Below are 72089 nucleotides of genomic sequence, written 5' to 3' on the forward strand. Positions count from 1 at the left end.
CTGCAACCATTTTACAGCAACTTTATAGCACTGAAATCTGGGTGTACTCTCATTTTTTTAATTATTTATAAAAAAATTGAAATAAAATAAATCCATGTGTGATACCTCCTTTTTTTAATGACCTTCCAAGGTAACACAAAATAACTGGGGGCTGCAGCTCTGAGCTGTCTGTTTTATCTTGGCTGCTTATCAAAAAGAATGGCATCCATTGGTAGGGTAGGCGGAACGCACTGAATATATATATATATATATATATATATATGAGATAGTAGTTGCGTTCGCAAACCGGGGTCCACCGTGCAGGAGAGAAGCCTGCTGCTAGTAACAGGCGGTACTATTGGCGATATAAGCGAACTATGTTACTTTACAGATTCACTACGAAAAGAGAACGCCATGCCCTGTTAACTTCACAGGAGATCACAGCTACCTAGTAGAGCCTACAGTGGTCATGCAGTCAGAATAGCACACAAGAAACTCCCCTCCGGTGGAGCCGGAATTCTAATGGCTATAGCCCTGAATCCACATACACAAAACTCCTCACCGGAGATGCCGGTATTCTAGGGACTTATTTCAGCCAAACCCTGACCACATACAACCATGACCACACTGGTGCTGAGCTCATAACCTAGGTTTGATACTAGTGCATGGCCGTGCGGCCATGCAAACCTTTTATAGTTTTAGCACTCAAGGAGCTTCCTAGTGGTCCAACAGGAACCGCTTCAGGACCTGCACATGTGACCCCGACCTCCAATGGAAGTCGTCCCATGGGCATGCCCAGTGTGGGAAAAGCAGAACTTAGTCCCAGAAAGATCTTCTCGCTGCTGATCAGCGCTGGCCACAAAGGCAGAGCCTGGAAGAACAGTAGTAACCAGTCGCCCAGTATCAGCCTGAGTCAGATGCTGGGACCGACATCTCAGCTGAGCAGGCTCCAGAGCGGCTGGAGAAGAGTGCGAGACTGCAGCGGAGATGGCTCGAGATTCCCCCTGTGCATAGGCGGGAACTCGACACCTAACATCCATAGCTTTGTTTTAATTATTTTAAAAAAGAATTTAAAAAACATGGGGTCCCCCATTTTTCATAACCAGCCAAGGTAAAGCACACAGCTCGAGGCTAAAATCCTCAAGTTGGAAAGTCCCATGGTAATCCGGCCTTTCATAACCTAAAAACAGCAGCTTTCAGCTACCTTAGAAAACATGCATCCATTAGATGCACCAATTATGGAGCTTTGCCAGACTCTTCCATTTTGCCCTGGTGTAAAAATGGGGTAATATTTTAGGGTTGATGTCAGCTGTCAATTCACAGTTGTCATCATTCCCAGTGGTTAGAAATAGGGCAGCATCTATCAGACACCCCCATTACTAACCCAGTAAGTGAATAGTTAAAAAAACACATAGGAAAATATTTTTTAGAATCATAGAATGTTGAATTTGGAAGGGAGTTCAAGGGTCATCGTGTCCAACCTTCTGTTCAATGCAGTGCATTATCCCCTAAATCATCTCAGACAGATATCTATCATCCTCTGTTTGAAAATTTCCATTGAAGGAAAACTAACCACCTCTTGTGACAGCCTGTTCCACTCATTGATCTCCCTCACTGTCACGAAGTTTTTTCAAATATCTAATCTGTATATTCTACCTTTCAGTTTCATTCCACTGCTTCTTGTGCTTCCATGTGCAAATGAGAATAAGGATGATCCATCTACACTTTGACATCCCTTCAGATATTTGTAGACTGTAGAGATGGGCGGACACCTGGATGTTCAGGTCCAGCGGGTTCAGCCAACAGTGACACAAAGTTCAGGTACCAGAAGAGTACTCGGACCTGAGCCTGAACCTGGACCCCATTCACTTGAATGGGAGGCCTAAACATCCAGTGTTTCCCATGCTGTCATGTGGGGCTGTGGGAGAGGGAACTCTTCCTGTCTGATGAATTGGGGTCTATGGACCTTGCCCTGTTTTGGACACGGTACATAGATGATATCTTCTTCATTTGGCAGGGCACTCCAATCGACCTTGAGCCGCTGATCCATATTTTGAACGACAATGATTTCAATATTCATCTTACATTTGTATATAGTAGCGGATCTTTGGATTTTATTGATGTGACAATAAGGAGAGACCCTACTGGGATACTACAGATGGATATTTTCCGTAAGGAGACATCCACGAATACACTTCTGCACGCCTCATCGGTCCATCCACGACATATGATAAGATCTGTACCTCTTGGACAGTTCCTCCGCCTCCGTTGAATTTGCTCTTCGGAGGCGGACTTCCTGTCCCGGGCAAATGATCTAAGGGAACGTTCTAAAATTCGTGGATATAGCAATAGGTCCATCAAGTATAAATTTAATCGTGCTAAACACGTGACGCGCCATAATCTCCTATATGGTAATGACTCCTCCTCGGACTTTGGTGACTCCTCTAAATTGAGATTTATTACCACTTTCAGCTCTCAGTCTGATAGGATCAGATCAATCCTCCAAGGGGCTTGCCCGATTTTAAGGGTGGACCCGGTCATTGCCAGATTGTTACCGGATAAACCATCTATGGTATTTAGATGGGCAAAAAATCTAAGGGATCTTCTCATCTCAAGCCACTACTCAGCCCATGGGGTGACTATGTTCCTTGATAGTTTTCCTAGAGGGGTAGGGTGTTATCCGTATGGCGGTTGTGTCGCCTGCCCAAACATTGTCAGATGTAATGACTTTGCTAATTTTGACAATTCTAGACAGTACAAAATTAGACAGCGGATTTCCTGTACCACTACATATGTGGTGTATCATGCCACATGTCCCTGTGGACTCATTTATGTTGGATTAACAACACACCAACTAAAGGTTCGCGTAAGAGAGCATGTGTTGGGCATTGAGGTGGCACTCCACCACGCGGATATATCCTCCCTTAAAACCCTTCCCCGTCATTTCAGAGAGTTCCACAATTGTGATGGTTCCTCTCTGAGAGTGAGGGGTATTGATGCCCTTAGAATTAATATAAGAGGGGGGATTACCCCAGAGATTGGGTAGGCTCGAGACGAGATGGATTTGGCAATTGAACACTGTCCAACCCTTTGGCCTTAATGAGGGTCTCTCGTTTGCGCCATTCCTTTAGTCCGCTGTCCGTGTTGCGGCTGTAGTTGTGTATTTATTCGTATTTGCTTTTTAAGTTTTGTTTTTAATTTTCCCTTTATCCATTTTTAGTGCTGTGCTGATCCATCTGTGAGGAGTGAGGTTGTGTGGATTACATATTCTGATGTATCTATGAAGCTATGCCCCCTTCCAACAATCGCCATAATTCTGTTTGTTATATTTTTTTCTTTGATATTTTTCTTTGGTATTGTGTATTGTGCGGTATTCCTTTATTGGGCACATCACTGTTGTATAACAATTTTTCCTCTGGACGACGTGATATGTTTTCCTTGATGGTGATCGTTAGAGTGTGTACATATATTTTTGGCTGGTGTTTATATTATGCATTATATATTATGGCTATGTGGTCATTTAGAGTGTATGGATAATTTGTCGGCTTTCTGTATTGTACTAGATTCCTCTAAACTGGGTATTGTATATGTCGTCATATGAATTATGATTCTATTGTTGCATAAAATTCTGTTGTTATGGAAGGTGTTTGTATTGTACATTTAGTACTTTTTGCATTTTGTATTTTTAATTTTTTGTTTTTTAGTTTTATATGTTTTTGTATATTTTTTTTGTCCATATATATGAGGCTGTATGGTGGGCATCGCTCCTGTGTTATATTATATATATATATATATTTTAATTTAATCCTGTTATATATCTGTACTGCTGTTACTCACTGTTGGGTCTTGGCTATACATTATGTTGCCTGGTATGTTCTTTATATATCTTGGTCGCTGTCACAATCTGTTTTTGGCTATAGACATTGCTCTATTGTGTTATGGGCATGTTTTGCCCTTCATCAAGATTGCCGCGGCAGACGTTACACCGGGATCGATGTCACTTCCGGCTATCCCATTACCTGATTGCATGGGCCCGTGTGAATCAGCATCGGTGGGCGTGCTGTGTAGCTGACAGGTGATCGGTGTTTCTGTAATCACGCCAGGCATAAAAGGATGGGAGATTTTAGTATTGGCATGCCTCCCTTGAAGAAGGTTTATCCTTAATGCGCATCGGGAGGGTCGGGGGACGTTGTGGCTCGCAGCTCAGTGTGCATCACTATATGGTATGTTTCAATTTCTTTATTAACATGCTCTGTAAGCCTGGTTATGGTTCCCTCAGTGCCATTGTTTGGCCTTATGTGCTACCTGTGTCCTCCATACATCTGTGACCTCGTCTCCCGGTACTTACTTACCCGCAACCTCCGATCCTCACAAGATCTCCTTCTCTGCTCCCCTCTTATCTCCTCTTCTCACAATCGTATACAAGATTTCTCTCGCGTATCACCCCTACTCTGGAACCCTCTACCACAACACATCAGACTCTCGCCTACCATCGAAACCTTCAAAAAGAACCTGAAGACCCACCTCTTCAGACAAGCCTTCAACCTGCAGTAACCACCGATCGACCAAACCGCTGCATGACCAGCTCTACCCTCACCTACTGTATTCTCACCCATCCCTTGTAGATTGTGAGCCTTCGCAGGCAGGGTACTTGTATTGTTTAAGATTATTGTACTTGTTTTTATTATGTATACCCCTCCTCACATGTAAAGCGCCATGGAATAAATGGCGCTATAACAATAAATAATAATAATAATAATATATATGGAGTGTTTGTTAACTCTGATGGAGTACTAAACTACATTTGATTTGTATTGCTTCTATGTGATGCCACTTTGTCCCCCTATTCTGGAGGTATGGATGTGCTGCCGATTTTTAACTCTTTACTGCCTCTGTTTGACCTTTGATTTTGCATTCCAAATAAAGTTTACATTTTATACTACTCCTTGGACTAGTACACCGCTTTATTTGTGGTATTTCATTAATATTGGTGTGTCCTGCACTTCCTCTGAATTTGGTTTATATTTAAAATGCTGTGATGATGTTTTTACATCCTTGTAGAAGCCTTATATGTTCTCCGTGGTGTTTATATGTGCATGACAGCACTGCAAACACCACTTCTGATCATCCTCGCCAGTGAGAGTGCCATGGTCCCCACACTGAAACAGATAGCGTGAGCGCTCAACTGTGATCAGAGGTACTGTATATAGTTTACCTCCGGTTATTGCTGTCAGCGTATTGGAAATCAGCTCCTATAATCAGACACATGCTGCCACTAATAACAGACAGAGAAGGAGGGGCTGATGGGTGTATTCATTAGTCAGCTCCTGTGCTGTAAATAAATAATTTAAAAAAAACACTTGATGTGGATTCCCCTGTATTTTTGATAACCAGCCAGGCAAAAACTCTCAGCGGGGGAATGCAACCCTCAACTGTCAGCTTCAACAAGGCTGGCTATCAAGAATAGAGGGGTCCCCACACCATATTTTTTAATTGTTTAAATAAATAATGAAAATAAATGATGTCCCCCCATTTTTGACAACAAGCCTTGCTAAAGCAGACAGTTGGGGGCTAATAAGGGGCCATGGATATTGCCACCAGCCTAAAAATAGCAGCCTGCAACTGCCCAGAAAAGGCACATTTATAAAATGCGCCAATTCTGGTGCTTTGCCCAGCACTTGCCCAGTAGCTGTAGCAAATGGGATTCATATTGGTGGGGTTGATGACACCTTTGTATTGTCAGGTGACATCATGCCCACAACTTAGTAATGGAGAGGCATCTATAAAACACCTATCCATTACTAATCATATAGTTGTATTGTAAATAAAGACACAGCAGGAATAAAATCCTGTATTGGAAATAAAACAAAACATTATTTTACTTTTTTATATAAAAATAACAAACACAGTTATACTCACCAAACAACTATTCCACCGTAGCCCTCATTCTCCAAAAACCAAAAATAAAAAAACAACAATATTCCTCACCTATCTGTTGTTCTGTCCCATGTCCAGGGAAAAACAGTTTTCAACCTGGACGGTGCCAAGATGCAATTGTCCAGGCTGAGTACCACTGGTGATTGAGCTGCTGCGAGTGCAGACTTAGTGGACAGTGGTGACGTCATCAAGGATACTTCCGGGCACTGAGGCTGCATTCACAAAAAGTGAAACTCATATATTATATAGAGTCATTACAAACAGAGTGATCTATGTCAAGTGTTTATTTCTGTTAATATTGATGATTAAGGCTTACAGCCAATGATAACCCAAAGGTCATTATCTCAGTATATTAGAATAATTTGCAAAAAAACACCTGCAAAGGCTTCCTAAGCTTTTAAAAAGGTCCCTTAGTCTGTTTCAGTAGGCTCCACAATCATAATGAAGACTGCTGATTGACATATGTCCAGAAAGCAGTCATTGACACACTCCGCAAGGAGGGTAAGCTACAAAAGGTCATTGCTAAAAATGTTGGCTGTTCACAGAGTGCTGTATCCAAGCATCTTAATGGAAAGTTGAGTGGAAGGAAAAAGTGTGGTAGAAAAAGGAGTACAAGCAACAGGATAACCGCAGCCTGGAAAGGATTGTTAAGAAAGGCCATTCAAAATTTGGGAGAGATTCACAAGTAGTGGACTGCTGCTGGAGTCATTGCTTCAAGAGCCATCACACACAGACGTATCCAGAACATGTGCTACAAGTGTTGCATTTTTTGTGTCAAGACACACGTGACCAATAGAAAACACCAGAAGTGTCTTAACTGGGCCAAGGAGAAAAATAAGTGGACTGTTGCTTAGTGTTCCAAGGTTTTGTTTTCAGATTAAAGTATATTTTGCATTTCATTTGGAAATCAAGGTCCCAGAGTCTGGAGGAAGAGTGAAGAGGCACACAATCCAAGCAGCTTGAGGTCTAGTGTGAAGTTTCCACAATCAGTACTCGTTTGGGGAGCGGGGTCATTTGCAGGTGTTGGTTCACTGTGTTCTATCACGACGAAAGTCAGCTCAGCCGTCTACCAGGAAATTTTAGAGCACTTCAAGCTTCTCTCTGCTGTCAAGCTTTTTTGAGATGGAAATTTCATTATCCAGCAAGACTTGGCACCTGTCCACACTGCCAAAAGTACCAAACAAACAACAGTATCACTGTGCTTGATTGGCCAGCAAACTCGCCTGACCTTAATTCCATAGAGAATCTATGAGGTATTGTGAAGAGGAAAATGAGAAACACCAGGTCCAACAATGCAGATGAGCTGAAGGCTGCTATCAAAGCAATCTGGGGTTCCATAACACCTCAGGAGTGCCGCAGGCTGATCATCTCCATTCCATGCTACAGTAATTGATGCAGTAATTGATTCAAATAGAGCCTCAACCAATTATTGAGTGTATTTACTGAACATTAGTGTTGAGCGATACCGTCCGATACTTGAAAGTATCGGGATCGGATAGTATCGGCCGATACCCGAAAAATATCGGATATCGCCGATACCGATATCTGATACCAATACAAGTCAATGGGATACCAAGTATCGGAAGGTATTCTGATGGTTCCCAGGGTCTGAAGAAAAGGAAACTCTCCTTCAGGCCCTGGGATCCATATTAAGGTGTAAAATAAAGAATTAAAATAAAAAATATTGATATATTCATCTCTCCGGCAGCCCCTGGACTTCACGCTGCTAACCGGCAGGCTTCGTTGTTTAAAATGAGCGCCTTTAGGACCTGCGAATGACGTCGCGGGTTCTGATTGGTCGCGTGCCGCCCATGTGACCGCCACGTGACCAATCAGAAGCCGCGACGTCATTCGCAGGTCCTTAATTCCTAGAATTAGGAGTTTAGTGAATGAGAATGATGTCGCGGCTTCTGATTGGTCGTGTGGCGGTCACATGAGCGGCACGCGACCAATCAGAACCCACGACGTCATTCGCAGGTCCTAAAGGCGCTCATTTTAAACAAAGAAGCCGGCCGGTTACCAGCGTGATGTCCAGGGGCCGCCGGAGAGGTGAGCATATCAATATTTTTTATTTTAATTCTTTATTTTACACATCCCTATGGATCCGATACCGATACCCGATACCACAAAAGTATCGGATCTCGGTATCGGAATTCCGATACCGCAAGTATCGGCCGATACCCGATACTTGCGGTATCGGAATGCTCAACACTACTGAACATACATTTCAGTAATCCAACATTTTGGATTTTAAAATCATTTTTCAAATTGGTGTTATAAAATTTTCTAATTTAATGAGATAATAACGTTTGGGCTTTCATTGGCTGTAAGCCATATTCATCAACACTAACAGAAATAAATACTTGAAATAGCTCACTCTTTTTATATGACTCTATATAATATGAGTTTCACTTTTTGTATTGAGGAACTGAAATAAATTAACATTTTGATGATATTCTAATTTTGTGAGAAGCACCTGTATGTATTAAGCAACAGCAGGGAATATACCAGACTGAAGGAGCATATAATAGGATTGGGGACCAGGCTGGTGATGCATATGATAGGATGTAGGACCAGGCTAGGGAAGCATTTACCAGAATGGGGGAGCATATACCAGGATGGGAGGCCAGGCTGGGGGAGCATATAATAGGATAGGGGACCATATAATAGGATGGTGGACCAGGCTCGGTGAGCATATACCAAGATGAGTGACAAGGCTGCGGGAGCATATAATAGGATGTGCACTACTAGCGTTCAGGATCCAGCGCCATTACTCCCTCCAGGCTTTGTGCCTCTCCTCTGGCGCTTCACCTTCCATTGTGATCTTGCAGCAGACTGCAGCTCCTATATCCCGTGCTCTGGCTGACGCTCATTCAGGTTCATTAGCTTCCTCATCCAGTCAATGTCTAAGAAACGCTCTGACGAAGGTCCGGTGTGGACCGAAAACGTTTAGTGGTTTGTTTTGTCTGGATGCATCAATAAACTAAGAAGCCTTTCTTCTCAAAAATTGAGTGCCAAGTTTCATTCATCTTTAATATACTGGGTGGACACCCTACTTGAGCACCGCCAACCCTCATATCTACTGAGTGCCGTGTTTTCTTACCGTTTATGGTATGCAGGACAGCAATAAGATAAGCAGAATAGGAAACACCAGAAGACTTGGAGACAATAATGTGGACATGGGGAGCAACTGTGGATTTATTGCAAATACAGTGTAATGATTCCACCCCTCAGTGCTGAGCTGTCTGTGCAGTCATTGACAACTCCCTAGTCTAGTCTATTCCAGGGGCATGCTGAGCTGTCTGTGCAGTGACGGACAGCTCAGTTGTCCTGTCTGTTGCAAGGGCATGCTGAGCGATCTGTGTTGTTATTAACAGTTTGGCCATCCATTCTTAGACCAGGAAATGCCGAACTCTTGTCAGGTGCTATCAGTTCCCATAATTTCTCAGCTATTTAACTGAGCTGACAGTCCCAGATAGCTGTCAGGTGTCGCATTAGCTAAGTGTAGTTTGTTACTAGGTGCCTGGTATTTTTCTCATTGATCTATAGCTGTCCTTGTACCTCGTCCTGACCTTCCATCTGTTTAACCCAGTGATCTGATATCCTCCTGGTACTTTGACCTTGGGCCATTAACTCACTATGACTTTGTTTCTGCCATACCTTCCTGGCTATTGATCTTGGACTCCTCAGGTATCTCAACTCACAGCTTGTCCGTGAGAAGTGAATCAGCTTTACATCCAGGACTTGCAGCAACCAAATGGTTAATGGCAGAGTTATATGATATCGGCAGACTGATGGTCAGTGGCAGAGACATATACCATGATGAATGGGAAAACTGGATACTAAAGATTACACACTGTTGCAGCATTGCAGTGTGAACAGCAAGAGCATTGTCTGAGCCAAAAAGTAAATGAAAATGCATGTTAAACAATTAGGCGTTTGCTGAAAAAATGGATCGTGAAGCAAATTTATGACATACATTTAGTAACTAAATGCAACACTTAGTAAATATTCAGCATATAGCTGGGTGATGATGTCGAAGGAGCTTGCCTGGCTACTTTTAGACTGCAGAAAAGGGAGATGGAGACTGTGGGTGAGTAACACTGATCCTCCTCCCAGAAAAATATAGGAGCAACAGTGACTTGTGAGACTATATCATACCTTTTTAAGCATCCAATTTTATGTAATGGTATATAATGGCTTTTTGTCCATAAAAAGTTATGGGAAAAAATTGTGTTCCATTAGATATCATATTTCAAAGACTGTCTCAAAAATAGCGTTCTTTAATATGGTGCCATACAGACCCACTACATAGTGACTCGCAGTGTCTAATGCTCTTCAATGGGGAATTGGAATGCGAAATATGTTTCAGTTATTTAAAGAAAAAGTTAATACTTTTCAAGGGAAATGTGAGCATATATAATTTTTGGATATAGATGGTCATTCAATTCAGCTTTTTTAGCATAGCTATTCAAGACACTAGTACAAAAACAACCACTTAGCAGATTACATGGTTTGTGGTAGCTTTGTACAAAACAATATCCCTTCTTTCAATATCTGTGTTCTAGCATGCAGGTAATAGCTGCCCATTTCTCACATTAATGACAACAGGCTATTTTCTGCCTTTTAGATGTTATATATTTGCATATTTGTACTGTGTACAGTATATTATTAAGTAGACTTTTCTTGTTACTTTTTTATTATTTTTACAGAATAAGCTCACACTTGAAATGAGTACAGAATCTCACAGCCAGGCAGTAGTTTTTCCCTTTCATGTAACTATAATTTTGAAAATGACTATGGGACTAAGAAAGATTTCTAAATTCTATTGCTGCATTTGTTTTTTTTTTCATACCATTTTTTTAATTAAAGACCAATGATTCAATCAGAATATTATAGAAAGCCTTTAGAAAAGGAATGTTATTAGTTATCACCAACTGATAATATTGTCAGTCAATTACTACAAAACCTTATATTTGATATGATTAGTGATGATCGAATAGTGAAATATTCGGATTCGGGAAAATTGTTACAAATAATTTATAATATCTGTGTGTTCGTACCGAATAACGAATTCAATGCAAGTCAATGGGAAAGCCGAATATTTTTCTGCTGGACCCAATAAACAGATCTTGGGACATAGGAAAAAAAGCTAAAATTGATTGGAAAGAGATAAAACTAAATGGGACCAGCATGGAGAAGATGGCTGTTTGCCTTTCTGACTCACATATGGTATCTGAGAATAATGTTGTCAGACTAATGCACCAATTTTTAATAAACAAACCAAACCTTTTTTCGAAGGGAAAAATGCTAAGAAACATTGTTTCCATGCATAATTACATGCATATAAAGCAAAATTTTTTAAAAAATGTATACCTCTCATTTAGCATATGTTCACGCTGAGGCTTTATTTTTTACTTTAGCATTTGTAAGGGCTCTCACTCCTACATTTGGGAGGACCCTCTCTCATACCAAATAGTTAGCAAGATAGTGGAATACATTCCCCATTCCTTTACAATGCCATTTCAAACTGCACATTTGAAATTTGGTCATCACCCGCCACTACTGCCATGTCATTATGTGGTCCTCGCTAACAATTAGCAGAATGCCAGCAGGTGACGTGAAACCTAAGATTGGTAAGGGCCCCCAGGTGGCCCTGCATCATACATTTGAGGAGCTATCACTCCTACATTTGGGAGGTTCATCCCTCATGCCAAATAGTTAGCCAGATAGTGGAATACATATTCCCGATTACTCTCACGCTGCTAGCGGGGATCTCACCGAGGTCACCACTGTTCAGCCCAGCTGGGAATGGAGCCTCAATGACCATAGGTAACCTCGATGACGTCACCTCCAGTCACTAAGGCTGCGCTCGCAGCAGTTCATTCCCCAGTGGTTCTCAGCCTGGACGGTTGCATCTTTGCACCGTCCAGGTTGAAAACTATTTAGCCCCCAGACATGGATTACTGAGTGGGACAGAATGACCGACAGGTATGGTATATTGTTGTTTTATTATTTTTGGTTTATTACAGGAGATCGAGTTCTTTGGTGTAAATAGGCAAGGTCGTAAGTGTTGTTTGTTGTTTTCCTTCTATTCCAAAGTCAGATATGCCAAATCACCAGTGAGACCAAACTAAGAAATTACAACCTCAAATAACAAGCACTCAGAGAAAAGAATGCACATGGGTTGTGAGCAATTCATTTTTCTAGTTTATTGAAACAAGAAGCAATATTTTACCCCATTTACAGCAATGTAACTCATGTAGCCCCCCCCCCTGTTACCCCAGGTCATGTTGACCTTTATTTACCATGTACCCAGAACATGTTCTTGCTAACTCTTGAAAAATTTAATTTGAGAAAAGAAGTATAATATCCTTGAATCAGAGACTATAAGGCTGCAACAATATAAGAACAAATTCTAGAAGAAAAAACTTTAACCTTTCTATACAGTATCACAAGTATGGTTTAATTAAGATTATTAAAGGAGATTGTGTCTTTCTTTCAATTAAAGGACTGTATTCTTGCTGTGTATTTATTTACAAAACAACTGTAGGATTAGAAATGGATAGGTGTCTTATGGATGCCTCTCCATTACTTATCCATGGGCTTGATGTCAACTGATAATAAAAAGGTGACATCAACCCCACAAATATGAACCCCACTTGCCACTGCTACAGGACAAGTAGGAAGAGCCAGGCAAAGTGCCAGAATTTGCTGATATAATAAATGTGCTTTTTCTGGGCAGCTGTGGCATGCTATTTTTAGGCTGGGGGGGGGGGCAATATCCATGGCCCCTTACCAGCCTGAGAATACCAGCCCCCAGTTGTTTGCTTTAGCAAGGTTAAATAATTAAATAATATGAAGTGGGGACCCCTCTATTCTTGAAAACTAGCCTTGCTAGCTTTTTATTACAAAAATTATGCGCCTTTTCTAATTCCTCATCTCGTTAATTATTTTAATTTCTTAAGACATGGTAAGAAACTAGGGACTGCCTCCTTAATGGCAGCAATATCCATGACACCAAAACCAAACTCTTACCATTTATTATAATATAACTATAGACAAATATCCCTCATTTATATAGACGTTAAGATCTTAGCTGAAATCCTATCTCAACGCCTAAACTCAGGCCTTGGATCCTTAATACACAAAGACCAGGTTGGTTTTGTTCCCTGCAGACTGGCCTCAGATAATACACATAGAATCTCTTATTTACTGCACCTCTGCAAACAACATGGCCTAGCGAGTATGCTTTTATCACTGGATATTAAAAAAGCCTTTGATTCTGTTTGTTAGCTGTATCTGTTTTCAGTTCTGCAAAAATGGAAGTTCCTGGACCACTTTCTTTCATGGGTTCGGGCTCTCCATAGCTTCCCTACAGCTTATGTTCACTATAATGGCTTCTCTTCAGGGCTCTTTCCAATTAGAAGAAGTACTCGTCAGGGTTGCCTCTTATCACCCATTTTATTCCCTCTCGCAATTGAACCGTTAGCTATCCATCTCCATCTCAATGCAGCATTCAAGGTTTAGATATTGCATCAACTTCCCATAAACTTTTCATGATCGCAGGCGATATACTACTTTTCCTATCAGCCCCTCAGACATCCCTGCCTGCTCTGCTTCAACCTTTCAATAACTTTTAACAAATTTCTCACTTGCAAATAAATCATACAAAATCGTATGCCATGAATATATCCCTCCCCTTGACATTATCCCACAACTCCAACAATACTTCCCTTTTCAATGGATTACCAACCACCTGGACTACTTAGGAGTAGTGTTGAGCATTCCGATACCGCAAGTATCGGGTATTGGCCGACATTTGCGGTATCGGAATTCCGATACCGAGTTCCGATACTTTCAGTAAATTGGATATCGGAATCGGAAGTTCCCATAATTCAAAGAGCCCAAATTCAGCCAATGAGGAATGATTAGAAGTGTGGGCACATCCTGTTCTGCATGGTAGGCATGAAACTACTGGCATGGCTGTGATTGGCTGCTTTAATGATGTCATAATGCACTATAAAAGTCGCCGCCACCATTTTGGGTAAACTCTGCTGTGAATTCAGTTAGGAACAGGATGCTGTGTTCTGACTGAGGGCCAGTTTAGAGATAGCAATTTGCTTCATTGTGCGTTACCCAGGCTAGTTTAGCAACCGCTGTTTGAGAACCTTGTTTTTGCCTTGCAACGCTGTTCACAGCTGTCTGCAAGGTCTGTGTGTGAGTGCAGCTCACGTTGTTGTCTGTTCTACAGCCACTGCTGGTTGTAGTCAGCTCAGCGTGCATTATGGCCTCATACTGTCCAATTGTCCTTTTTTGCATTGGTGCTGCCTGCAGCTCATTTTTCCTGTTTTTCTCCTATTAGTGGGTTTCCATCCGTATCCTGCTAGATTGTGGAAAAACACTATATAAAATTACATAGAGGAGCTTTTTTTGGCCTTGCAGCACCTTTCACGTCTGTCTGCACGGTCTGTGTGTGAGTGCAGCTCACTCTGTAGTCTGTTCCGCTGCCACAGCCATTTGTAGTCAGCTCAGCGTGCGTCACTGCCTCATACTGTTCAATTGTCCTTTTTTGCATTAGTGCTGCCTGCAGCACATTATTCTTGTTTTTCTCCTATTAGTGGGTTTCCATCCTTATCCTGCTAAATTGTGGAAAAACACTAAATAGGATTACATAGAGGAGCTTTTTTGACCTTGCAGCACCTTTCACGGCTGTCTGTACGGTCTGTGTGTGAGTGCAGCTCACTCTGTAGTCTGTTCTGCTGCCACAGCCGGTTGTAGTCAGCTCAGGGTGCGTCACTGCCTCATACTGTTCCATTGTCCTTTTTTCAATTAGTGCTGCCTGCTGCACCTTTTTTCAAATTTAGCCTATTAGTGGGTTTCCATCCATATCCTGCTAGATTGTGGAAAAACACTGTATAGGAGTACATAGAGGACCTTTTTTGGCATTGTAGCACTGTTCACGACTTTCTGCACGGTCTGTGTGAGAGTGCAGCTCACTCTGTTGTCTGTTCTGCCAAAAAAAAGTTAATAAAGTTCACCAAATATGCCACTTTTCAGTTGTGTAGGCCACATTAGCTCACATTAAAGTTTAGTCCACACTTTAGAAAATTGGTGTTTCTTATTCCTGCGCAATTTTCAAGTCCAGAGTGGAAAAGCCAGCGACTGGGGGGCGATGCTTATAGCCTGGAAAGGGGTTAATACTCATGGAGCTTCTCAGGCTATGAATATCAGCCCGCAGCGGTATATTTAGCCGTTACTGGCTATCAACCCCTTTACCCCCAAGGGTGGTTTGCATATTAATGACTGGGCCAATTTTTACAATTCTGACCACTGTCCATTTATGAGGTTATAACTCTGGAATGCTACAACGGATCCCGATGATACTGACACTGTTTTCTCGTGACATATTGTACTTCATGATAGTGGCAAAATTTCTTTGATACTACCTGTGTTTATTTTGACAATTTTGCAATTTTCCAAATTGAATTTTTATGCCCTTAAATCACCGAGATAAATCACACAAAATACTTAATAAGTAACATTTCCCACATGTCTACTTTACATCCACACAATTTTGGAACCAACATTTTTTTTTGTTAGGGAGTTATAGGGGTTAAAATTTGACCAGCAATTTCTCAATTTTACAATGCCATTTTTTTAGGGACCACATCACATTTGAAGTCACTTTGAGGGGTCTATATGACAGAAAATACCCAAGTGTGACTCCCATTCTAAAAACTGCACTCCTCAAGGTGCTCAAAACCTCATTCAAGAAGTTTAATAACCATTCAGGTGTTTCACAGGAATTTTTGGAATGTTTAACAAAAAATGAACATTTAATTTTTGTTCACAAAATATTTAATTCAGCTCCAATTTGTTTTATTTTACCAAGGGTAACAGAAAAAATTGGACTGCAAATGTTGTTATACAATTTGTCCTGAGTAAGCTGATATGCCATATGTGGGGGAAAACCACTGTTTGTGCGCATGGCAGAGCTAGGAAGGGAAGGAGCGCCATTTTACTTTTCAATGCAAAATTGACTGGAATTGATGTGCCTAAACAGTGGAAACCCCCCAATTCTAACTGAAACCCTAAACCATCCCTAACCCTAATCCCAACCCTAACCATAACCCCAACCTCACCCCTAACCTGAACACGCCCCTAACCCTAATCCCAACCATACCCCTAACCCCAACATACCCCTAACCCTAATCCCAACCCTAACTACACCCCTAACTCCAACACACCTCTAACAGTAACCCCAACCATAACCCTAACCTCACCCCTAACTCTGACACACCCCTAACCCTAATCCCAACCGTAAATGTAATTCAAACCCTATCCCTAACTTAAGCCCCATCCCTAACTTTAGATCCATCTCTAACTTTAGCCCCAACCCTAACCCTAACTTTAGCCCCAGCCCTAACCCTAACTTTAGCCCCAACCCTAACCCTAACTTTAGCCCCAACCCTAACTTTAACTTTAGCCCCAACCCTAACCCTGACCCTAACCCCAATCCCAACTTTAGCCCCAACCCTAACCCTCATGGGAAAATGGAAATAAATACATTTATTTTATTTTATTATTTTTCCCTAACTAAAAGGGTGATGAATTGGGGTTTGATTTACTATTTATAGTGGATTTTTTAGCAGATTTTTATGATTGGCCGCTGTCACACCCTAAAAGTCGCTTTTTACTGCAAAAAATAGTTTTTGTGTCTCCACATTTTGAGAGCTATAATTTTTCCAGATTTTGGTCCACAGAGTCATGTGAGGTCTTGATTTTTGCGGGACGAGTTGATGTTTTTATTGGTAATATTTTCGGGCAAATGACAATTTTCGATCGCTTTTTATTCCGATTTTTGTAAAGCAGAATGACCAAAAACCAGCAATTCATTAATTTCTTTGGGGGGGGGGGGGGCGTTTATCCTGTTCCACGTTTGGTAAAATTGATAGAGCAGTTTTATTCTTCGGGTCAGTATGATTACAGCGATACTTCATTTATATCATTTTTTTATGTTTTGGTGCTTTTATACGATAAAAATTATTTTAAATAAAAAATAATTATTTTTGCATTGCTTTATTCTGAGGACAATAACTTTTTTATTTTTTCACTGATAATGCTGTATGGCGGCTCGTTTTTTGTAAGACAAGATTACATTTTCAGCGGTACCATGTTTTTTATATCCCTCTTTTTGATCGCGTGTTATTCCACATTTTGTTCGGCGGTATGATAATAAAGCGTTGTTTTTTGCCACGCTTTTTTTTCAGTGTTCACTGAAGGGATTAACTAGTGGGACAGTTTTATAGGTCGGGTCATTACGAACGCGGCAATACTAAATATGTGTACTTTTACTGTTCTTTTTATTATTTAAAGAAATGCATTTATTGGAACAATATTTTTTTTTCTTTATTTAGGATTTTTTTTTTTAAACGTGTAAATATTAGTGTTGAGCATTCCGATACCGCAAGTATCGGGTATCAACCGATACTTGCGGTATCGGAATTCCGATACCGAGATCCGATACTTTTGTGGTATCAGGTATCGGTATCGGATCCATAGTGAGGTGTAGAATAAAGAATTAAAATAAAAAATATTGATATATTCACCTCTCCGGCGGCCCCTGGACATCACCGCGGGTAACCGTCAGGCTTCTTTGTTTAAAATGAGCGCGTTTAGGACCTGAGGAATGACGTAGCGGCTTCTGATTGGTCGCGTGCCACCCATGTGACCGCCACGCGACCAATCAGAAGCCGCGATGTCATTCCTCAGGTCCTAAATTCCTAGAATGAGCGCGTTTAGGACCTGAGGAATGATGTTGCGGCTTCTGATTGGTCGCGTGCCGCCCATGTGACCGCCACACGACCAATCAGAAGCCGCAACGTCATTCTCAGGCACTAAACCCCTCATTCTAGGAATGTAGGACCTGAGGAATGATGTCGCGGCTTCTGATTGGTCGCGTGGCGGTCGCATGGGTGGCACGCGACCAATCAGAAGCCGCGACGTCATTCCTCAGGTCCTAAACGCGCTCATTTTAAACAAAGAAGCCTGCCGGTTACCCGCGGTGATGTCCAGGGGCCGCCGGAGAGGTGAATATATCAATATTTTTTATTTTAATTCTTTATTTTACACAATAATATGGATCCCAGGGCCTGAAGGAGAGTTTCCTCTCCTTCAGACCCTGGGAACCATCAGGATACCTTCCGATACTTGGTGTCCCATTGACTTGTATTGGTATCGGATATCGGTATCGGCGATATCCGATACTTTTCAGGTATCGGCCGATACTATCCGATACCGATACTTTCAAGTATCGGACGGTATCGCTCAACACTAGCAAATATATATTTTTTAACTTTAGAACATTGCCCCAGGCGGGACATGACTATATATGGTCAGATCACTGATCTGAGACTTTGCAGTGCATGGTGTCAGATCAGTGATCTGACAGGCACTGCAGAGAGGCTTGCCACCTCCTTGCAGGACCAGAAAGGCCCCCAGCAGCCATTTTCGATCAGGGGCCTGCAGGGAGGAGTAGGGTCTCAGGGAAGCACGCAGGGAGCCCCCTCCCTGCGCAATGCTTCCCTATGCTGCCGGAACGCTGCAATCATGTTTAATCACAGTGTTTCGGGGGTTAATGTGCCAGGAGCGGCCCGTGACCACTCCTGGAACATAGTGCCGGATGTCAGCTGCGATAGACAGCTGACACCTAGCCCCGATCGGCCGTACTACCCCCATGAGCACAGCTGATTGGTGATGACGTACTATACTGGCAGTGGTCATATGGGCCCATACCACCTCGATGGGATAGTATGTCATATGTCAGAAAGGGGTTAAAATAGGGGTAACCCCCAAAAATAATGTGGGGTCCCACTGTAATTTATAACCAGAAAGGCTATGCAGACAGCTGTGGGCTGATATTCGTAGCCTAGAGAGGGGCAATGGTTATTGCCCATCCGGCTACAAATACCCGCACCCAGCCATCCCATAAATTCCGGCACTTGGGGTAATAAGGGTTTAATATCACCTTTGATTGTAAATAAGACTCCTATCCATTACTCATCCTAGAGTAGTGAAAGAATTAAAAAAAGACACAGCCAGAAATAGTATTTTAATATTCTTAATTTCACCATGCTTACAACCACACCTAATTCACAGAAGCCATCGATCACCTGCAAAAAAATAAAAAATAATAAACCAACTGTATACTCCCTGTCCGACGTAGTCCAATTAATAATAGGTGTCCCACGAGGATCTTCCCTATAGCACAGTGACATTGAGTGTTGTCACTGCTCTATAGGGCCTTCTGTGATACACTGAAAGGAAATGGCTCCTGCGGTGCATCACTGAAGAGGTTACCTGAGTTCATTTTCTTGCTTTAATGGGGTTGTCCACTACTTTCAATTAACCCCCCAATGTATCCCCCCGGGGCCCCTAATGAATTGTGCAAATACCTTCCATTGCCATTTTCACCTGTAAGCGGCGCTATTCCGGCAGCTGAGTCCGGGTCACGTGACCCCCAGGCTGCAGCCGCCGCTTATTTCCGCTGATGTCACATCAATTTCCAGACTCTGGAAATTGACGTGATGTCAGGAGCAGGCGTGACCAGCCTCCACAGTCAGCAGTCACTCATCAAGAGTGACTGGGCTGTGGGTGGGGCAGGGGGCTGCCTGCGAGGCTGTACTGGTGGCGGGCATGTGCATGCTGGCGATGGGGTCTGCTTGCTGTGGGGGGTGGTCATTGTGTGTGTGTGTGCAGGCATCGTCTGATGGGACTACAAGTCTCATCAGGCTCTGCCTGCTACACAAACAGTGAGTGACACATTAGCCAATTATGGGACAGTAGTAGTCCCATCATCCGGCTAATGTGTTGAATGTAAAAAAAAACATCATACACAGTACATACATACATACAACACACACCATGTGAAATGTAACATCATGCAACATGTGACAACATGCAACACATGCACGATGCGGCGACATGCAACATATGACATGCGACATGCGGCAAAATGCGCTGACATGCGACATGTGACAACACGCAATTACATGCACCATGCAACGACATGCACCATGCGACAACATGAGACATGCACCATGCGACAACATGCACCATGCGATGAAATGCACCTTGCGATGACATGCGACATGCACCATGCGATGAGATGCACCATGTGACAACATGCGACATGCACAATGCGATGACATGCGACATGCACCATGAGACAACACGCAGAATGCACCATGCGACAACATGCACCATTCGATGACATGCACCTTGCGATGACATGCAACATGCACAATGCGACAACATGCACCATGCAATGACATGCACCTTGTGACAACATGCAACATGCACCATGCGACAACATGCACCGTGCGATGACATGCACCTTGCGATGACATGCGACATGCACCATGCGATGACATGCGACATGCACCATGCGACAACATGCGACATGCACAATGCGATGACATGCGACATGCACCATGCGATGACATGTACCATGGAACAACATGCGACATGCACCATGCGATGACATGCACCATGCTATGACATGCGACATGCACCATGCGATGACATGCGACATGCACCATGCAAAAACATGCACCATGCAACGACATGCACCATGCAACAACATGCACCATGCGACAACATGCACCATGTGACGACATTCAACATGCACAATGCGACGACGTGCACTGTTATGATAGGCAATTCAGTAACAAAATGTACATAGCGATCAGAGCACATACAGTGATCTGTCAATAACCCAAAATAATAGAACGAGCTCTGAGACGTGGAAACTCTGTAGACCGCAATTCCTGATCCTCTCCAAACACAACTAGAGGCAGCTGTGGATTGCGCCTAACGCTCCCTATGCAACTCGGCACAGCCTGAGAAACTAACTAGCCTGAAGATAGAAAAATAAGCCTACCTTGCCTCAGAGAAATACCCCAAAGGAAAAGGCAGCCCCCCACATATAATGACTGTGAGTAAGATGAAAAGACAAACGTAGGGATGAAATAGATTCAGCAAAGTGAGGCCCGATATTCTAGACAGAACGAGGATAGGAAAGATAACTTTGCGGTCTACACAAAACCCTAAAGAAAACCACGCAAAGGGGGCAAAAAGACCCTCCGTACCGAACTAACGGCACGGAGGTACACCCTTTGCGTCCCAGAGCTTCCAGCAAAACAAATAGACAAGCTGGACAGAAAAAATAGCAACAAATAGCAAAGAAGCACTTAGCTATGCAGAGCAGCAGGCCACAGGAATGATCCAGAGAAACACAAGTCCAACACTGGAACATTGACAGGAAGCATGGATCAAAGCATCAGGTGGAGTTAAGTAGAGAAGCAGCTAACGACCTCACCAGATCACCTGAGGGAGGAAACTCAGAAGCTGCAGTACCACTTTGCTCCACAAACGGAAGCTCCCAGAGAGAATCAGCCGAAGTACCACTTGTGACCACAGGAGTGAACTCTGCCACAGAATTCACAACAGTACCCCCCCCTTGAGGAGGGGTCACCGAACCCTCACCAGAGCCCCCAGGCCGACCAGGATGAGCCACATGAAAGGCACGAACAAGATCGGGAGCATGGACATCAGAGGCAAAAACCCAGGAATTATCTTCCTGAGCATAACCCTTCCATTTAACCAGATACTGGAGTTTCCGTCTTGAAACACGAGAATCCAAAATCTTCCCCACAATATACTCCAATTCCCCCTCCACCAAAAGCGGGGCAGGAGGCTCAACAGAGGGGACCATAGGTGCCACGTATCTCCGCAACAATGACCTATGGAATACGTTATGTATGGAAAAAGAATCTGGAAGGGTCAAACGAAAAGACACAGGATTAAGAACCTCAGAAATCCTATACGGACCAATAAAACGAGGTTTAAACTTAGGAGAGGAAACCTTCATAGGAATATGACGAGAAGATAACCAAACCAGATCCCCAACACGAAGTCGGGGACCCACACGGCGTCTGCGATTAGCGAAAAGTTGAGCCTTCTCCTGGGACAAGGTCAAATTGTCCACTACCTGAGTCCAAATCTGCTGCAACCTGTCCACCACAGTATCCACACCAGGACAGTCCGAAGACTCAACCTGTCCTGAAGAGAAACGAGGATGGAACCCAGAATTGCAGAAAAACGGCGAAACCAAGGTAGCCGAGCTGGCCCGATTATTAAGGGCGAACTCAGCCAAAGGCAAAAAGGACACCCAGTCATCCTGATCAGCAGAAACAAAGCATCTCAGATATGTTTCCAAGGTCTGATTGGTTCGTTCGGTCTGGCCATTAGTCTGAGGATGGAAAGCCGAGGAAAAAGACAAGTCAATGCCCATCCTACCACAAAAGGCTCGCCAAAACCTCGAAACAAACTGGGAACCTCTGTCAGAAACAATATTCTCTGGAATGCCATGCAAACGAACCACATGCTGGAAGAATAAAGGCGCCAAATCAGAGGAGGAAGGCAATTTAGACAAGGGTACCAGATGGAACATCTTAGAAAAGCGATCACAGACCACCCAAATGACTGACATCTTTTGAGAAATGGGAAGGTCAGAAATAAAATCCATAGAGATATGTGTCCAAGGCCTCTTCGGGACCGGCAAGGGCAAAAGCAACCAACTGGCACGAGAACAGCAGGGCTTAGCCTGAGCACAAATCCCACAGGACTGCACAAAAGTACGCACATCCCGCGACAGAGAGGGCCAACAAAAGGATCTAGCCACTAACTCTCTGGTACCAAAGATTCCAGGATGACCAGCCAACACCGAACAATGAAGTTCAGAGATAACTCTATTCGTCCACCTATCAGGGACAAACAGTTTCTCCGCTGGGCAACGATCAGGTTTATTAGCCTGAAATTTTTGCAGCACCCGCCGCAAATCAGGGGAGATGGCAGACACAATTACTCCTTCCTTGAGGATACCCGCCGGCTCAGATAAACCCGGAGAGTCGGGCACAAAACTCCTAGACAGAGCATCCGCCTTCACATTTTTAGAGCCCGGAAGGTACGAAATCACAAAGTCAAAACGGGCAAAAAACAACGACCAATGAGCTTGTCTAGGATTCAAGCGCTTGGCAGACTCGAGATAAGTCAAGTTCTTATGATCAGTCAATACCACCACGCGATGCTTAGCTCCTTCAAGCCAATGACGCCACTCCTCGAATGCCCACTTCATGGCCAGCAACTCTCGGTTGCCCACATCATAATTTCGCTCAGCAGGCGAAAACTTCCTGGAAAAGAAAGCGCATGGTTTCATCACTGAGCAACCAGAACCTCTCTGTGACAAAACAGCCCCTGCTCCAATCTCAGAAGCATCAACCTCGACCTGGAACGGAAGAGAAACATCTGGTTGACACAACACAGGGGCAGAAGAAAAACGACGCTTCAACTCTTGAAAAGCTTCCACAGCAGCAGAAGACCAATTGACCAAATCAGCACCCTTCTTGGTCAAATCGGTCAATGGTTTGGCAACACTAGAAAAATTGCAGATGAAGCGACGATAAAAATTAGCAAAGCCCAGGAACTTTTGCAGACTTTTCAGAGATGTCGGCTGAGTCCAATCATGGATGGCTTGGACCTTAACCGGATCCATCTCGATAGTAGAACGGGAAAAGATGAACCCCAAAAATGACACCTTCTGCACACCAAAGAGACACTTTGATCCCTTCACAAACAAAGAATTAGCACGCAGGACCTGAAAAACCGTTCTGACCTGCTTCACATGAGACTCCCAATCATCCGAGAAGATCAAAATGTCATCCAAGTACACAATCAGGAATTTATCCAGGTACTCACGGAAGATGTCATGCATAAAGGATTGAAACACTGATGGAGCATTGGCAAGTCCGAACGGCATCACTAGATACTCAAAATGACCCTCGGGCGTATTAAATGCAGTTTTCCATTCATCGCCTTGCCTGATTCTCACCAGATTATATGCACCACGAAGATCTATCTTAGTGAACCAACTAGCCCCCTTAATCCGAGCAAACAAATCAGATAACAATGGCAAGGGGTACTGAAATTTAACAGTGATCTTATTAAGAAGGCGGTAATCTATACACGGTCTCAGCGAACCATCCTTCTTGGCTACAAAAAAGAACCCTGCTCCTAATGGCGACGATGACGGGCGAATATGCCCCTTCTCCAGGGATTCCTTCACATAACTACGCATAGCGGTGTGCTCAGGCATGGATAAATTAAACAGTCGACATTTTGGGAATTTACTACCAGGAATCAAATTGATACCACAATCACAATCCCTATGCGGAGGCAGGGCATCGGACTTGGGCTCATCAAATACATCCCGGTAATCAGACAAGAACTCTGGAACCTCAGAAGGAGTGGATGACGAAATTGACAGGAATGGAACATCACCATGTACCCCCTGACAACCCCAGCTGGACACCAACATGGAATTCCAATCCAATACTGGATTATGGGCTTGTAGCCATGGCAACCCCAACACGACCACATCATGCAGATTATGCAACACCAGAAAGCGAATAACCTCCTGATGTGCGGGAGCCATGCACATGGTCAGCTGGGTCCAGTATTGAGGCTTATTCTTGGCCAAAGGTTTAGCATCAATTCCTCTCAATGGAATAGGACACTGCAAGGGCTCCAATAAAAACCCACAACGTTTAGCATAATCCAAGTCCATCAAATTCAGGGCAGCGCCTGAATCCACAAACGCCATGACAGAATACGACGACAAGGAGCATATCAAGGTAACGGACAGAAGAAATTTTGACTGTACAGTACCAATGGCGGCAGACCTAGCGAACCGCTTAGTGCGCTTAGGACAATCAGAGATAGCATGAGTGGAATCACCACAGTAGAAACACAGCCCATTCAGACGTCTGTGTTCTTGCCGTTCAACTCTGGTCATAGTCCTATCGCACTGCATAGGCTCAGGTTTAATCTCAGGTAATACCGCCAAATGGTACACAGATTTACGCTCACGCAAGCGTCGACCGATCTGAATGGCCAAAGACATAGACTCATTCAAACCAGCGGGCATAGGAAATCCCACCATGACATCCTTAATGGCTTCAGAGAGACCCTTTCTGAAAATGGCTGCAAGCGCAGATTCATTCCATTGAGTGAGCACGGACCATTTTCTAAATTTCTGGCAATATAGCTCTATCTCATCCTGAGCCTGACAAAGAGCCAGCAAATTTTTTTCTGCCTGATCTACTGAATTAGGCTCATCGTACAGCAATCCAAGCGCCAGGAAAAACGCATCGATATCACTCAATGAAGGATCTCCTGACGCAAGAGAAAATGCCCAGTCCTGAGGGTCGCCACGCAAAAAAGAAATGACGATCCTAACCTGTTGCGCTGGGTCACCAGAGGAGTGAGGTTTCAAAGCCAGAAACAGTTTACAATTATTCTTGAAACTCAGAAATTTAGTTCTATCTCCAAAAAACAAATCTGGAATAGGAATTCTCGGTTCTAACAAAGAATTCTGAACCACAAAATTTTGAATATCTTGAACTCTTGCCGTGAGCTGATCTACACATGAAGACAGACCTTTAATGTCCATTGTAACACCTGTGTCCTGAACCACCCAAATGTCTAGGGGAAAAAAAAGACAAATCACAGTGCAAAGGAAAAAAAAATGGTCTCAGAACTTCTTTTTTCCCTCTATTGAGAATCATTAGTACTTTTGGCTTCCTGTACTGTTATGATAGGCAATTCAGTAACACAATGTACATAGCGATCAGAGCACATACAGTGATCTGACAATAACCCAAAATAATAGAACGAGCTCTGAGACGTGGAAACTCTGTAGACCGCAATTCCTGATCCTCTCCAAACACAACTAGAGGCAGCTGTGGATTGCGCCTAACGCTCCCTATGCAACTCGGCACAGCCTGAGAAACTAACTAGCCTGAAGATAGAAAAATAAGCCTACCTTGCCTCAGAGAAATACCCCAAAGGAAAAGGCAGCCCCCCACATATAATGACTGTGAGTAAGATGAAAAGACAAACGTAGGGATGAAATAGATTCAGCAAAGTGAGGCCCGATATTCTAGACAGAACAAGGATAGGAAAGATAACTTTGCGGTCTACACAAAACCCTAAAGAAAACCACACAAAGGGGGCAAAAAGACCCTCCGTACCGAACTAACGGCACAGAGGTACACCCTTTGCGTCCCAGAGCTTCAAGCAAAACAAATAGACAAGCTGGACAGAAAAAATAGCAACAAATAGCAAAGAAGCACTTAGCTATGCAGAGCAGCAGGCCACAGGAATGATCCAGAGAAACACAAGTCCAACACTGGAACATTGACAGGAAGCATGGATCAAAGCATCAGGTGGAGTTAAGTAGAGAAGCAGCTAACGACCTCACCAGATCACCTGAGGGAGGAAACTCAGAAGCTGCAGTACCACTTTCCTCCACAAACGGAAGCTCCCAGAGAGAATCAGCCGAAGTACCACTTGTGACCACAGGAGTGAACTCTGCCACAGAATTCACAACAGTGCACCATGCGACAACATGCACCATGTGACATGCAACATGTGACATGCAACATGCGATGACATGCAACATGCAGTATGTGACAACATGCGATGACATGTGACAACATGCAACAACATGCACCATGCGACAACATGCGACATAGAGCATGCGACATGGGACGAAATGCAACGACATGTGACATGGGACATGCGACAACATGCAACATGCGTCATGGGATATGTGACAACATGCGACATGGGACATGCGACAACATGCGACATGGGACATGTGACATGCAGTACATACATACAGTACATACATACATACAACATACATACAGACATACAGTATATATATAAAATAGAGTACATACTCACAATTAGGGTTGAGCGACTTTTACTTTTAAAGGATCGGGTCGGGTTTCACAAAACCCGACTTTTTAAAAAGTCGGGTCGAGTGAAATCGGCCGATCCTATAAAAAAGTCGGGGTCGGGGTCGGCCGAAACCCGAAACCCAATGCAGTGCATTGGGTTTCCAATGGTTCCCAGGGTCTGAAGGAGCGGAAACTCTCCTTCAGGCCCTGCGATCCATATTTAAGTGTAAAATAAAGAATTAAAATAAAAAATATCGCTATACTCACCCTTGGACGCGCCCTGGTACTAACCGGGAACCTTCCTTCCTTCGAATCAGCACTTGCAGGACCTTGCGGTGACGTCGCGGCTTGTGATTGGTCACGCGACCGCCCATGTGACCGCTCGCGCGACCAATCACAAGCCGCGACGTCCTGCAAGCGCTGATTCTTAGGAAGGAAGGCTGCCGGAATGAAGCAGGGCACGTCCGAGGGTGAGTATATTCCTATTAGGTATATACTCACCCTCGGACGTGCCCTGCTTCTTTCCGGCAGCCTTCCTTCCTAAGAATCAGCGCTTGCAGGACCTTGCGGTGACGTCACGCTTGTGATTGGTCGCGCGAGCGGTAACATGGGCGGTCGCAATCACAAGCCGCGACGTCACCGCAAGGTCCTGCAAGCGCTGATTCGAAGGAAGAAAGGCAGCCGGTTAGTACCAGGGCGCGTCAGAGGGTGAGTATAGCGATATTTTTTATTTTAATTCTTTATTTCACACTTAAATATGGATTCCGATACCGATTTCCGATATTGCAAACATATCGGAACTCGGGATCGGAATTCCGATACCAGATTCAGAAGATCGCCAACTTCATGGCCGACCCCACACAGGGGTCGGGTAGGGTTTCATGAAACCCGACTTTGCCAAAAGTCGGTGACTTCTGAAAATGGCCGACCCGTTTCGCTCAACCCTACTCACCATCACTTGTGACTTTGTTCCCCAAAGCCATTGTCACCTGTAAAAAATATTAAAATGATAAACAAACACTATACTCCCTGATCCGCAGAAATCCAATTAAAACGAGTGTCCCACGACGATCTCCCGTGGAGAGCAGGAACATCAGCTGATGTGACTGCTCTCCAGGGGCTCCAGGAATATAATGATGGAAGGTATTCTTCCACAATGTATTCCTCACAATGTCTTCCTATGCCCCTGTGAGAAAATCGTCCCTAGTCTCACTTTATGCCATTGCTGTGTGAGAAATTTTCCCATGCAGCAATTGCCATAAAGTGAGACCAGTGAACTAGAGTAACCTCAGTGATGCACTGCAGGAGCCATTGTCTCCTGTCAGTGTGTCACTGAGGGTCTGATAGAGCAGTGACATCACCCAATGTCACTGTTCTATAGGGGAGATCGTCGTGGGTCACTCGTTATTAATTGGACTACGGCGTACAGGTAGTATACGGTTTATTATTTTATGTTTCTTGCAGGTGCTGAAGTATGGTAAGTATGGTTAAATTAAGAATAATAAAATTCTTTTTTCTGGCTGTGTCTTTATTTTGTTTTTAACTCTTTCACTACTCTAGGATTAATAATGGATAGGCATCTTAGGTGACATTAACCCCGTATTACCCCATATCCCACCGTTACTCGGGAGTGGGAAGAGAGGGGCTAAGTGCCGGAATTGGCGCATCTTACAGATGCGCCATTTCTGGGGCGGCTGCGGACTGGTATTTGTAGCCGGGGGGGCGCAATATCCATGGCCCCTCTCTAGGCTATGAAAATTAGCCTGCAGCTGTCTGCGTAGCCTTTCTGGCTATAAAATATAGGGGGACCCCACGTCATTTTTTTTGGGGGGTCCCCCTATTTTAATAGCCAGTAAAGGCTACGCAGACAGCTGCAGGCTGGTATTCATAGCAGGCTACAAATATTGGCCCCCGGTCGTCGGCTTTCCCCCTCTGGTGCAGAAAATTGTGCGGGAGCCCACGCCATTTTTTTCCGCTTTCTTTTTTTTTTTAATTCAACGCTCATTAAGGCCTCTTTCACTATTGCGTAGGTACGGGTCCGTCGCTATGCATCGGGCCGACGTACCGACGCACGTTGTGAAATTTGTTCACGATGTGGGCAGTGGATGCAGTTTTTCAATGCATCTGCTGCCCATTCTGAAGTGCGGGGAGGAGGGGCAGAGTTTCTGCCACGCACGCGCAGGAGAAAATAGCGTGCGCAACGGCCAAAAAACGTTCACTTGAATGCTTTTTTGTGACGACGGTCCGCCAAAACACGATGGATCTGTTGCACGACGGATGCGACATGTGGCCATCTGTCGCTCGCGATCTGTCGCTAATACAAGTCTATGGGTAAAACGCATCCTGCAAGCACATTTGCAGAATCCGTTTTTTTTTCACCGGATCGTTTTTTTCTGCCAGATCCGTTTTTTTCCACCGGATCGTTTTTTCAGCCAGATCCATATTTTCCCACCGGATCCGTTTATTTCTGCCGGGTCCGTTTTTCCATCGGATCGTTTTTTCCAGCCAGATCCGTTTTTTCCACCAGATCCGTTTTTTTTCCGCCGGATCTGTTTTTTTCCACCGGATCCATTTTTTTCCACCGGATTGTTTTTTTTTCCACCAGATCTGTTTTTTTCCACCGGATCTGTTTTTTTTCCACCGAATCGTTTTTTTCTGCCAGATCCATTTTTTCTCATAGAGTTGTATTAGCGCCGGATTGCGCCTGATGGCCACACAATTCATCCGTTTTTTGCAGGATCCGTCAAAAAAGCTGTTTCCGCTGGACGGAAAACACATACAGAGGAACGTTTTTTTTGTCCATTGAAAAAACGCACAGCGATGGATCTAGCAAAAAACGGATGAAGCGTGTGGCCATCAGGCGCACTCTGGCGCTAATACAACTCTATGAGAAAAAATGGATCTGGTGGAAAAAATGATCCGGTGGAAAAAACGGATCCGGCAGAAAAAAAGATCCGGCGGAAAAAAAACAGATCCTGCAAATGTGCTCGCAGGATGCATTTTGTACCCATAGACTTGTATTAGCGACGGATGGCGACAGATGGCCACACGCAGCAGTAGTACACAAGCCTCCCGAAGAAGCAAATATTGCAAAACATGCATTGGAGCTACGTACTCAGCGGGCACCATACCCACTTGAGTAAGCACTATATGTATCACCTTATTAGCACTATGCACTTTATCACAGCATTAACACATGTTTCTGCCTAGTATTTTGCCATTTTGTTTTCAACTGGGAAACGCTACGTGAATAAGATTTACTAGATGTTGGCCAGATTGTAACGCATCGAGTACTCTAGAATATGTATGTAGTAAATAATACAGCCCACATGATATATAACAAAGCCCACGTAGTATATTGCAATGTGGCCACCATATCACTGTTAAAAAAAAAGAAATTAAATAAAAAATAGTTATATACTCACCTTCCGGCGTCCCCCGCATCCAGGCCGTGTCGTGACGTTCCGTTGCCAGTAATTCCTAGAACGTGATGATGTAGTGGTCTCGCGAGAACGCTACATCATGTTCAGGCATTGCCGCAATGCATTATTTGGATCGGATCATCGTGAGTAGTGTGAAAGGCTGGCGCGGAAGGTGAGAATATAATGTAATTTTTTTTTTGTATTACCGTATATACTCGAGTATAAGCCGACCCGAGTATAAGCCGACCCCCCTAATTTTGCCACAAAAAACTGGGAAAACTTATTGACTCGAGTATAAGCCTAGGGTGGAAATGCAGCATTTACCGGTGAATTTCAAAAATAAAAATAGATAATTATTTCCCCATAGCTGTGCCATATAGTGCTCTACACCGTTCATATTTCCCCATAGCTGTGCCCCATATAGTGCTCTGCACCGTTCACTGTGCCCCATAGCTGTGCCATATACAGTGCTCTGCACCGTTCATTGTGCCCCCTAGCTGTGCCATATACGGTGCTCTGCACCGTTCACTGTGCCCCATAGGTGTGCCATATACGATGCTCTGCACCGTTCACTGTGCCCCATAGGTGTGCCATATACGATGCTCTGCACCGTTCACTGTGCCCCATAGGTGTGCCATATACGGTGCTCTGCACCGTTCACTGTGCCCCATAGATGTGCCATATACAGTGCTCTGCACCGTTCACTGTGCAACATAGATGTGCCATATACGGTGCTCTGCACCGTTCATTGTGCCCCCTAGCTGTGCCATATACGGTGCTCTGCACCGTTCACTGTGCCCCATAGGTGTGCCATATACGATGCTCTGCACCGTTCACTGTGCCCCATAGGTGTGCCATATACGATGCTCTGCACCGTTCACTGTGCCCCATAGGTGTGCCATATACGGTGCTCTGCACCGTTCACTGTGCCCCATAGATGTGCCATATACAGTGCTCTGCACCGTTCACTGTGCAACATAGATGTGCCATATACGGTGCTCTGCACCGTTCATTGTGCCCCATAGATGTGCCATATACGGTGCTCTGCACCGTTCACTGTGCCCCATAGCTGTGCCATATACGGTGCTCTGCACCGTTCACTGTGCCCCATAGATGTGCTCCATATACGGTGCTCTGCACCGTTCACTGTGCCCCATAGATGTGCTCCATATACGGTGCTCTGCACCGTTCACTGTGCCCCATAGATGTGCTCCATATACGGTGCTCTGCACCGTTCACTGTGCCCCATAGATGTGCTCCATATACGGTGCTCTGCACCGTTCACTGTGCCCCATAGATGTGCTCCATATACGGTGCTCTGCACCGTTCACTGTGCCCCATAGATGTGCTCCATATACGGTGCTCTGCACCGTTCACTGTGCCCCATAGATGTGCTCCATATACGGTGCTCTGCACCGTTCATTGTGCCCCATAGATGTGCTCCATATACGGTGCTCTGCACCGTTCATTGTGCCCCATAGATGCTCCACATTAATCTGTTCTGCCGCTGCTACTGCTGCAATAAAAAAAAAAAACACATACTCACCTCCCTTGATTGCAGCTCCCGGCGTCTCGTTCCGGCGCCTCCATCTTCCCGGCGTCTCTGCTCTGACTGATCAGGCAGAGGGCGCCGCGCACACTGTATGCGTCATCGCGCCCTTTGACCTGAACAGTCAGAGTGCAGACGCCGGGAAGATGGAGACGCCGGGAAGATGGAGCGACGCCCGGCGGCTGGAACGTGGACAGGTGAATATAACATACTCACCTAGTCCTGGCGATCCTCGCGCTGTCCCTCTGCCTGGTCTTCGGTGCCGCAGCTTCTTTCTCTATCAGCGGTCACCGGCACCGCTGATTAGAGAAATGAATAAGCGGCTCCGCCCCTATGGGAGGTGGAGCCGCTTATTCATTTCTGTAATGAGCGGTCCCACGTGACCGCTGAAGAGAGGAAGAAGCTGCAGCGCCGAAGCCCGTGGGACGGCAGGGACAGCGCGAGGATCGCTGGGACTAGGTAAGTATGCCTCAGCGCCCTCACCCCCTCACCCGCCGACCCCACCGCTACCGTGACTCGAGTATAAGCTGAGGGGGGCACTTTCAGCCCAAAAATTTGGGCTGAAAATCTCGGCTTATACTCGAGTATATACGGTACTTTTAACATCATATGTTTTTATTATTGATGCTGCATAGGCAGCATCAATAGTAAAAAAATGGGCACACTTAGACGATTAATCACAGCGTTAAAGGACTGTGTTACACCACGTTATGCCGCGGAGAAACGCAGTCCTAAAACGCTATGTGGGCGCTGACTGGAGGGGAATATGGAGGGGGCACTGACTGGACGGAAGTAGTGGGGGCCAATTTGCGGCCGAACTGTGTCTGTATATGAACACAAATAGTGTAAAATAAGAACACACATAATATATATGTACAAGCACACAAGTGTATGTAGATGGACACATATACCCACACATGTACTGTGTAATTTACATATCTAATACATATACGCAGTGAGATCTCTTTAGAGTATATCATATATGTATACTAAACTATACGATGAAATAGATGAGAAAGAAAAAAAGCTCAAAGCTTGATCACCATGGTTGTGCAGCTCTTGGTGCTGCTTTACAGCTTGTGACCAAGATGTGACCTCTCCTCATCAGCCTGAACATAAAGGAGGGAGAGGAGGGAGGGGTTTGGGTGTGTTTTGTAGTGGGTGTGCCAGGTGCAGAGTTACAGGCGAGTGCAATGCATCATGGAACTTGTAGTATTAGACCACAATAACTCAGGAGAAAGGAAGTTGTCGATTAACCCCATGAGAGCTGGATCCAGCACTAAAGATGTGCTGCTACAGCATGATAACAGGTAATATTGCTGAAATAAACACTGTAGATGTTTTCAGTGGCACATAATAACAAGATTTATGAAAAAAAAAACTTTATAGTAGTGGACAACTTCTTTAAGCAAAGCTGCATGGGAATTTGCAGGCAAGAAAATAAACTTAAGTGACCTCTCTCGGCAGCGGCGGAGGGATATACATCGTGGAGGATTACCCTTGCAGTCAGTTCATCGCAGAGGCCCTGTAGAGCGCTGACATTGTCCGATGTCACTGTTCTACACGGGAGATCATAGTGGGACACTCGTTATTAACTGGACTACGTCAAAAAGGTAAGCATAGGTTGGTTTATTATGCTATTTTTGTTACAGGAGAATCAAGGACTTCAGGGACTAGGTGTTTGGTAAGTATGTAATCTATGTTATGTGTATGTCCTGTATGTTATATGTTGTATGTTCTGCATGTTTGTTTTTTTAACTACTGAACACAGCCATTGCCTGATGGGACTACTTTCCCATCATCAGCAATACTGTAACTGAGCATTCATTGCCAGATGGGAGCAGTAATCCCATCAGACAATGGCTGCTTACACAAACCTGCACACACACAGAGACGCATGCACACACACAGGGACACACACAGATACATACACGCAGACCCCTGCACACTATACACGCACATAGCTCCACCCACACTCCAACCACTCTCCGTCCACACACTCCCTTCTCCTGATCTACAGCGCTTCATCTGCAGCTAAACCGCAGATCTTTTCTACATCCATGGGTTTACTGCGGATGCGCCTGACTCAATGGAAGTCAATGGGTGCAGAAATGCTGCAGATTTGCCAAAAGAATTGACATGCCGTGGAAAAAAAAAGCTGCAATTCTGCACGCTTTTTTTCGCAGCATGTGCACAACAAATCTCAATTTCACATAGACTTACATTGACTGTGCACTACACTGCGGATTTGATGCAAATCCGTGCGGCCAAAAACACAGCGGAAGCGCATCAAAATCTGTGTTTTCCTTGAGAATGCCACTGGGTGACAAGATTTAATCAATGTTGATTGACATTTTCCCCAACAATCAGTCAGCCGTCACCACATACAGATTACATGATTGACTCAACTTGTCGATACCAGCGGGTTTTGCCGACATAAGTCTAATGTGTATTGGGGGCCTTTCATAAGATATAGACTAGGTAAACAGACTTTTAAATAGGGTTTCTGAATCTGACATATTGACACAAAAGCACCAAAATGATTATGTTATCATACAGATTTTGTGTGAACATTCTTATTTAGTTATTAAAAATTATAAAGCCAAAAAAAGGTCATAGTGAAGAGCCCAACACTGGAGTATATTGTGCCCAAAATGTATTATTTTGTTATACACCAGAATAGATAATGCATCATATTACGCAAAAATAGATGAATAAAAGTATTGTTCTGCATACTAGCATTAAAAATACTGCAATGATTTACCAGGCCAAATTAAATGAAACAATCAAAGACTATTCCTTTCTATTCTAACCCACACTGTGGTTGGTTTTCTGAATGTTCTTGTTACCCCAACGCACATTTCTCCCTTCTACTTCAGGGGGCGTATGCATAGTTATTTGTAATAACTCACAACATTAATTTCAACGTTTAGCACAAAGCAGTTGATTAAATTCATATAAAGTGTGCACTGTGTAAAGGGGGCAGTGCACCTACCTTTTACTCAGCTCCTTAAGTGACGTAACATTATTTGCTAGGCTGTGACTAATGGCATATGGCAGACTTGAAATATATATCGGCCATGCTACCATATACATTAGGTGAACGCTATAATATTTAAATCGATTTGAAACATTTATGAACTGTTATTCTATACTTCTATGGTGTTGGAAACTTACTAAATTCTGTGACAATCTATTAAAATTACACAATAGGTGTCGACGTTTGGAACCTTTTCAGGCACTAAGCCAACTTCACACAGGGCAGGTGCCAGCTGGTTTAAACAGTTATCTGATGCCTCTAAAGGCAAAGACTAGAGATAGTTCTGAATTCTGAGGTTTAACTATGAAAATGCCACTGGCAATCTATATTAATAGCATTTAAATGCAGTGATTCCTGAAGCAATTGTTCCAGCAGCAAGCTCAGTCTCAACACTCATAAAGCAATTACCATGTTGAATTGATGGCCCGTGTCGACATTATATTGATCCTCTTTTTAAGTCCACTATACAGTGGGGCAAAAAAGTATTTAGTCAGTCAGCAATAGTGCAAGTTCCACCACTTAAAAAGATGAGAGGCGTCTGTAATTTACATCATAGGTAGACCTCAACTATGGGAGACAAACTGAGAAAAAAAAATCCAGAAAATCACATTGTCTGTTTTTTTAACATTTTATTTGCATATTATGGTGGAAAATAAGTATTTGGTCAGAAACAAAATTTCATCTCAATACTTTGTAATATATCCTTTGTTGGCAATGACAGAGGTCAAACGTTTTCTGTAAGTCTTCACAAGGTTGCCACACACTGTTGTTGGTATGTTGGCCCATTCCTCCATGCAGATCTCCTCTAGAGCAGTGATGTTTTTGGCTTTTCGCTTGGCAACACGGACTTTCAACTCCCTCCAAAGGTTTTCTATAGGGTTGAGATCTGGAGACTGGCTAGGCCACTCCAGGACCTTGAAATGCTTCTTACGAAGCCACTCCTTCGTTGCCCTGGCGGTGTGCTTTGGATCATTGTCATGTTGAAAGACCCAGCCACGTTTCATCTTCAATGCCCTTGCTGATGGAAGGAGGTTTGCACTCAAAATCTCACGATACATGGCCCCATTCATTCTTTCATGTACCCGGATCAGTCGTCCTGGTCCCTTTGCAGACAAACAGCCCCAAAGCATGATGTTTCCACCACCATGCTTTACAGTAGGTATGGTGTTTGATGGATGCAACTCAGTATTCTTTTTCCTCCAAACACGACAAGTTGTGTTTCTACCAAACAGTTCCAGTTTGGTTTCATCAGACCATAGGACATTCTCCCAAAACTCCTCTGGATCATCCAAATGCTCTCTAGCAAACTTCAGATGGGCCCGGACATGTACTGGCTTAAGCAGTGGGACACGTCTGGCACTGCAGGATCTGAGTCCATGGTGGCGTAGTGTGTTACTTATGGTAGGCCTTGTTACATTGGTCCCAGCTCTCTGCAGTTCATTCACTAGGTCCCCCCACGTGGTTCTGGGATTTTTGCTCACCGTTCTTGTGATCATTCTGACCCCACGGGGTGGGATTTTGCGTGGAGCCCCAGATCGAGGGAGATTATCAGTGGTCTTGTATGTCTTCCATTTTCTAATTATTGCTCCCACTGTTGATTTCTTCACTCCAAGCTGGTTGGCTATTGCAGATTCAGTCTTCCCAGCCTGGTGCAAGGCTACAATTTTGTTTCTGGTGTCCTTTGACAGCTCTTTGGTCTTCACCATAGTGGAGTTTGGAGTCAGACTGTTTGAGGGTGTGCACAGGTGTCTTTTTATACTGATAACAAGTTTAAACAGGTGCCATTACTACAGGTAATGAGTGGAGGAAAGAGGAGACTCTTAAAGAAGAAGTTACAGGTCTGTGAGAGCCAGAAATCTTGATTGTTTGTTTCTGACCAAATACTTATTTTCCACCATAATATGCAAAAAAAATGATAAAAAAACAGACAATGTGATTTTCTGGATTTTTTTTTTCTCAGTTTGTCTCCCATAGTTGAGGTCTACCTATGATGTAAATTACAGACGCCTCTCATCTTTTTAAGTGGTGGAACTTGCACTATTGCTGACTGACTAAATACTTTTTTGCCCCACTGTATGGTTGGGCTTCATAGAAGATCAAAGAGATGACTAGATCTGACAATCACATTTGTCAAAAACTGCAAATTAATTGTGCCTTATTACTCTCTTGGGTCTGGAAAGACACCAGAGTATATTAACCACATGATGTTGAAAAAACAACTAATATTCACCTCACTGCTCACTGTCTCCCGTATGGCCCGTAGCACATATTTTTAGCTCCACCATGAACTGTAACTTCCCACTAGGCCAAGAGTTTCAGCTGTGACTAAGTTCAATATGACCTTTCCATGTTCTTGCTCAGGGTTGTCTTGGTCCTATTTCCATCAACAAGTCCTAGCCTACACCATCATAAAGTAGTGGTGTTTGTCGTGATGTCATGACATTGCTACAATCTTACAATTCATATGTGCAGTGTCATGGCTGGAAGTCCCAGCCTAGAGTGCATGCAGGGATGTCCTGATGACCTTACAGTGCACATGGTCAGAAATTTGCTAGGTTTAGTCATGCACTCTACTCTGAGATTTCCTATTACGACTTTGCCCAGGACAACTGTGCGTGTTGTAAGCTCATGACAACATAGTGACAACACGAAATGTACTGTGAACTTAAGACACGTAATCTAGGCAGAGACTTCTTTCTGCAACAAGGACTAGAATGATCCTCGACATTAGCAAGTTGGTCTTGGGCCTGGCCGTGGATGGAGGTTCTGGCCTACTGAGAAGAAGCAGAGTTCAGCCGTGGTAAGAGAAGGCACTGAGTATAGGGGAGCAAGTGCATTGAAGATCGGATGTAAATCAAATCTCAAACACCAAAAGCAGTTTGCTCATAAATAGTGGGCCAAAATAACTGTGGAAATGCAAAGGAGTCTCATTGAGAGCTATACATAGCTCTCAATGCACTGATTGCCTCAAAAGGTTGTACAACAAAATATTAAGCTAACGTCTCGTCATCTTTGTCCAGGCCATTTTCATTGCCTTTTTTTTCTGTTGAACCACAATGAATTCAAAACCAATATCTGATTGATGTTCACTAGTATATATTCAGTTTTTTTAAAATATTTTTGTCAGTTTCAAGTTGTTTCAAGTTGACCATTGTTACTGTGTAAGTATATATGTATAAATATATATGTACATATATATAGACATCTATGTATGTACATTTATGTAAATATATACAGTATATAACAATAGTGAGTAAATATTTTATTATATATAACAACACAGAAGATACCTCTTCCGACAAGCCTACAACCTGCAGTAACCACCGATTGACCAAACCGCTGCACGACCAGCTCTATCCTCACCTACTGTATCCCCACCCATCCCTTGTAGATTTGAGCCTTCGCGGGCAGGGACCTCTCTCCTCCTGTACCAGTTGTGACTTGTATTGTTCAAGATTATTGTACTTGTTTTATTATGTATACCACTCTTCACATGTAAAGTGCCATGGAATAAATGGCGCTATAATAATAAATAATAATAATAAATAATAATAATATGGCATTTTAATACAATATGAAGTAGTCAGTGTACAGCTTGTATAGCATTTTAAATGTGGAGTGCCGTCTAAATAACTCAATACACAGCCATTAATGTATAAACCTCTGGAAATAATAGTGAATATACCTCTAAGTGAAAATGGCCAAATTGTTCCAATTAGCCATTTTCCCTCCCCTGTGTCATGTGACTCATTGGTGTTGCAGGGTCTCAGGTGTAAGTGGGGAGCAGGTGTTTTAAATTTGATGTGGTGCACAGTAATATTGTATAAAAAAAACACAAACACACAGAAGGTCCTTTCTTTGAAATAATGACACAGACTCCATTATTGACTCTTAAAGGGAACCTGTCATCCCCTCAGGTGTTTGTAACTAAAAGAGCCACCTTGTGCAGCACTAATGTTGCATTCTGACAAGGTGGCTCTCTTAGTTATGCTCCCTGCACACGCTGAAATAAACGCTTATAAAATGTGCGCGCTGAAATCGTCCCGGAGGCGGGTCTTTCCCCCTAATCAGACGCAGCACAGCCGTCACTCCGGGCCTGTGCGTGCCGGGCACCGCCTCATTAGCGTTCCCAGCGCCTGTGCTCCGGGATGATTTCACGGTATGAGGGGGCACATTTTATAAGCATTTATTTCATCGTTTGCATGGAGCATAACTAAAAGAGCCACCTTGTCAGAACGCAGCATTAGTGCTGCACAAAGTGGCTCTTTTAGTTACAAACGCCTGAGGGGGGTGACAGGTTCCCTTTTATTAAACCTTACTCACGTCATTGCCAAGTCCACTGAAGCCAATGTCCTTAGGCTGTGTGCACACTGCGTTCCCCCAGTCCGTTAGATGGACTACCTTACATCGCGGCATAACACGGTGTAACGTAGTCCACTAGCGCCGCCATCGACTCCAATTGATTCCATTGAGTGACGGACCCTGAGATGCGGGCTGCAGCGTTTCCGGGTCCATCACTGCTAGTGCAGATAGGGCTAGCAGATGCTCTCTCTGCGCTAGCGATGTGCCAAAGTTGGCACTTGCGTTACATCAGCCCGTTTAACGTATGTGTTGAACGGGATGCTGTAACGCAGTGTGAACCCAGCCTTAGTGGAAACTCGATCATTTACTGAACTTTGTTAAAATTTTGCCAATTTTGAGGAAAACGCTTGGGAATGTGAACACAAATACGAATGTTTGACATTTGTGCTGACTTTCAGATTGGTGAGCGTTTTCTGAACAAGTTCGCTAATCTCTATTGCTCGGCATCATATCCAGAGTTTTTCTTTTCAAAATAGAGATATGAGTGCTGCCCTCATTGATGTGGAGGATAGTACAGTGTATGATTCCAGGAAAGCAGAGATGAAAAAAGAAAATAAAAAACCTTGCAAAACTGAGCAGAAGATTGACTGCAGCAGTAAAAGAAAGTTTGGATGAAAAGGTCATTTAGACATTAATATAGGAAAAGGTGCTTTACAGACACAGTGTTAAAAACTAGAATGACATACAACAAAATGCAGTAAAAATCAAATTTAATGTCAGTATTCAGATGTAGAAGGACATTTGTCATTTAAATAGGTGCTGACTAAATATTTAGGACTCCAACATATTAAGAGATTAGAGGTACACTCTCCAATTCAAAATTCAGAAATGAAAAGCCCATGGATTTAGTTTATCTCTAATGTAGGTTATGGCGTTAACACAGTATAGTGTTTTGTTTCTGCCATAAGCTGCGATGATTATGGCAGCACTCTTGCCTTGCCAACACTTTACTTAATCTACTCCTTACCTGAATATTAACTTGGACTAATATTAGCTACCCATCCATACAGTGTTACCTGCCACTCCTTTCCTCCTCAACTTAGATAACATCTATGAGAAGCTCACAGACTCTGTTGCCCATGTCTGCGATTAGAAAGACATTGAGGGCTCCATGTTGGCTCTGGGCCAAAGATTGCGTGCTACTGATCGAAAAATGTATTTATTTATTTTCAATTTCATAATGCTTACTGAAGAAAATCAAACTACAGTTATAAAATAAAGAATGTCAATACAAGTTACACTTGCAAGTGAAAACATGGGACATGAGAAAAGCATGATTGTGGACATGTAGAAATCAAGTATGAAGAAGTATGATAAAACATTGGAGATATTTCAAAATTAAAACATGACAAAACCAAAAGGAGTAATGTTCATATGCATGAACCTAAGCAGGTAATTTAATTTTAATAAGTAAACACTCAATGAGTGGTCACAGAGGCAAGCAAAGCTACAACAGAAAATGTTTTGAACATTTTCAATGTTGTCTAAATTTGACGAAGGCTGGTCTAGTAGGGATTTCTGGTTCAAGATTTTCTCCAGTCTGTAAGGGTGATTCACCTATTCAGTGGTCTACAAAAGGAATAATGTAGGAGAGTCAAAATTACAAAATGAGGATGCAAGTTGCAATAATCAATTGCATGAAACACTTTTTTGATCTTTTATATTTTTTAGTGAACAGCAATTTATTAGCTTGACAACGATAAGCCATATGTTTAATGTCCAACATGTCTGGCCTACTTGTGCTACCACAGCATGCAGCATCTCTGGTCTTCTCTTATCAAGCACAGCTGGGATTTCGTTGAAAACTTACAAGAAGCAAAGTGAGCAAAAACGCTGCTGTAACTAAGTAAGTAAAAAGCAAAAGTGCATTTAAATAACAAAGGGTTCTTAGTAGTACTGTTTTGATCAAAAGTAGCATAAAAGTCATCCCACAGTCAACAAAGTGACCCTGATCGGGACGGTCCTAGGCTGTCTAATATTAAAAACTTTACCATGTGTCAAAGTTGACCTCAGTGTGTAAATAAGGGCAGACAAAATAACCGGGTCCTAACCTTTAGACACGTGTCTGGGGAAACCTTTAAATGTAGTTAATTAAATGTAATTTCCAGCTCAGGAGAGGAAGGCCACACCCCGGCTTGCACAGAATGCAAAAATTCAATAAAAAAGCACCAAAATTGAGCTTGCCTTAATTTGGTATAGATGTAGCACATAATTGCATGTTCACATTGGCCATAAAGCATACAAAACCTACAAGAAGCAAATTGAGCAAAAAAAAAATGATCCTCCGGTTTGGTCTCTGTCATTAAGCACAGTTGAGATTTCATTGATCAACAGTTGTAAAGGGAGCTACTAGCAAATGATCTTGATTATATGCATGCCCAAGTGATTTCAGCATGGTGGAACATTCTTTATACAACATTTAAAACAAATCTGTCAGCAGGATGTTTTCTATAAAATCTGAAAGCAGCACAATATAGGGCAATGAACCCTGTTTCTAGAAATTAATCACCTATTAAACTGCTCAGTATAGTTTTGATAGAATCCTTGCTTTGTTTGATGTAGATGTGGCAAAGCCAAGACTTTTGGGCTGCGTACAACTTCACCCACTCCCCTGACTGTCAGCTTCCTGTGTGCAATGTAAATTGTCATCAAGCTGCCAGTCAGTGGTGCGGGTGGGATTATACAGATTGGCCTGACTGCCTGGCACATGATATGTAGGGCTGTAGTGTTAATTCCTGCTGATAAAATACTAATTGTATAGAAATTACAACCCACAATTTAATAAGTGACACATTTCTGTAATCAGATTATTGTGCCCTATTTGATGCTGTTCTCATATTAAATAACAAAAACCCACTTACAGATTTCATTTAGTAAGCACAATGATAGAATGCCAAAGCAAGTAAGTGTATTTCTGCACACTGATCTCATGCTGGATACTGAATAAATCAAAGTATTTTAAAATTTTGTTTTCCTTTTCTCATCACATGCATATCATTCACATGTCTATCAATTCTGTGATTTTCATAATTCCACAACTTTTTTTCTTGATGTTGCAAGTTTAATGTTGAGGGGCGTATAAAATGAAGCACCAGAATCGTAGCGTTAGCAACAAGTAAAGTAAAGGTATAGATGAGTGCCTAAATTGACACAGAGAACTGACAAATTCTTATAGACCACTGTTTTAGACTAGCGTTGGCAATTAAATTGTTAAACAGCAGTGATATAACAAAGCAGCATCTCCCCTTTATGGAGGGGGCTAAGTTTTGAGTCTTCTCCATAAATACAAACTATACTTGTACTGTAGAACGTATATGCGTGTTCAATTTTGCAAAGGAGTTAATGAAAAAATAGATTTATTACTAGTAAATATTAGTAAATATTCTGCTTGTTATAAAAATCGAGAAACTACGGTAAATATTTTTAAAATGCGTTTACCTTTTTATATAGATCAAACTTAAAGGTTAGAAATTGGCTATTAAAAAACAATAGACACATTAGGTTGCTAATGCTATAAAAGCAACAATTCAATCTTAATAAAAAGCAAATGAGTAGGTATATAGTACATTCACTTGAGGACACATTTCTGAATATTTATTTATGTTTCTTCACTTGACCAAACTTATTTTCAAGCATGAGTCATTTTTAATTGCAAATACATGCACGAAGAAGCTCTATTATTAATCAATCTGGCCAGCAACCTGGCATTTCTACAACTCAATACGTTCAACTCTGAAGCCACAAGAGCAGTGGAAGCATTACAAATTAATAAAAAAGCGTATTATGCAGGAAAAAAGGTTTTAAATAAATTAATATATACTCGTTACTCGAGATTTCTTGAGCATGCTCGGGTGTCCTCCGAGTATTTTTTAGTGCTCGGAAATTTAGTTTTTCTTGCTGCAGCCGAATGATTTACATCTATTAGCCAGCATAGGTACATGTGGGGGTTGCCTGGTTGCTAGGGAATCCCCACATGTAATCAAGCTGGCTAACAGATGTAAATCATTCAGCTGCGGCGCTAAAAACTAAATTTCTGAGCACTGAAAAACACTCGGAGGACATTCCAGCGTGCTCGAGAAATCTCGAGTAACGAGTATATTAGCTCATCACTATAATTTAACTCAAATTATTAATTTGATATTGTAAAGTCAAAGACTTTAAAAATATTATAGTTGTTTACAAAAGTATTCACCCTATTAGCATTTTTCCGTGTGTTACTACCTTACATACTCTATACTAGACTGGTTGCAGACTGGCACCACCACTTATCTGCTGTTTAAAGGTCCAAGGGTGACCAGAAGTAAATGGTGCATGGCGCTGGGACACTATGGCTCTGTGCACTGTGTTGTAACCATACCACATTCAGGTACTTTGTCTCAGTTCCTATTCACTTCAATGCGATGGACTCATTCCCACCATCAAACACAACCTGAGTTCCCATGTCTACGTACAATGCCTTGTGAAAGTATTCATCTCCCTTGGTATTTTCAGTGTTTTATTTTCTCAAAACTTGTAATTTCACAGTTTTTTTGGGAGGTTTGCATCAGTTTATGTACTGATGGTACTCCTTGGGATCATCGGGGATTGGTATATTTTTTATAACCCAACTCTGACTTGTACTTCTCAACAACTTTGTCCCTGACTTTCTTGGAGATCTCTTTGGTTTTCATGGTGTTGTTTGGTTAGTGTTGCCTCTTGCACAAATGTATATTACACTGCAGGTCTTCTCACAGTGGGAAATCCATCAATGCTCGCAATAAATTTGTAGAACTCAAGCAATGGTAGACCTGCAGTATACATCAAATAAGGGATACAGAGACTGCTGTATATACATCATATAATAGATGCTGGTACCACCATATGCACTTCAAATACGAGACACAAAGAGAACTGCATACATCTCACAGGAGAAAACGAGACTGTCATATACATCACATAGAGGACACTGAGACTGTTGTATTTACAACACAAAGAAAACATTGAGACTTCTATATATATATATACATGACATAAGAGACATCGAGACTATTGCACATATATCACATAAGACACACCGGGGTTGGAGTAAATACATCACGGGAGATGCTGGGGATGCAGCATAGACATCACAGTAGATGGTGGGGCTGTGGAATATATATCACAGGAGATGCTTGAGCTGCAGTGTAATCATCACAGAAACTGCTGGGGTAGCGGTATAATCACAGGAAATTCTGGGACTGCGGTATAACCATCACAGGAAACACAGAACTGCAGTATGCACATCACAGGAGATGCTGGGGCTGCATTTTAAACATCACAGGAGATGCTCAGGCTGTGATATAATCATCACAAGAGACATGGGGCTGTGGTAAAGCCATTACTGGACATGCTGGGTCTGCGGTATAGTCATCAAATGAGACATGGAGCTGTGGTATAGAAATCACATGAGATGCTGGGGCTGTACTATAAACATCACAGGAGACATAGGCCTGCTTTATCGACATCACTACAGATGCTGGGGCTTTGGAATAATCAATACAGGAGATGTGGGGCTGCAGTATAGACATCATAGGAGATGCTGGGGCTGTGGTACATACATCACAGGGGACATGGGATTGTGGTATATGCATCACAAGAAATGCTGGGACTGCAGTATAGTCATTACAGGAGATAAGGGTCTACAGTCTAGAAATCATAGGAGATGCTTGGGCAGGAGCTGCTTTCTTCTTCTGTGGGTTGGGAGTGCAACAGATGTTAATTCCACCCACAGAGTAAGTCTAGAGACTGGCTCTGGTTAATGTAATCTTTCATTGCACATACACACACACACGCAGCATTGCATGTGCACAGAACAAGAAGAATTTAAAGGCCCAGCAGCAGTAAAAACATAGCAATGAGGTCTCCAGGAATCTTCCCGGGGCAGGAGAAAAGCTTGTTGTGGGCCATTTATGGCCCACAGGCCGGAGGCTCCCCACCTCTGCTGTAAATGGTTTACCATCTCTTAACACTTTAAAAAGTTGTATGCAAGCTCCTTCTTGTAGCAATCACTAACTCTGAGAGAAGTGAAGTGGAAAACAGAAAATCATGAGAATCAGAATAATTGATTTGGTCCTATAAAGATATTGCAGTGTTGTGCTTGTTTTCGATACACTGCTGCCTCTAATTTGAAAGTTGGAAATTGAAATTAGAGAGTTACCGACTATCAGAGTCTACAGAGAATTATATCTGCAGTTGGGTTCATTAACCTCATTAATAGGCTGTTTTAACTATTCAATTTCCAGATTGCTTAGATGAAACCCTGTTCTAATGGTCATTCTTATTTCTGGTTTTCTGGCCAAATGCAATATTCTGAGGCATGTTGTCTTAAAGTTCAATGGCAGCTTTTTTACAAGGCTACTGGTAGAATATTTTGGACCTCTGCTTTAACTATTTCAATTATGGCAAGATATACACTGCTCAAAAAATTAACGAGAGCACTTAAACAACACAATGTATCTCCAAGACAATCACACTTCTTTAAAATCAACCTTTCAATTAATGAGGCAACACCGATTGTGAATCAATTTCTACTACTGTTGTGCAAATGGAACAGACAATAGGTAGAAATGATAGGCAATTAGCAAGACAACCCCTCTGAAGGAGAGGTTCTGCAGGGGGTAACCACAGTCCATGTCACTGTTACCATCCTTTCTGGCTTTTGCTTTTGTCAATTTTGCATTTTGTCATTTCTCGCTCCCCTATAGGTATTGTACAGCAGCATGGGGCGGTGTCTACAACCCACAGAAGTTGATCAGGGCGATTGGCATTTGCCAGAGAACATCAAGATTGGAAGATTTGACATTGGAACCCTGTTATCTTCACGGATGAGAACAGGTTCACATTGAGCGCATGTGACAGTCCTAACTAAATCTGGAGACTCCATGGAGAATGTTCTGCTGCCTGCAACATTCTCCAACATAACCGGTTTGAAGGTGGGTCGGTAATGGTGTGGGGCGGCATTTATTTGCAAGGCCGCACAACCCTCCATGTGCTCGCCTGACATACCCTGACTGCCATGAGGTACTGGGATGAGATACTCAGTCCCATTGTGAGACCATATGCAGGTGCACTGAACACTGGTTTCCTTCTGATGCATGACAATGCTGAGCCTCATGTGGCTGATGTGTGTCAGCTCTTCCTGCATGAGGAAGGCTTTGATGCTGTGGACTGACCTGCTTGTTTCCCAGACCTGAATCAGTCAGATTGAGCACCTCTGGAACATCATGTTTCATTCCATCTAGCAATGTCCTATTGTACCACAGACTGAACAGGAATTGACTGATGCTTTAATTCAGGTCTGGAAGGAGATCCCTCAGGAGAACATCATCCACGTCATCAGGAACATGCATCATGTCATTGTCTTGAGGCATTTTGATTGAAGTTTGATATACCTGTAATTACATTTTCCACTTTGACTTTGGGGATCATTCCAAATCCTGACCTCCATAGGATATTAATGTACATTGATAGTTTTAAAGTTTTAACGTTCCTTATGCATTCCACTGCAGAATAAATATGTAAAGATTTGCAACTGAAATATTTAATTCACTGATATGTGGGATGTGGTATTTTAGTGCTCCTTTTATCTTTTGGGGCAGTATATATTCTGTATATAAATACAGCTCTGGCAAAAATTAAGAGATTACCACATCAAAACCCTGTCATGGCCAGCCCAATCTCCAGACCGGAACCCCATTGAAAACCTCTGGAATGTAATGAAGAGGATGATGGATAGTCACAAGCCATCAAACAAAGAACTGTTTACATTTTGCGCCAAAAGCAGTGGTATGATACTCCTTCCATTTCAATATGATCGCTTGCACAGTGCTCCTTGGGATGTTTAAAGCTTTGGAAATCATTTTGCATCCAAATCTGGCTTTAAACTTTTTTACAACAGTATCACGGGCCTGCCTGTTGTGTTCTTTGGTCTTCATGATGCTCTCTGTGCTTCAAAGAAAACCCTGAGACTACCACAGAGCAGGTGCATTTAAACGGAGACTTGATTACACACAGGTGGATTATTTTTATCATCATTACGCATTTAGGACAACATTGGATCATTCAGAAAGATCCACAATGAACTTCTGAAGTGAGTATGCTGCACTGAAAGTAAAGAGGCCGAATAATATTGCATGCCCCACTTTTCAGTTTTTGAATTTCCACAAAAATTTAAAATAACTGATATATTTCATTCAAGTTTACATTTGTGTTCCACTCGTTGTTGATTCTCCACCAAAAATTTACATTTGGTATCTTTATATTTGAAGCATGATATGTGGGAAAAAGTTGAAAAGTTCCAGGGGGCCGAATACTTTCGCAAGGCACTGTGTATATATATATATATATATATATATATATATATATATACACAGTGCCTTGCGAAAGTAATATAAAGCTGAATGTGTGTGTGTGTGTGTGTGTGTGTGTGTATGTCCGGCATTGGCATCTGCACCATCGCAGCTACAGCCAATTCACCAAACAATTTTACCCCTATATACATAATGGGGAAAAAGTGAAAGGAAACGTGTTGGAGGCAAATTGACAGCTGCCAGTTGGAGGCAAATTGACAGCTGCCAGATGTGAACAAGGGGGACTTAAAGAGTGAGAACAATGGTGCCAATGAGTATATACCGTACAGTTGCTAAGATGGGGCCCGACATGGGATACTCACCACACATGGGGATATGAACACACACACAAAATGCGCCACACACTACCATGAGCTTGAACACATATCGCCCTCAGCACAAATTTCACCACACATACACCAACCTCGCCACATAAAAGTCGCCGCTCAAAACTCGCCACCTGCAAAACTAGGCTCACGCAAAACTTGCACACATGGAAAAATTGCCACATGCACAAAAGTTGCAACACATGCAAAAGTTGTGTTAGGGCTAGCGGAACGCACCAAATAATAAGACTGATAGTGTACGGTGCGTTCGTAGCCTGGGGTCCACCGTGCAGAGATGGAACCTGCTGCTGAGTAATGACGGACTATATGGCGGTACTCATAAGTATACTCGCGTGGGTTAAACTTCACCCAACGTGAAGGAAGCGATCCTGTTGCGTCACAGGATCACGGTACCGCACATAGAAGGCGAGCAAGCAGTCAGCGAACTTAACCCCAACTAGGATTGAAGTCCGATTAGACCACTTGCTGACACAACACCGCAACAGGGTGTGTTAGGCAACTCTTATAATTAGAGCACCGAAGTGCGAACTGTGCCGTGCTGGCAGGCACCACTAAGCACCCAGACGTGGGTCAGGAAGCGCACTACTGGCGCGTGGCGCCGCACTGGCGGTCACAGCAATAGACGCTGATACGTGTGTGACACGTTGAGTGATTTGTCGGGCGCTAGATAGCAGCCATACTCCATACGCGAACAGTCATACAATAGGGTAGGGGTATTTAATGAACGACTTGCACTCACAACAAACACACGTATTCAATTGTACACTAGCGCATGGCCGTGCGGTCATGCGCAGTTTATATAATTGCAGGACAGGAAGTGGCCACAGAAACTTTGCCCTTCCAGGGCCTGGCAAGAGGACCAATGGAATGCGCTGCAGAGCCAGAGCACATGACCCTCGATCTCCAACGGGAGATCTTGCTCTGGGCATGCTCAGTGTGCGCAAACAAGGACTTAGTCCCAGGGAAGTCCGCTCGCCGCTGATCAGCACTGACTTTAATGGCAGGAGCTGAAGAAGCAGCAGTAACTCTCTGTACAGAGTGAGAGCGAGCAAGACACTGGGAGCGACGTCCCTGCTGAGCAGACTCCACTGCGGCTGGAGGAGAATGGGAGACCGCAGCGGAGACGGATCGAGATTCCCCCTGTGCAGCAGAGGAAACTCGACTCCTAACAAGTTGCCTCACACAAAACTTGCTCATACTCAAAACGCACCACACATAAAACTCACCACGCGCAAAACTCGCCATGCGCAAAACTTGCTGCACACAACTTGCTACACTAACCTGTCACATGCAACTCGACACACAAAATGTTGCTATACGCATGTCACCACAGAAAACACATCTCACAAAAGTTGCTACATGCATGTCTCCACATGCAACTCAACACACTTGACACATGAAACTCGCCCTAAAACACACACAAGTCTGGTATTATCCTTCAAAAATAAAAATCTGATTGATAAGCAGGCAAACTACAAGAGCAACAAATGTACCATATAGGAAATACGGCAGCTCTCAGTCACATGACCTGTCTATTATGTGTATGTGTAAGCTAATATATACTGCCAGGGGGAGGGCTTCCTGTTGGCTGGGGATTTATCAGGCTGCCAATTTAGCTTACAAATACTGAGGTAAAAATACTGACCAAATAACGTGTGAACGCGGTCTAATACAGGAGGAGATGACATACAGATATATACTATATACAGGGGTGATGACACACAGATATATCCTATATACAGGAGAGATGACACACAGGTATATACTATATACAGGAGTAGATGACACCCACATATATACTATATACAGGGGAGATGACACACAGGTATATACTATATACAGGAGGAGATGACACACAGGTATACTATATACAGGAGGAGATGACATACAGGTACATACGATATACCGGATGAGATGACACACAGATATATACTATATACAGGCGGAGATGACACACACATATATACTATATACAGAAGGAGATGACATACAGGTACACACAGTTAGGGTTTGGCGGAATGCACCGAATATATTTATTAGCTGAGAAAGGTGCGTTCGCAACCCGGGATCCACCGTGCAGGGAAGAACCTACCGCTAAGCAAGGCGGCGAAGCAAACTAGTACAAACGGACTCTGTTATTTCACAGAGCCCATAGTAAAGAGAATGCTGTGCCCTGTTTAGCTCACAGGGGACACAGCTACTGTGTAGAGCCAACAGTGGTCATGCAGTCCAACCAACACGCAGCTTCTCTCCAGTGGAGCCGGAATTCTAATGGCTTATATCAGCCAGGTCCCTGACTGCATATACAAAACTTCTCCCCAGAGGTGCCAGCATTCTGGGGGCTTATTTCAGCCGGGTCCCTGACCACACACACGACTACCCTGGCGCTGAGCTTGTACATATTTGATACTAGCGCATGGCCGTGTGGTCATGAGAACCTTATATAGCTGTAGCACCTATAGAACCTTCCAAGAAGGACCAATGGAACGCTGCCACAGAACTTGATCAAGTACAGGGCCTTCCTGGAGGACCAATGGAAGTTGCTGCAGTACCTGAGCATGTGACCCTTGATCTCCACTGAGAGATCTTACCCTGGGCATGCTCAGTGTGTACAAAGCAGGACTTAGTCCCAGAAAAGCCTGCTCGCCGCAGTCCAGTGCAAGGTACAATAGTAGAGCCTGGAGAGGCAGCAGTAACTTTTTGCACAGTATCAGATTCAGTGAGACGCTGGGACCGACATCTCCGCTGAGCAGGCTCCACTGCGGCAAATGCAGAATGGGAGACTGCAGCAGACATGGTTCGAGATTCCCCCTGTGCAGTGGCGGGAACTCGACTCCTAACACATACTATATACAGGAGGAGATGACACACAGATATATACTATATACAGGCGGAGATGACACACAGGTATATACTATATACAGGAGGAGATAACACACAGGTATACACTATATACAGGGGAGATGACACACGTATATACTATATACAGGAGGAGATGACACACAGATATATACTATATACAGGATCAGATGACACACAGGTATATACTATATACAGGAGGAGATGACACACAGGTATATACTATATACAGGAGGAGATTACGTACAGGTTCATGCTATATACAGGAGGAGATGACACACAGGTATATACTATATACAGGAGCAGATGCCACACAGGTATATACTATATACAGGAGGAGATGACATACAGGTATATAGTATATAAAAGAGGAGATGACACATAGATATATAGAGGAGGAGATGACATACAGCTGGTATATACTATATACAGGGGAGATGACAAACAGGTATATACTATATACAGGAGATGACATACAGGTGTATACTATATATAGGAGGAGATGACATACAGGTATATAGTATATACAGAAGAGATGACATACAGGTATATACAATATACAGGAGGAGATGACACATAGGTATATACAATATACAGGAGGAGATGACATACAGCAGGTATATACTATTTACAGGGGACATGACACACAGGTATATACTATATACAGGAGATGACATGCAGGTGTATACTATATATAAGGGAGATGACAATCATGTATATACTGAGGGGAAAATGAGAGGTGTGAGGTGAAAATGAAAAGGTGTGAGTGCAAAATGAGAGGAGTGAGGGAAAATAGTGGAGTGATCGAAAAATGACAGATATGAGGTCGAAATGACAAGTGTTAGGGGGGAATGAGAGGAATGAGGGGGAGAATAAGAGGAGTGAGGAAGAAAATGAGAGATGTAAGGGAGAAAATGAGAGATGTGAGGGGGAAAATGAGAGGTGTGATGGGAAAATAAGAGAAGTGAGGTGCTATAACTAACCACAGATATTTACTATGCCCAGGCAATGCAGGGCTCTTCAGCTGGTATATATATATATATATATATATATATATATATATATATATATATATATATATATATATATACACAGTGGGGGACGTATTTGATCTTTTGCTGATTTTGCAAGTTTGCCCACTGACAAATACATGAACAGTCTATAATTTTAAGGGTACTTTAATTTTAACAATGAGGGATAGGATAACAAAATTAAAATCCAGAAAATCACATTGTATATATTATAAAAAAATGTATTTGCAATTTGCAGTGAGAAATAAGTATTTGATCCCTCTGGCAAACAAGACTTAATACTTGGTGGCAAAACCCTTGTTGGCAAGAACCACAGTCAGACATTTTGTGTAGCTGATGATGATGTTTGCGCACATGTCAGGAGGATTTTTGGTCCACTCATTTAGCAGATCATCTGACCGGTTGTCTGCATAGGGAAAGCTTCAACTTCTTGAATGACATCTCCGTGTCATAGGACCATTTGGCCATAAATATTTTTGTGGCTTTAACAAGATTAGTCACAATTCCCAGAAACACCCAAACTTGTTTCTTGGAGACAGGTTGTGGAGAATTTTGGATTGCCTCCACCTTATTTACTTGCATCTTTATTTCACCAAGTATTTTGCCTCTTCTTTCCCTATGGTGCATGTGAAGATCTGAGGTTGTGGATTGTAATAATCGCCTAGTCAGGTTAGCAATGGAACAATTTTTTATTCCTTACATCCATGGTTTTATAACAACTCCAGGTAGATGGTTAAAAAACATTCCCCCATTCCACAAGATCCCCTCCCAGAGACACACTGCCCCCATGCCAGGCGATACTCGCTGTCTCCCAACTTTTGGTTGGCCCACAGATTTCACATCTCCTGCAAGTAGATTCTGTAGTCACAGCCCACACTCCTCTAGACAACAGGTAACACAACTAAAGCCCATGTATCCAGCAGTAACAGACATTAAGAATGTTCCTCAGATCCAGATGACAGATCCCTCAACAGTAGCACGTGTGTCCAGCTCAGCCAGCAAATGATCTCCAAACACCATAGGACATCTTTCCATGTGCTCCAGAACATCATCCTAGATCCTCCACCTTTGTCTGCACTATGTATGACAATTTAATCATTAGTTCTTAAAAATCTTAGGTCTTGACATTGTGCAGAAGTGAGATTCTCCTTACCCTTGGCTAGAATAAAATTCCTAAATTCCTTTTGGAAAAAATTATAAAAAGAATCAAGTTTGCAACCTTGATAATGTGTAGGATAAAAATTGGAATGCCCCTTCATATTAAAATGCTGAGAACCCCCTTAGGGATTTTGCAGTTATGATCCCCTCCATTTACATTAAGTTGATTAGTTGTATGCTCATTAGTAGCAGCTTTATTTTAATTTAGTATGAAAAAATTACGCTTGAGAGTTAATTTGTGCAAAAAATTGTTTAGATCCAAGAACATCCAAAAGGAATCAGGGTCATGCATGGTTCAAAATAAGTAGTTGAAACTCACTATTATAGAGGGTATAATCTGAAAGATTGAAAATACCTAAATTTTCTCCTTGCTATAGTTTTGGCATACTTGTTTTACTTTTTTGGAAAACAGAGCCAGGCTTTTATGTTTCACTTAAGCAAAGGCTTTCATTTTTACCAATGTTCCTCACAGGCAAGACGTACGAAAAAAAAAAACAAAAAACGGGAGATAGTTATCACATGCAGTACACAATCAGTACTGGCGAAATAGTTCTACAGCTCCTTTAATGTTACTGTAACCCTATTGGCAACCTCCATAACCAATTTTCTTCTCGTCTTTTTATATATTTCTAAAGAATGTTCAGTTCTAGGTATTGTCAATGTTGTGTCCTATTTAGGCCAGTATTGATGACCAACAAGCTCCAGTATGAGAACTCGCCTGTATGGGGTGACTTTAGTACCTTTTTTTCGTGGAAAGGATATGATATCTCACATTTCTTTATTTTAGTGTCTGTGAGAAGGTTACCAGCCTGGTTATGCTATATAGGTTATTTTGCAGGAATCATACGATATAAAGGGCTGTTGGGGATGTCATATTATATATATTGGGTTGCTGTGGTGGACATCATAGTGTATGTTGGGGGGACGTTGTGGATATCACACTGTATGGACTGCTATCATACCTGGTAGTGGAACAGTGTGAGGGGAGACACAGTTTGGAGAAAGGTTACAATAGCAGGGGGACAGTGTGGAGATATAGAAAGCATAAGGGAAAAGAGTGGAGAGGGGACAGGCATGGTATAGGCAGTGGTTCATATCGGTGGATGGTGTGGCGTTTATAACTGATAATTGCAAAGAGTGTTATGAGTATAGCTCAATAACACAGACAGTATGGAAGCCATATAGTATTGGAGGCTTATTCAGGGCATAGTATGGACAGATATTAATATGCAGAAGGGCATTTTAAAAACACTAATATTTTTAAAGGACACTGTGTCGGAATGTGCTTCAGAAGACCAGAGAGGAGGGAAGTTTTCAGAGGCTAGCTGTGAATGTGAAAAGTCATCATGGCATCTGACCAAGATGGAATTGAAAAGAAAGAAAAGACTCAATCAGAGAAGAGGTCACCCATAAGGTATCTGGATGTAAACGTTTACTTATTGATACTGACTACATCTCATCAATACTTCTGGTTCCTCTATGGTTTGCAGTCTGAAAATGACTTTTAAGTAGTGATGAGCTTGCATGCTCGTCACTACTTGTAACTTGCTTAAGCATCAGTGTGCTCGGGATGGCTGTTTCTCGACAAGTATTTTATTATTGCTAGAGCAGGAGCACGAGTCCCCGCCCCACATGTTTGGTGCTTTTTAGACAGCCAATGAACATGTGGGGATTTCCTGTCAGTCACTGTAATGCTGTAGTAGAGAAAATTACCGCACACTCAATACTGGTATAGTGCTTGGAAAAGGTATATGCCAATTTTATTCAGAGAAATAATACAAAAAAATGGTGGTTGCCACATAGGTAGAGGTAGACAATGAACCCGACGTTTCGACCCTCCCGGGTCTTATTCATGGGGTTACTCAAGTCCTTTGATTTAAGCGCATATAGGTGGCAGTAGTGTGGGAAAAGCAAGTGCTCCCTTACGTATAAGACATGACCTGTCGGTAAAACCAGTAGGGGCTGCTGTCCCAGGTAGAAAAAGACTAAGCACAGGAGGGGCCGTAGTGTGTCAAAAGGGCCTGTGAGGAGTCCTGTGTGGGGTCAGCGGCGCATCCCGCACCTAGCTGTACTGTCCTGGAAGTATGCTGGAGGAGTGCTGTCGCATTACTCTGGTTGGCTTGCCACATAGCTTCATCAGGTCTACAAGACCCGTAATGCCATGCTCATCACCCTGGATGCAGAATTGTAGCTGCATGCTAAAAAAAATTGCCTGGCAATGTAATGCAGTCTTTTTTTTAGCTGTAAAAGTTTATATGCTATTTAGCATGCTACAGTTGAGCCTCAAAACCTCCAAAAAAGAAATTTTTGAAACAGTCACATTGATATATATGTACTGCACTCTCATAATTCCGTCTGAGGTGTGGAAATTTTCCTGGCATTGTGATAAAGTCTTTTTTTAGAGTTATGACATTTTATACACCATTTAGCATGCTACAGTTGAGCCTTAAAACCTTCCAAAAGAGAAATTGTTTGTTAAAAAAAAATTGCATTACTATATCAATACTACAGTCTGATACATCCTTCTGAGTGTGCAAATTTGACTGGCTTTGAAATACATCCTTTTTTGGGAGCTCTGAAATTTTATACACCATTTAGAGTGCTACAGTTGTGCCTCAAATACCACCCAAAAATAAATTGTTTGCTAAAAAAATGGCATTGCTATATTTATACTGCAGTCTCATACATCCATTTGAGATATGAAAATTTGGCTGGCATTGTAATTCAGCCTTTTCTTTGTGCTGTGAAATTTTATACAGCATTTAACATGCTACAGTTTTGCCTCAAAACTCCAACAAAAAAGAAATTGCTAAAAAAAATTGCATTGCTACATTTATACTGCATTCTGATACGCCCATCTGATGTGTGAAAATTTGCCTGACATTGTAATACATCCTTTTTTATTTAGCTGTGAAATTTTGTATGCTATTTGGCATGCTACAGTTGGGCCTTGAAGCCCCTAAAAAAAGAAAGTCAAAAAATTGCATGCTTTATTTATGCTAAAGTCTGATACCGCCATCTGAGGTGTGGAGGTCCATCATCAGGAGACATGTACCCCATCAACAGGATGCGGTGCATGTCACTGTTATTTGACACAGTGCACGTCATCCAGGGGTGTCTTAATGAATCTGTTGTGTGCATTCTTCTAGGAGCATCATCAATTACTTAGGACTGGTGATGAGCGAGTGTATCCGTTGCTCGGTTTTTCCTGAGTACGCCGGGTGGTCTCCGAGTATTTGTGACTGCTCGGAGATTTAGTTTTTGTTGACGCAACTGCATGATTTATGGTTGCTTGACAGCCTGAGTACATGTGGGGGTTGCCTGGTTGCTAGGGAATCCCCACATGTATTCAAGCTGTCTATCAGCTGCAAATCATGCAGCTGAGGCAACGAAAACTAAATCTCCGAGCAGTTACAAATACCCAGAGACCACCCGAGCATGCTTGGGTAAATCTGAGCAATGAAACAGAAAGAGTTAAGATTGCAACGAGGCTGAAAACTGACCGGTAAAGAAAGATATGACACATACACAACATAGGATATACATCCACTGAAAATCTGGCTGAAGTATTCCCAGCAGGATGTTATTCAAAATGCCCCCTCTGAATTAACAGGATATGGGGGTGCTATATAATTGATGATTAAAGTAAATGTAACTATATGTGTTTCTGTGGTCAATCATATTAACTTCTCAGTGGAGGCAAGACCTAATTGAATACACATATGCATATAGCTGGGAAAGAGCTGTGTAACAGCCCTAGCTGTTTTTTTCTGAGTTGTTGTGCCTTCTGTGGAAGTACTGCCCTTTGGGGATACAGCACTTGAGAGGGACAGGATGGTGGATGTCCACTCTGAGGAGAGCATTGGTCAGCTTCATGTAGGTGGTGGTGCACAAATGTCCATCAACCTTAGAGATCTTGAGATCCAGAAAATACATTTATTCTCTGTGGATTTCACATGTAAATATAATATGAATATTATTGAGGCTCTCAGCAAAATCAAGAAATTCATCCTTTGCTCATTTTCCAAAAAATTTAAATGTCATCAACGAACCTGATCCAGTGGTCAATTTTCCCGGACATGTACCCCTCCTAATCTGTAAAAATACAAGTATCCTTCCACTAGCTCAGGAGCAAATTAGCATAATTTGGCACACATGGACTTCCCATGGCTGTGCCCTTGAGCACTAGTGAGCACGAATTTTAAAAGTTCAAGCATACAACTGCTCTTTGTCCTGTGATAACAACCTCTAGTATCCAGGAAGTGTTTTACCCCCATAAGGCCTTTGTCATGTGGAATGGAGGGATATAATACCTCCACATCTATACTGGCTAGCCAGGTGTCTTTGTCTATAGTGTTACCTTTCAGTCGCATGAGGAGGTCCTTTGTGTCTCTTATATATATGAAGGTAAAGAGATAACGAAGGGTATTAAAATCTGGTTCATATATGTGCCCGCCCTTTGGCAAAGAGAGTCAATACCTGACACTATGGGACTCCTTTACTGGTGAGAGGCCCTTGTGTACCTTTGATACTGCAGTCTCTATCTGAAGTTGGCATCATTTTCTAGCATTATAATACTGCAATTTTTTTCAGCAGTGACATTTGATATGGCATTTATCGTAAAAGAGTTGAGCCTCAAAACACACACAAAAAATGGATTTAAATAGCATTGCTATATAGAGAACAAAAGAAACACAAACACATCGACAAGATATGTCCAAAAATATAGTCCGAAGTAAGTAGGATGACCATCACCATATATCCACACATTAATCATGAGGTGTATTGGGAAAAAGGAGTAGAAACCACTAAGTGACAAGAAAGATTGTCCAAAAGAAGCAAGGATCCCAAAAGAAATAATATAAATCTATATAATAATAATATCTCAAGGACCACAAAATATTGAAATAAAAAAGCCTTTATTATTACAAGTGGCAATCAGTAGTAAAATACTTAAGATTGAAAACAAGTGCCTGTGCTGGATTAATAATGACAATAAAAACAATATTTTTAAAATTAATATTATATAAATCAAACAGATCAGGGGCTATAAGATTATTTGGTCAGTAATATGCTTTTGATCCAGGTTTATGGTCCAAAATAAAGTGAAAAATTGTAAAAAAATAATAATGATATGCAATATCTAGTAATATATATGTGTATATATAGATATATATATATATATATGTATTAATGTACTAATAATAATTTGTGCAAAGCATGTGAAAGAAATTGTGAAATAATAAATCCACAAGAAAAATATAAAGAAAGAAAACCCTTAATTTAAAAACCACGAAAGTGCCATAGTGCATAGATAAGTAAAACAAATGAAGTATACAGCAACAAAGTGCCAAGAGTTCAATATATCACAAAATGTTTTATTGTTTAATTAAAAACACACATGGAAGAACATCAATCAGGGCAGCACCCATCAAAGTGCCATAGTGCATATATAAATGAGGCAAATAATTAAAGTGCAAAGTAATACCAAATGTGCAGAGTAGAATCAAATAAAAAGAAGTAGGACCAAACATAAAGCAATATATACCTGTGACTTGTCAGATGTCCAGCACAGTGCACTCCCCGACGCGCGTTTCGGAATTACTTCCTTTGTCTTTGTGATATATTGAACTCTTGGCACTTTGTTGCTGTATACTTCATTTGTTTTACTTATCTATGCACAATGGCACTTTGATACATGGTATCTAAATTAAGGGTTTTTTTTCTGTATGTTTTTCTTGTGGATTTCTTTTTTCACAATTTTTTTCACATGCTTTCCACAAATTATTATTAGTGCATTGATATATATATATATATATATATATATATATATATATATATTTACTAGTTATTGCATAGCATTTTTTTTTACAATTTTTCACTTTATTTTGGACCATACACCTCGATCAAAAGCATATTACTAACCGAATATTCTTACACTGCCTGATCTGTCAGATTTATATAATATTATTTTTAAAAATATTGTTTTTATTGTCATTATTATTCCAGCACAGGCACTTGTTTTCAATCTTAATTATTGTACTGTACTACTGATTGCCACTTGTAATAATTAAGGCCTACCGTGGGAGCATGACAAATACACACATCATGTCGATCTAGCAAACAGTCCCACTTTCTCAAAACCTACGCAGATCTGCCTGAGCTATTTGTGAAAGTACACTGTGTGTGTACCCATTTTGTCCAGTCTAGTCCAGCTGCTGCCACCCTGGCAGAGCTGCAGCGGCAATTGCAACTTCCAACTCACCAATTGGTGAGCAATGTCACCACCCATTGGAACTCAACGTTACATATGTTGGCAGGGCTTTGTGAGCAGCAGAGGGCAGAAGTTGAATACCATCTACACCATGCATGTTGATATTCTGGTCAGTCTCCACACATAAGAGCTGATTAGTGGACATGGATGTCTGACATCTGTGTAGTTCTCCAAAACTTTGAGGGCTCCACCAAGAAAGTGAGCAGCGATGAAGCCATAAGAAGTGATAGCATCACCATTCCACTATTCTGTCTACTGAAACACTCTCTGGTCACAATTATAGAGGAGGCTTTGCAGGCTAATCAAACTAAGATGGAGAAAGAAAGTATACTGGGTGACACTACACAGCCCAGCCTCATCTCATCTTCTCAATGCAGATTGGGTGATAATGAGGAGGAGGTGGAGAACAGGAGCTGATTGCCTGCGCTACAGGTGGTAGTATCTACACCACCTTCATCCCTTCTGTTCAGCATGGATGGCTTGAAGACAAGGAGGAGAGAAAGGACAAGGAGGAGGACAACATGGACAGTCGCTCTCTTCATGGGGACAGGGAAGTCTTGGCTGTTGGCAGTCTGGCACACATGGCTGATTTTATGTTCGACTGCCTTTTCCGTGACCTTTGCATTGTACGATTTTGGCCAACACTAAATACTGGTTGATCACCCTTCTAGACCCATGCTAAGGAGAACTTTACATCTCTATTTCCAAATTTCAAAAGGCGGAGAAGTCTAATAAAATGTTGCAGTACCAGAAGGCCCTAGTTGAATAATTACTAAAAAAAAAATCCCATCTGACAATGCTGGCAGAACAGATCACAGTTCCTAGGTCAACCTTACTGGCCTATAATTTCCGAGTTCAGTTTTTGTCCCCTTTTTGAATATTGGCACCACATTTGCTATATGCCAGTCCTGTGGTACAGACCCTGCTATTATGGAGTCTTTAAAGATTAAAAATAATGGTCCATCAATGATCTCATTCACTTTATGCAGTTAATAGCCCTCTGTGTCTGTACTGCTACATACTTAGGCAATTAACTGGTTCATGCAGCTTTACATGAACACCCGAGCCTTACACTATGGCCGGTCCGAATAACTAAAGCAATTGTTACCATCCACCTCTCGTGTCTCCCCTTTTCCTCATAGTTTGTAAGCTTGCGAGCAGGGCCCTCATTCCTCTTGGTATCTGTTTTGAACTGTATTTCTGTTATGCTGTAATGTCTATTGTCTGTACAAGTCCCCTCTATAATTTTTAAAGCGCTGCGGAATATGTTGGCGCAATATAAATAAAAATTATTATTATATTATTATAATGATTGTACTTAATTCCTGCAGTACTCGGGGGTGTATCCCATCTTGGCCCGGAGATTTGTCAATTTAAGTGATTTTTAGATGCCGCCGTACTTCCTGCTGGGTCAGGTGACATTTAATGGGGAATTTTTGATATCACTGATCATTTTGTCTGCCATGGAATTTTCTTGTGTAAATACTGATGAAAAAAGTCATTTTCGCATATTGGCTTTTTCCTCATCCCCATCCGCCATTTCACCCAGACTATATTTTGGGATTATTTTTACTCTCTCTGTCAATGAGTCTCTCTGTCTCAATCTTTGTTGCCTTGATTTGCTTTTTACAGAATTGATTTAAATGTAATTCCTCATCACTACCTACTTGCTTTAATTGTCTAAATGCTTTCTTTTTGTCACTTATTGCGCCCCTTACAGCTCTATTTAGCCATATTGGTTTCCTCCCATTTCTAGTATGTTTATTCCCATAGGGTATATATTGTGCACAGGTCCTATTCAGGATGCAAATAAATGTCTCCCATTTTCTATGTGTATTTTTTTCTCAGGATATCGTCCCAGTTAATTGCACCAAGATCATAACATAATAGAAACAACATACAAAAGCAAAATACAACTATGTATTCAATTTATAAATATTTTTAGAATTTATTTCTTTATCTCTTCGAATGTAAAAAGAAACATGCTACCATATAAAAAGAAAACTTATTTTAATTATTGTGCAGTTATATGACTAGATTCTGCACACCATTTGCATTTTATGCTTGATTCCACTTGTGAGCTGTGCGAAGGGAGTGTAAAATACAGCACAAAAAGAAACCTTAACAATAGTAAACATACAAGAGCGTGCATTTGAAAAGTCTAATAACACTCAGGAGAAATTCTTTAAAACCTTCTATGTAGTACTTTAACAGGAACTTGAAAGCCCATAATTTTTCTGTGGGTATTCTATTATTGGAGTTAATGACTGCAACCCCTGCTGCATCTAAAAGGTAATTTGCTTGAAACCTGGCTTAATCATACATTCTATATTTGCAATGGATGTAACCTATTTATTGAAATTACAGCTTTGTGATCTGAAATAAGATGAATTTGAACTCCAGTATAAATTTAAAACCTACTGGAGGTTCTACCATTAATTCTCAAGTGGAAAAATGTGCTGATGAAAATACAGAATACGTCTTTAACCCCTTTCTGCCATTAGACGTACTATTGCGTCCATGTGGGGTGGGCTTTACTTCCCAAGGACGCAATAGTACGTCATGTGCGATCGGCAGCGCTCACGGGGGGAGCGCCGCCGATCGCGGCCGGGTGTCAGCTGTTTATCGCAGCTGACATCCGGCACTATGTGCCAGGAGCGGTCACGGACCGCCCCCGGCACATTAACCCCCGGCACACCGCGATCAAAGATGATCGCGATGTGCCGGCGGTACAGGGAAGCACCGCGCAGGGAGGGGGCTCCCTGCGGGCTTCCCTGAGCCCCCCGCAGCAACGCGATGTGATCGCGTTGCTGCGAGGGTCTCACCTCCCTCCCTGCTCCCTCCAGCCCCGGATCCAAGATGGCCGCGGATCCGGGTCCTGCAGGGAGGGAGGTGGCTTCACAGAGCCTGCTCAGAGCAGGCACTGTGAAGCAGCCTGCACTCCTATCAGATCAGTGATCTGACAGAGTGCTGTGCAAACTGTCAGATCACTGATCTGTGATGTCCCCCCCTGGGACAAAGTAAAAAAGTAAAAAAAAAAATTTCAAATGTGTAAAAAAAAATAAAAAAAAATATTCCAAAATAATGAAAAAAAAAATAAAAATATTATTCCCATAAATACATTTCTTTATCTAAATAAAAAAAACAAAACAATAAAAGTACACATATTTAGTATCGCCGCGTCCGTAACGGCCCGACCTATAAAACTGGCCCACTAGTTAACCCCTTCAGTAAACACCGTAAGAAAAAAAAAAAAAAAACGAGGCAAAAAACAACGCTTGATAATCATACCGCCGAACAAAAAGTAGAATAACACGCGATCAAAAAGACAGATATAACTAACCATGGTACCGCTGAAAACGTCATCTTGTCCCGCAAAAAACGAGCCGCCATACAGCATCATCAGCAAAAAAATAAAAAAGTTATAGTCCTGAGAATAAAGCGATGCAAAAATAATTATTTTTTCTATAAAATAGTTTTTATCGTATAAAAGCGCCAAAACATAAAAAAATGATATAAATGAGGTGTCGCTGTAATCGTACTGACCCGAAGAATAAAACTGCTTCATCAATTTTACCAAACGCGGAACGGTATAAACGCCTCCCCCAAAAGAAATTCATGAATAGCTGGTTTTTGGTCATTCTGCCTCACAAAAATCGGAATAAAAAGCGATCAAAAAATGTCACGTGCCCGAAAATGTTACCAATAAAAACATCAACTCGTCCCGCAAAAACCAAGACCTCACATGACTCTGTGGACCAGAATATAGAAAAATTATAGCTCTCAAAATGTGGTAACGCAAAAAATATTTTTTGCAATAAAAAGCGTCTTTCAGTGTGTGACGGCTGCCAATCATAAAAATCCGCTAAAAAACCCGCTATAAAAGTAAATCAAACCCCCCTTCATCACCCCCTTAGTTAGGGAAAAATTAAAAAAATGTATTTATTTCCATTTTCCCATTAGGGCTAGGGTTAGAGTTAGGGCTAGGGTTAGGGCTAGGGTTAGGGCTAGGGTTAGGGCTAGGGTTAGGGCTAGGGCTAGGGCTAGGGTTAGGGCTAGGGTTAGGGCTAGGGCTAGGGTTAGGGCTAGGGTTAGGGCTAAGGTTAGGGCTAGGGTTAGGGCTAGGGTTAGGGTTAGGGTTAGGGTTAGGGCTAGGGTTAGGGCTAGGGTTAGGGTTAGGGCTAGGGTTAGGGCTAGGGCTAGGGTTAGGGTTAGGGCTAGGGTTAGGGCTAGGGCTACAGTTTGGGTTGGGGCTAAAGTTACAGTTAGGGTTTAGATTACATTTACGGTTGGGAATAGGGTTGGGATTAGGGTTAGGGGTGTGTCAGGGTTAGAGGTGTGGTTAGGGTTACTGTTGGGATTAGGGTTAGGGATGTGTTTGGATTAGGGTTTCAGTTATAATTGGGGGTTTCCACTGTTTAGGCACATCAGGGGCTCTCCAAACGCGACATGGCGTCTGATCTCAATTCCAGCCAATTCTGCGTTGAAAAAGTAAAACAGTGCTTCTTCCCTTCCGAGCTCTCCCGTGTGCCCAAGCAGGGGTTTACCCCAACATATGGGGTATCAGCGTACTCAGGACAAATAGGACAACAACTTTTGGGGTCCAATTTCTCCTGCTACCCTTGGGAAAATACAAAACTCGGGGCTAAAACATATTTTTTGTGGGAAAAAAAAGATTTTTTATTTTCACGGCTCTGCGTTATAAACTGTAGTGAAACACTTGGGGGTTCAAAGTTCTCACAACACATCTAGATTAGTTCCCTGGGGGGTCTAGTTTCCAATATGGGGTCACTTGTGGGGGGTTTCTACTGTTTAGGTACATTAGGGGTTCTGCAAATGCAATGTGACGTCTGCAGACCATTCCATCTAAGTCTGCATTCCAAATGGCGCTCCTTCCCTTCCGAGCTCTGCCATGCGCTCAAACGTTGGTTTCCCCCAACATACGGGGTATCAGCGTACTCAGGACAAATTGGACAACAACTTTTGGGGTCGAATTTCTCCTCTTACCCTCGGGAAAATACAAAACTGGGGGCTAAAAAATAATTTTGGGGGGAAAGATTTTTTTTTTTAATTTTCACGGCTCTGCGTTACAAACTGTAGTGAAACACTTGGGGGTTCAAAGCTATCACAACACATCTAGATGAGTTCCTTAGGGGGTCTAGTTTCCAAAATGGTGTCACTTGTGGGAGGTTTCTACTGTTTAGGTACATTAGGGGCTCTGCAAATGCAATGTGACACCTGCAGACCATTCCATCTAAGTCCTCATTCCAAATGGAGCTCCTTCCCTTCCGAGCCCTCCCATGCGCCCAAACAGTGGTTCCCCCCCACATATGGGGTATCAGCGCACTCAGGACAAATTGGACAACAAATTGTGGGGTCGAATTTCTCCTTTTACCCTCGGAAAAATACAAAACTGGGGGCTAAAAAATAATTTTTGTGGGAAAAAATTTTTGTTTTATTTTTACGGCTCTCCATTATAAACTTCTGTGAAGCCCTTGGTGGGTCAAAGCGCTCAGCACACATCTAGATAAGTTCCTAAGGGGGTCTACTTTCCAAAATGGTGTCACTTGTGGGGGGTTTCTACTGTTTAGGTACATTAGGGGCTCTGCAAACGCAATGTGACACCTGCAGACCATTCCATCTAAGTCTGCATTCAAATGGCACTCCTTCCCTTCTGAGCCCTCCCATGTGCCCAAACAGTGGTTCCCCCCACATATGGTGTATCATCGCACTCAGGACAAATTGGGCAACAAATTTTGGGGTCCAATTTCTCCTGTTACCCTCAGGAAAATACAAAACTGGGGGCTAAAAAAATAATTTTTGTGGGAAAAAAATTTTGTTTTATTTTTACGGCTCTGCATTATAAACTTCTGTGAAGCACTTGGTGGGTCAAAGTGCTCACCACACCTCTAGATAAGTTCCTTAGGGGGTCTACTTTCCAAAATGGTGTCATTTGTGGGGGGTTTCAATGTTTAGGCACATCAGTGGCTCTTCAAACGCAACATGGCGTCCCATCTCAATTCCTGTCAATTTTGCTTTGAAAAGTCAAACGGCGCTCCTTCCCTTCCGAGCTCTCCCATCCACCCAAACAGTGGTTTACCCCCACATATGGGGTATCCGCGTACTCAGGACAAATTGTACAACAACTTTTGGGGTCCAATTTCTTCTCTTACCCTTGGGAAAATAAAAAATTGGGGGCAAAAAGATAATTTTTGTGAAAAAATATGATTTTTTATTTTTACGGTTCTACATTATAAACTTCTGTGAAGCACTTGGTGGGTCAAAGTGCTCACCACACCTCTAGATAAGTTCCTTAGGGGGTCTACTTTCCAAAATGGTGTCACTTGTGGGGGGTTTCAATGTTTAGGCACATCAGTGGCTCTTCAAACGCAACATGATGTCCCATCTCAATTGCTGTCAATTTTGCATTGAAAAGTCAAACGGCGCTCCTTCCCTTCCGAGCTCTCCCATCCGCCCAAACAGTGGTTTACCCCCACATATGGGCTATCAGCGTACTCAGGACAAATTGTACAACAACTTTTGGGGTCCAATTTCTTCTCTTACCCTTGGGAAAATAAAAAATTGGGGGCGAAAAGATAATTTTTGTGAAAAAATATGATTTTTTATTTTTACGGTTCTACATTATAAACTTCTGTGAAGCACTTGTTGGGTCAAAGTGCTCACCACACCTCTAGATAAGTTCCTTAGGGGGTCTACTTTCCAAAATGGTGTCACTTGTGGGGGGTTTCAATGTTTAGCCACATCAGGGGCTCTCCAAACGAAACATGGCGTCCCATCTCAATTCCAGTCAATTTTGCATTGAAAAGTCAAATGGCACTCCTTCGCTTCCGAGCTCTGCCATGCGCCCAAACAGTGGTTTACCCCCACATGTGGGGTATTGGCATACTCAGGACAAATTGTACAACAATGTTTGGGGTCCATTTTCTCCTGTTACCCTTGGTAAAATAAAACAAATTGGAGCTGAATTACATTTTTTGTGAAAAAAAGTTAAATGTTCATTTTTATTTAAACATTCAAAAAATTCCTGTGAAGCACCAGAAGGGTTAATAAACTTCTTGAATATGGTTTTGAGCACCTTGAGGGGTGTAGTTTTTAGAATGGTGTCACACTTGGGTATTTTCTATCATATAGACCCCTCAAAATGACTTCAAATGAGATGTGGTCCCTAAAATAAAATGGTGTTGTAGATATGAGAAATTGCTGGTCAACTTTTAACCCTTATAACTCCCTAACAAAAAAAAATTTTGGTTCCAAAATTGTGCTGATGTAAAGTAGACATGTGGGAAATGTTACTTATTAAGTATTTTGTGTGACATATCTCTGTGATTTAATTGCATAAAAATTCAAAGTTGGAAAATTGCGAAATTTTCATAATTTTCGCCAAATTTCCGTTTTTTTCACAAATAAACGCAGGTACTATCAAATAATTTTTACCATTGTCATGAAGTACAATATGTCACGAGAAAACAATGTCAGAATCACCAGGATCCATTGAAGCGTTCCAGAGTTATAACCTCATAAAGGGACAGTGGTCAGAATTGTAAAAATTGGCCCGGTCATTAACGTGCAAACCACCCTTGGGGGTAAAGGGGTTAATATTGTTACACTATTTCAATTGTTAACAATGAAAAGTGAAAATTAGCCTCCACCTTTTATTTCAACTCTATGGTGTACAATTATTGTTAATAATTCAATTTGTGTAGTTGTAGGGATAAAAATATTCTTTATGGACATAGTGAGAAAATACAATTGAAATATACGTTAATTAACCTGAAATTTAGGTTTCATTGTATTTTGCACGTGAATTTGCTATATGAGAACTTCATAATGTTAAGGTGGAAAATGTTAGAATTTTCATCTAATGAATGTTTGTTCAAATTGGAATAATCTTTGTAGGAGTTTATAGAAACTATAATCTTAAAAAGAAAGTTTGGACAGCTTTTTAATTTTTTACTAAACTTTGAATAACATAGTAGAGTGTTGTGTATTTACTCTCTTCAGATGTTTATTGCTGACACTGAATTTTATATTTTTAATCTTAAAAGGTTACCTTTTCCCCTTTTGTTCTAAACTTATAATGCTAGTGACATTTCAGCATGTAGTTTAGTATTTAATCAGTAATTTAGTATGTTTTAAAAAAGGTTAAAAACACTTGTGTTTTTTTTTAATCTCTCCCTTTTTTTATCAGTCATGCATGCCTGTAAGAGAGCAGTGACATACTTGCCAGTCATCATCTGCATCCATTTTCAGTCTGCTCTAGCACCATGTGATTGCATTTAAACCTGTGGATAACACAGGGTCTTCTCTGTAAAGTATTGGTTGTTTTTTCATTTTAAATCTGTAAAACTCAGCAAGGAATTCTAACTTAATTCTGTGTTGCATTCACTTACATTAGTAACAAATAAAGTTAAACTATGTAGTGCTATAGCATGCAAAGGTGAAATATATGAAACTGTAACAGCATTACTGCTCTAGAAAATAGGAAAAAAATTAGTCAATTCATGCAAGCCCAGCAGCCACGACAAAACGATCTTCTATGCTGGGAACCTAGCCTAATGAAAATCATCTCCTGGGAATTTTTCTTACTAATAAATTGGTTAGTCAAGGAAAGAATCTGGGAGAATTTTTTTAAATAAAGTATTTTTTGTGTGTGTTTTTTCTTTTTACTACTTGGTTAGTAATAGGGGTGTCTGATAGATACCTCTCTATTACTACCACAAGGACTGGGTGTCAGCTGTGTTTTTGGACAACTCACAGCTGACATTAACCACAACTACTATTACTCGATTGCCAATGCACCAGGACATCAGGAAGAGTCAAGGTAAAGTATTGGAGCATCTTATGTGATGTGTCCCTTATGGGGCGTCTGCTGGCTGGTTTTTTTAGACTGGGAAGGGCTCAATAACCATGGATTATCCCAGCCTCATATTATCAGCTCTCAGCTATATGCTTTACCTTTGGGGGGACCAATGTAATTTTTCATATTTATTTATTTATTAGTTAAAAGCCGAAACATTAGATCAACATACAAGGCTATAAAAGGAGCCTTTTTTTTATAATGTGTCCTTATGTTGTGAAAATAGATTACCATCTATTATCAATCTATCTATGAAGGATCTTTGCAAAGTTTACAAACCTTTAACACATAAAAATAATTACTTTTTGCAAGGCATTTTATTTTGGTACGTCCCACATTGACAGCCCATGGATGCCACACAAGTTACATACGCGTACACACGGATGGCCCACAGATGCCAGACGAATGACGCAAATGTACACAGGTATGTCACATGGAAACGCAAAAATGATAACACCGTAACCTGTTTATCCAGTACCAGTATCACCAGGAAGGGTCAATTAGCTGAATTCCTTGAAGGGTTTATTTTCTTAAATTTAGTCTCTCATGGGAAATTCTGTTGTTTTGGTATCAAAAGATCTGTAAATGTAAAATGGTATCAAATCTATTTCATTTTTTTGCTCCAAAAAAATAGTGCTTCTTCCCTGCATAACCCTGCTACGTACCCAGCAGAAGTTTTTACCCATATGTAGTACATTGCCACATTCAGAAAAAAATAATTAATGAATGTTAATTCATAGAAAGCAGAGGGTGGTTATAAATGGTATAGTCTCTAACTGGGTCGCTGTGACCAGTGGGGTACCGCAGGGGTCAGTATTGGGACCTGTTCTCTTCAACATATGCATTAATGATCTGGTAGAAGGTTTACACAGTAAAATATCGATATTTGCAGATGATACAAAACTATGTAAAGCAGTTAATACAAGAGAAGATAGTATTCTGCTACAGATGGATCTGGATAAGTTGGAAACTTGGGCTGAAAGGTGGCAGATGAGGTTTAACAATGATAAATGTAAGGTTATACACATGGGAAGAAGGAATCAATGTCACCATTACACACTGAATGGGAAACCACTGGGTAAATCTGACAGGGAGAAGGACTTGGGGATCCTAGTTAATGATAAACTTACCTGGAGCAGCCAGTGCCAGGCAGCAGCTGCCAAGGCAAACAGGATCATGGGGTGCATTAAAAGAGGTCTGGATACACATGATGAGAGCATTATACTGCCTCTGTACAAATCCCTAGTTAGACCGCACATGGAGTACTGTGTCCAGTTTTGGGCACCGGTGCTCAGGAAGGATATAATGGAACTAGAGAGAGTACAAAGGAGGGCAACAAAATTAATAAAGGGGATGGGAGAACTACAATACCCAGATAGATTAGCGAAATTAGGATTATTTAGTCTAGAAAAAAGACGACTGAGGGGCGATCTAATAACCATGTATAAGTATATAAGGGGACAATACAAATATCTCGCTGAGGATCTGTTTATACCAAGGAAGGTGACGGGCACAAGGGGGCATTCTTTGCGTCTGGAGGAGAGAAGGTTTTTCCATCAACATAGAAGAGGATTCTTTACTGTGAGGGCAGTGAGAATCTGGAATTGCTTGCCTGAGGAGGTGGTGATGGCGAACTCAGTCGAGGGGTTCAAGAGAGGCCTGGATGTCTTCCTGGAGCAGAACAATATTGTATCATACAATTAGGTTCTGTAGAAGGACGTAGATCTGGGGATTTATTATGATGGAATATAGGCTGAACTGGATGGACAAATGTCTTTTTACGGCCTTACTAACTATGTTACTATGTTACTATGTTACTATGTTAATGTCCAGTTTCTCGTATTACTCCTTGTGAAAATGAAAATGTTGCAGATAAAACATTATTTTTAGTGGTATTTTTTGTTGTTTTCATTTCTAGTTCTATGTTTACTTAGTTTTTGTGCAGTATTTGAAGGGTTAACACATTTCCTGTCAGCAGTGTAGAACAATATGAGGGGCGCAATGTGCAAATGCTATCAATTCTTGGAGTTTTGCAATCAATAGGCCCTTTAAATTTTCTACAAAATTGAATAGACCCGTTAAAAAATCAGATTTGTAAAAAATTGTCTGAATGATGAACAGAGAACAAAGATGGGACCAGGCAGTTGTGCAGAACTTTTTTTTATTAGTTATTCACAACTTTTGTATCTTATGTTCTGTAGTCTGTTGTTCTTAATGATAAAGAGATTGTGAATAATTTGAAGGGCTTTTTTCAGTACTTTTATAATTAACATGTAATCCTTTGGGTATGCTGATTCGAGATAATTAGCAGAGCAAAATACTAAGGCTACGTTCACATTTGCGTTCCGCCAATGTGCGTCGCTGTTGCGCCGGCGACGCAGCGGCGACGCAGCGGCGACGCGCCCCTATGTTTAACATAGGGGACGCGTGCGTCGTTTTGGTGGCGTTTTTCGCCACGTGCGTCGTTTCCGACGCTAGCGTCGGACGCAAGAAAACGCTACATGTAGCATTTTCTGTGCGTCCGATTTTCGTCGGAAAACGACGCACGCGTCGCAAAACGCGCGCGTTTTTGCGCGCGTTTGCGCGCATTTTAGCATGCGTCGCGCGTTGCGTCGCCGACGCACGGCGGCGCAACGCTAATGTGAACGTAGCCTAACATGATGAGCATAGGAACGACGTTAGTGTTGGATTTCTATATCGTTGTTTTTTTCCTCAGGTGAATCTGGTCATTTTATGTCACAGGAGGATTCATTTCACAGTCTCCATGATGTTGTACTAAAAATCTAAGGCCTTGATTCTTCTAAGCAATTACATCAGAATTGTGATATAGTTTTTAAAAGTCTCACATTTTTTTGTTATGTGTAGCAACTTTTAGCATTTTAAAAAGGGCAGAACTGGGGCAGGGGCAGTATGGGGATGTGACACCACATCATCTAATTCATGATGAGCTCTGTCATTCCTTATACTAGATTTCTTACTCCAGCCCTTCACTGAAATAATTAAATAAATAGGGCAGCACACTGCAGCGCCAAAACATGCAAACTTGAAAAAATGAAATTTGAACTGCATTACTGCACTAGAAATATGAAAAATGAGAGCTTTTAGCGCACAAAAATGGCCAATTTTATGTGTACCTCGTAGCCACGTTAAGGCATCTCTCTTATACGAGGTCCTACGTTTGACCTACCTCACTGAGAATAAACGTCTCCATCTGAATGGGTACATGTAAAAACCTCTTCTTGGACTCAAATTCTCTCTCTATGTGGAGGGGTATTGGACCTACTATAATTAAAACACCTGAAGCTAGGAGGCGGGGAGTGCACGATCAGAAGGCTAGAGAATACATTTCAAAAACCTGACCTGCACATCCAAACATAGACTGAGTGTGAACAGGTGCTGAACCCAGAGTCGCCAACTCGTATATAGTTAAATAAATAGGGCAGCACACTGCAGCGCCAATACATGCAAACTTGAAAAAATGAAATTTGAACTGCATTACTGCACTAGAAATATGAAAAATGAGAGCTTTTAGCGCACAAAAATGGACAATTTTATGTGTACCTCGTAGCCACGTTAAGGCATCTCTCTTATACGAGGTCCTACGTTTGACCTACCTCACTGAGAATAAACGTCTCCATCTGAATGGGTACATGTAAAAACCTCTTCTTGGACTCAAATTCTCTCTCTATGTGGAGGGGTATTGGACCTACTATAATTAAAACACCTGAAGCTAGGAGGCGGGGAGTGCACGATCAGAAGGCTAGAGAATACATTTCAAAAACCTGACCTGCACATCCAAACATAGACTGAGTGTGAACAGGTGCTGAACCCAGAGTCGCCAACTCGTATATAGTTAAATAAATAGGGCAGCACACTGCAGCGCCAAAACATGCAAACTTGAAAAAATGAAATTTGAACTGCATTACTGCACTAGAAATATGAAAAATGAGAGCTTTTAGCGCACAAAAATGGCCAATTTTATGTGTACCTCGTAGCCACGTTAAGGCATCTCTCTTATAC

Source organism: Ranitomeya imitator, chromosome 6 (genome assembly GCF_032444005.1).
Source record: "Ranitomeya imitator isolate aRanImi1 chromosome 6, aRanImi1.pri, whole genome shotgun sequence".
Taxonomy (NCBI): domain Eukaryota; kingdom Metazoa; phylum Chordata; class Amphibia; order Anura; family Dendrobatidae; genus Ranitomeya; species Ranitomeya imitator.